We start from the raw sequence: 72089 nt of genomic DNA on the forward strand, positions 1-72089 counted from the left end.
ATCCTGATCACTGAGGGGAAGAATTTAAGAAATTCTAGTTTAGCATTCTAAGATTGAGTCTGAATTCCCCTAGGAGTTGATTTTGTACCCCATGGTTAGTATCTGGTCATCATCATTCTTTCCAAGTCAGAGACCTTATTTGTGCAGTAAGAAAGATTCTTCAGATTTCTGAATTGGATATTTATTAAATCAATCTTTGTCTCTCTCTCTCTCAATCTCTCTCACCCCCCCATCTCATTCTTTCTTTCTCTTAAATAAATTTTTCTTTTAAATAAAATTCAATTTTTTTCTAGGCTGCAAAATTTTATTTCCTCTTCTAAATTGGACATTTTTCTGTGTTAATGTATTGACAGACTGAGAGCACAGGGTGTGGTGATGGTATGTCTGATCATTGAGTCATCTATCAACACAGACCTTATTGAGACATGCTTGAACTGGCTGTCACCATGACCCCTTTAAGACTGATTCTCTTTGGGTGCATTCATGCCTTGAATATTCTTGAAGGTGGAAAGGTGGAGGTTCATGTTTCAGGAAGACTTATGCTCCTGACAGACCAAGGGACATGAGGGTCTTTGTGAGACTAAAAACAATCTGCTGGATTCACCATTCATCATCCCCAACCATGCAATGGAAAATCCTGGTAAAAAGCAAGTTCACAACTTCCCTTGAACTCATTAGAGTGCTGGCTGACGTACCTGAACGAGACACAGTCAGACACCAACATGTGAGTTCAGCTAGGATTTTGACATATTGGTGAAGGTTGGTCAAATGCAAGAGTAAAGCCTCTGGGGCTGCAAATACAGTGAGGTGTCTCCACCATCTTGCAGTTTCTTAACAGGTTTTTTTCTGCACAATCCTCACTGGAAAAAAACTGAGAAAACAGAGCAAGTCTCTTGCAGTATAGAATTAGAAGAAGGGAAGAAAAGCAGCTGCAGAGGAGCAAACAGTTTTAAACAATTCCTGGCACTCTTCTCTCTTATTTCCTCTCTGGAACAAAACTTAAGTTGGGGGGGAGGGGTCAACAAACTCATTGCAGTTAGAAGGGAAGAGTAGGGGAAAAAACTTCAAATGCCAGGAGAGTGTTAAGATGTTCTGAGTTCAGAAATCATGCAAGCTAGAAAACTGGAATGCTGTCTTTAAAGCACCAAAAGAAAAGAAATCCACTCAGTATTTTATGACCAGAAATAATATTTTTCAAAAACAAGGATGAAATACACACTTAATTTTTTCAGGGGCATCTGGATGCCTCAGTCGGTTAAGCATCTGCATTTGGCTCAGGTCATGATTTGGGGTCCTGGGATCGAGCCCCATGTAGGGTTCCCTGCTCAATGGGGAGCCTGCTTCTCCCTCTCCTGCGTTCCCTGCTAGTACTCTCTCTCTCTCTCTGTCAAATAAATAAAAATAAAATCTTAAAAAAGTAAAACCAAAAAAAAAAAAAACCACAATTTTTTCAGACAAACAAAAACTGCAGGAATAAATGTTACAGGAAGTTGTTTGGAAGAAGGTATATGGTATCAAACAATCTTGGATCTACACAAAGAAAAAAAGAACATTGGAAATGGAATAAATGAATGTAAAACAAAATTCTTTTTTACCAACTTTTTGATTGATCAGAAAGATATTAATAGTCTCTGAAAAAATTAATAATGTGTTTATCACATATGTAAAAGTGACAGGTATGACAACAGTCATACAAATGAGAAGAAGGCAGTTGGGAATATACTGTCTTAAGGACCTTATATTACATGTAAAGTAAGACAAGATTATTTGAAAACAGACTGAGTAATTAAAGATGTATAATCTAAAACCTAGAACAGCCGATTCCCCCTACCCCCAAAAAGTCAAGGAAACCAAATCAAATCATAAAGAAAGTACAATTAAAATCAGATAAGGCAAATAATGCCCATGAATTGTTTGGTTTTTTTTTTCCCCCAGCCTTGCTGATGTGAATGCTTTTAAGTGTTCTATAATGCCTTCAAACACGTTTCTTCCCCATTCATAGACAGTTTCTTCACATGTACATGCTTCTAGCACTCTGGTGAATGCTCCAGAAACACCCTCTGCCGATTTCTTTTTTTTTTTTTTAAAGACTTTATTTATTTATTTGACAGAGAGAGAGACAGCCAGCGAGAGGGAATACAAGCAGGGGGAGTGGGAGAGGAAGAAGCAGGCTCCCAGCATAGGAGCCTGATGTGGGGCTCGATCCCAGAACGCCAGGATCACGCCCTGAGCTGAAAGCAGACACTTAAGGACTGAGTCACTTAGGCACCCCTCCCTCTGCTGATTTCTGACACCTCCCTTTGTGTATCTCTCTCCCCTCCAGTACGCCATCTTGGAAACTCCAGCCTGTGTTCTCCAAACTCTTAACTCTATTTCCTTAACTCAAGGACTCTCCTCACTCCTATTTGTAGCAGAAGAGAGACTGTTAAGGGAGTAAGGTGGGGTAATCGTAGCGCCTGCTATTTGTTTCTTTCTCATCTTTCAGAGATCATGATCCTTTGTCGCATAATACCCAGTGTCTTGAAATCTATTGTTTCATATATCTTTTTCTGAAATCTTGATTGCTTCAGATAGGAATGCATATTGATGTATACCAACAACAAACAATCAGAAATTAGAGTGAACAGACACTTGACCAAAGAAGATATAAGTATAGCAAATAAGCACATGAAAAAATAATCAGCATCATTAGGCATTAGAGAAATGCAGATTAAAAACACAGTAAGATACCTCTAGACACAAATTAGAATCACTAAAATTAAGAAGACTGGGTAGTAAGGAGGACACGTATAGCATGGTGCACTGGGTGTTATACGCAACTAATGAATCATCGAACTTTACATCAGAAACCAGGGATGTACTGTATGGTGACTAACATAATATAATAAAAAAAAATTTAAAAAAAAAGAAGACTGGCTATACCAAGTGTTGGCAAAAATGTGGAAGAAATGGAATACTTGTATATTATTGTTGGTAATGTACATGGCACAATCACTTTGGAAAACATTCTTCTCTGTTCTTAAAGAGTGAAATATACACCTACAATGTGATTCAGCCATTCCAGTTAGCTATTTAAAGACATGAAAATCTAATTGCAATGTGAGATCCTGGATTAAATCCCAGGGTTGAAAAAATATATATTATTGAAAACTGGTGAAATCTGAAGAGAGTCTGTAGTTTAGTTAACAGTATTATAGCAATGTTAATTTCTTAATTTTTATCATTGTACTATAGTTATATAAGTTGCTAACCTTAGGATAAGTTAGGTGAAGGGTAGATGGGCTTCCTCTGTACTATATTTGCAGGTTTTCTATAAATATACAATCACCTTTTTAAAGGTTGTTTTTTTTTTTTTTATGTGAGAGAGAGTGAGCGAGAGGGAGAGCAGGAGCTGGGTGAGGTGCCAAGGGAGAGGAAGAAGCAGACGCCCCACTGAGCAAGGAGCCAGACTCAGGACTCCATCCCAGGACCCTGTGATCATGACCTGAGCGGAAGGCAGATGCTTAGCCAGCTAAGTCACTCTGGCACCCCAATCTACAATCATTTTTTAAATAAAAAAATATTTTAAAAATCTGAATAAACATCCCATAACCATACTTTTTTTAGGCAGGAAATTCAGGGAAATAATAATATTGACATTATACAAGGAATGGCAGAAGAACGTGAAATTCTAAGTGAATTATCAGATTAAGGTTTAAAAGTAAGACTACATTTCCCCTGGAGACTCTTATATGCAGTCACAATTTCTGAAAAACTATCCAAATGTAATTAACACCTTGGCTTCGTTGTGTTCAATTATTATAATTAGCTAAGAAAATATTAAGGAATGTTGGGTCAATATCAATATTACTTGGAAATTTCTATTTTTGCTTTCTTTGTTGTTATTGATTTTTTTATTCCTTTTTTCTCTTTCTGAGAAAATATATCCCACAATTGCAATTCAACAATGAGACATGTTTATATTTTAAATGCTTCATAATTAGTTAATAATGCATGCCATTTCTAAAAAGAATATAGTGTTTGTTAATTGGTATATATGTGTATATATTTATACATGTTTTACTATGTTTGTACTGTTATTAATTATAACTACCTCATAATGCATTTTTACTGGTCACAAAAATTTAACGTAATCTAATTCTAGGTCAGATATGTGAATCTTCCAAATCTTTGTGGGAATGTATGGGCCGTTTTGTAGTCCAGGATTCCCATGACTTGTTACTTAGGATTCGCCTCTTATAAACTTACACCAACAGTATAAGAAAAATACCCTAGTATAGAATAAATTCATTTCATTGATTCTCATTTAAAATTCTGAACACTAATATAGCTCAGTATTAGGGTAGAACCAACCTCATTTAATACTAGATATTCTTGTAAAGGTGTTAATCACTTTTATGTTTTCTTTCAAGGATAAAACTTTGGAAGTCTATTAAATGTAGAAAATTTTCCACTGTTGAGAAAGATTAAATGCCAAATCATGAATGTTCTTGTGACAAACATATTAAGAGAGTCTTATATGTAATATTCTTAAAATCCACAGTTACCCATCGATTGTAGTCAGTCTAGTATAAATGAATCAGATTTTAATTTATAGTTATGAGAAACACTCACCAGGTTAGGAGCCACTGAACAAGATGATTTAAAAGAAAGAAGCTTTTGTTAAGTGTTATTGAACCTGCATTTGGAGGAAGAGAATTACCAACTTGTCATTTGACTCTGCACTTGAGAAGAAGCTCTAAATTTCCATTGTAGGACCAGTGAAACAAGCCTGATGTTAGAATTCAACATTACTCACTGTAGTAAGAGAGGCTTCATTAATTAAACATCCACAGTGTGCTAAGTGATGCAGAGGGCAATAAAGACAGGTTCCTTGTCAGTGTGGAGAAGGAAAGTCATTTCCTCTTGGGACCTCTATTGCTGAGGTAAGTTCTACCCATCAAAGAAAGAAACATGCCTCATCATGCATAAAAGATAATATAGTTTCCTCTGTTCTACTTCAGGGATCTTTCCTTGCTACTGACCTATTCTTGAAGGACAGGGAATATGCATTGAGATCTTTGGAAGTCACACTTTGACTTATGATTCAATGATAGCAAAAGCCCCAATGAACAAAGAATATCCACCTAGCATGCCAATTGGGTTCATTCAGTTCTAGCATTGAGCTCCATCAACAGCATAACTCTTGCTGGCTACTTTGCTCTCCATCTCTGGCAAAATTCTATTCAATGGTCAAGTCCCAACTCACAAATCACTTCTTTTGTGAAGACTTCTCAATTCCCTTAAGAGCTGAGTTACTTTTGTCTGTAGTCTAAAAGAAAGTTTTCTTACTCCACTAAGAGCTCTTTATTCCTTTCTTTAAATTGCTTTGAATTTTTATTTATCTATTTACTCTTTTGCTCCCAACTAAACTGTGAATTCCTTGAATAAAGTGACATTTCTTGTCTTCCAATAACCATCAAGAGCAGAATACATAAAGAAAATGAAAGAAAGGGCAAAGTGGTGTCTAGGTAATATAACACTTTAAAAGAGAAAGTACAGAGAAAGATTCTGTTTCATACTACCAATGTTTACATTTTGGATCTAGTCAATACCTTCTATTCCTTGGTGCTATCACTTAAAGAAGGTTTGGAACTTCCTTTGTCACTTTACCACTTCAAGGAGGTTTGGAACTTAAAATGAGGGTGTAACTTAATCCTATTTAATAACAGTGCTAACTACAGTGCCTAAAGGTCCTTTGTTGTCAGTTGCCAAATCACTGATTCTATGCACCTCTTTCATTTTTTAGTTTTAATCACAGTGTAGATTTGGAGACTTCATCAGCAGACAGAGAACTGGTTTTCTTTCAAGCTCTGAGAGGAAACATCTATGTCCAAATTTGGAAAAAATCACTTTCTATCTGTTTTGTTTCATTTTCTATAAAATCAAGGTTTAAGAATGTTTTATCTTTGTTAAATCTCAGCTACTAGAAATCATTGCTAAAAGCTTCTTTTTTTTTTTTTTTCAAATTTTCATTTTTCTGCTTAAGCCAAGAAAACACTCAAGAGTAGAAGTCACCTAGAAGCACGGTTGGCACAGATAACATTGAATAACAATCTGAAGTCTTTACTCACATGGGAAGGTGATCTCAAGAAATTACTTTTCACCTTCTATTAGTGATAGCCCTTCTTCAGTGTTAAGGTGGGATGACATTTTATGGACTTTAATTAGAGTGAGAGGACTTAAACTTTGTGGGAGATTCCTATACAAAAATGTTTACCTGGGGCGTCTGGGTGGCACAGCGGTTAAGCATCTGCCTTTGGCTCAGGGCATGATCCCGGCGTTATGGGATCGAGCCCCACATCAGGCTCCTCCGCTGTGAGCCTGCTTCTTCCTCTCCCACTCCCCCTGCTTGTGTTCCCTCTCTCGCTGGCTGTCTCTATCTCTGTCAAATAAATAAATAAAATCTTTGAAAAAAAACCAGAAAAACAAAAAAACAAAAATGTTTACCTATGTGCGAATGTTTGTGTTTCTTCTCTTGGCATTTAAATGAAAACGTAGATTTTATAGTGTTCAAAAATGCCTGAGAGTTTTTTATTTCTGTTCCATAATACTTCAAGCATCAACTGCATATATTCTTCCTCTCTCAGTAACATTTTATTACACATACAGTGATGTAACTTTAGTAGGGGGTTTTAATGTGTTCAAGTCCAAGGTGAATTTATTATAAAAATTAAAAATGGATAGGCCTCTTGCTTATCTGGAATGGTAACATACTGCTAGATAAATAATGCAGTCTTATTAGCCTTGTACAGAAACAAATCGATAAAAATTTCAAAAACATTGTGGATGAAGTAAAAGCCTAGGTTTGCTTTTCTTATAATGATTTTGCTTTATCATGAAGTGGTTGCAACTGGCATTCTTTCAAGTACTTCAAATTGTGTAGTGGATAGAATTCATAAGACCCTAACTAAGCACTACAGCTATGTAATGATACAGTTTCAATCTCATGAACAGAATTTGAAGTATGGGAAATTTAAAAAAAAAAGGGGGAGTAGAAAGGAAAAAAGAAAAAAGAAATAGAATAGTACACTGTAATTTTAGTTAGTGAAACAGAGAAATGCGATATGATTTCAACTCTTGCTTTATGTGCAGATAGAGTAGTTGCCTTCATATAATAACAGATTTAAGAGAACCATACAACAGGCTCTTAACTATAGAAAACAAACTGAGGGTTGCTGGAGGGGAAGTGGGTGGTGGATGGGCTAGATGGCTGATAGGCATTAAGGAGGGCACTTGTGATGAGCACTGGGTGTTGTTTGTAATTGATGAATCACTAAATTCTACTCCTAAAACTAATATTGCACTATATATTAACTAACCAAAATTTAAATAAAAGCTTGAGACAACAAAAAGATAATGTAAGGATGTTCTATCCACACCATACTCTGAACATTACGCACAGGGTAAAATTCTTCACTTTGTTTTTGTCTATGATTAAAATTCTACTAAATACAAAATGTACACATTATTTCCTCTTGTAAATGCAAATATACAAGAGTATTGAGGACATGGTAAGGCTCAATCATTCAGGCATTAAAATGAATTTGTTGAATAAAGTTCTTGTTAATTTTATGCCTGGATGAAATCAGTTGTCATTAAAAAAAATGGGAATTTGATAGGGTAAAGAGTTGGTCTCAAAATGACATTGAAAAAATTAGCATTTTCCACCATGCTTCCCCACTCCCTTGTGATAAGTGAGAAAGGTACTATAATGGTATAGCTTTTATTATAGAATATTCCAAAATCAAGCCTTTTATAAGTAAACTAGGGATCAAATACTTGGCTCCAAGTGCCTGTTTTAATTACTAAACTGCAGTAGAATAATCAGCCAGTTTTTCTCATCGATTATCTTATAAGGACATGATTTATGTCATACATTTAATGTCAGGAAACCTTCTGTCACCACAAACCAGTTTCTTTTTCATATTTCCTCTCTATCATTTAGTGTGCACTTCAGGAATATAAACAGATTTTTAACACCCCCTTAAATGTAGCATTAATAGCAAGCTATAAATGCTGTAAACATAACTCATAACACATTGAAAAGTCAGTGCATGTGGCTTTTATATTTCTTTTGTTTAGGGGCTATCTTTGCTACTTCTGTCTTCCATTGGCAGATTATTGTTATTGGACTAAACCCCTACTAGGAAAATAATGGTTTCACATACCTATGAAAGGGAGTATGGAAGTCATGAATATGTCTTTGTTATTTATATAAAACTATATTTACTTATGCTATGAAAAAATGAAAAAAAAGGTTGTTTATGCATATAAGGATCATAGAATATATTTTAATGTGTTTATTTGTAATGCATTACAACTTTTTGGAAAATTAAGTGTATATGCTTCTCTCAAAGAAACATAAATACCAAATCTATTTATGTTCACATCATGTTTAAAATGTTTTTTCTTTTCTTATATTTTGTGTTGCTTCCTGAATGATTATCACGATTATCATCATTGTAATCATTATTAGGCAGTATTTGAAAATCAGTTCATTGGTTGTTTTAAATAAGAATGAAATAACTAGGTTGAAATGTAGGGACATATTATTTTCCCTCAATTTATAATTTAATGGAAAAATAAATTGGATAAAATATTTATTATTAATAGATGAAAATTGTGAAAAAATAAAGAGGAAACTGATATTGATAAATGGTACAATGAAATTATATATATGTAACTTCAATGTATCCCTTTTCTAGTGCTTTCCACATAGAAACTTTGATTGTTTCTGACATGAAACTCAGGCAATTTGGGTTTAGCTGTCACCACCTTCAAAATTAGTGGGTCCTAGGTTTGTCTTATCCCTGAAATCTTTTTTACTGGGGTATCTGGAGACTTAGATATCCATGTCTCCAGAAACAACCCAGCTCCTATGATACAATTTTAGTTTATACAAATAGATTTTGAACAGATTACTCTCTTATCAGTCTACCTGGCTTCAACTATTACTTGAAGTATTGCTCCTGATACAAGATAGATCTAGATATATGATAGTATGTGTATGTATATGTGTGTGTGTGTGTATGTGTGTGTGTGTGTATGTGTGTGTGTAAGAGAGAAAGAGAGAGAGAGAAAGAGATCAAAGAACTTTGGATTTGCATTATGTAAATATGAACTCCTGGTCAGCACCGATTCACCCTGTACCCAGAATATATGGGGTTTTTTGTTTTGTTTTGTTTTTAAGATTTATTTATTTATTTTTATAGAGTGAGAGAGCAAACAGGAGGAGGGGCAGAGGGAAAGAGAGACAGAGAAGCAGACTCCCCACTGAGTGTGGAGCCTGACTTGGGGCTTGATCTCACAACTCTGAGATCATGACCTGAACCAATATCAAAAGTCAAATGCTTAACTGACTGAGCCACCCAGGCACCCCAGAACCTTTGTTTTAACTCCACTCATGAAAATGCCTTCCTGATTTGTTTCTTGTCCATAGACACATGTATTAACTTTTAATCTCCTTTATATCATTTTGAATGTTTTTTAAAATATTTTATATCCCATGGTTGCATGTTTAGAGTAAAAATTTAAATTGCTACCTTGATCAGAAGCCTAACAGTTCTTATTTGGTTATGTTTGTGATTGAGCCTGGCCACAAAGACATTGTCTTGATAGTCATTAAAACTGTTCCATAAGGGATGACTTATACAAATATTCATAGAAAAGAATGATTTTTAACACAGCTGTAGAGAGATTATATTTTATCTATTTTTCATCATTTTGAGTGTTTATCATTTTATCATAGCTTCTTCATTCTATTATTTGGTCTGAGAAAGCCAGAATCCTGAACCATAGCTGTGTGCACTTGGAAATGTCATATAATCCCTTTGATCCTTTGTTACCAAGTCTGGACAAGGACCATTTATACCATATTATCCTAAATGTTGTTATGAAAAATGAATGAGAGAATTAAGCAAAAATACCTGTAGCTTGTCAATAGTAAATACAAGGTAACTAAAGTTGTCATTGGAACTACTAGCAAGCTTCAAGATTAGAAGCGAACAAAGTGATTTTTTCTCACAGCACAGGCATGATCCTGTTTCTTTTCAATCAGTTGGTATGGTTCACAGGGGTTTCATACTCATTTTTTTTTTAAGATTTATTTATTTATTTATTAGACAGAGAAAGAGACAGCCAGCGAGAGAGGGAACACAAGCAGGGGGAGTGGGAGAGGAAGAAGCAGGCTCCTAGTGGAGGAGCCTGACCCGCTCGATTCCGGAACGCCGGGATCACGCCCTGAGCCGAAGGCAGGCGCATAATTACTGCGCCACCCAGGCGCCCCCCCCATACTCATTTTCTTAAAGAAAGTAGACACTAACATAAAATGTGTGAAATGGAAGGATATCAGGTTATAGACAACAATGGAGTTCCACTAAGAGTGCTTATTGCAGAGAGATATTTACTTTTCATTTTTTTTGGAAAGTGGCCATAAGAAGGCCTGTCTTCAGACAATTAGTTTGAGATCTGGTTTACAGAGGCAGTCTCAAAGTGTGTTCATGCAATAAATATTTTGCTTTAAAACTATGGTGGTCTATAAACCAGCAAACTTGAACTAGTAGAAATTTCAGTTTCCTCACAACATTGATACTTACATTTTCAATCCCATTCTTTTGTACCTTTATTTTATTTTAGACACTTGCTTTTCTACTGTAAAGATTCATGAAGTGTTCACTATTTATTCTTCCTATTTAATAATTATTGACCTAATCTAGCAATGTATTTTGAGGTGTATTTAGAAGAGTGAGGGGTCAATGCCAATAAACAACATAAGAGAACAACAAATTAAAGGACTTGAAAATTTGGCATGGGCATGTGCAAAAGAATTCCTTCTGTGAGCTTTAGAGCCAGAGAATTTAGTGAATGAACCAATGGATTCAATAGTCTGTAAAGCGTTTGAAATATTTGAAGTTAGAATATAATGACATGTACAAGGAATTTCCAGCAGCCATTATCCTTTCGTTCCTTGACAGAATAATGAGTCAACAGCCTCAGAAACATTACATCTCTATTGTAAATTATTACTTAGCTATTGTATATCCTGAAATAATTATGTTGAGTTTATTTTATTTATTCTCATTTGAATAAATGCGTTTTCATTCCAGTATTGTCCAATTAGTAAAGACCTAGCTTTGTGCTCCTAGGTAAATTGCAAATGCTTCAGAAAAATATTAATTTTTCAATGGTGGATTCTAGGTGTTTTATAATTATTACAACATTCAAAAACCTTTTCATAAGTATGAACTATTTAGGCATATGCTTACAATTTTTATTAGAGGAATTGTAACTAACCGTACATATAAAATTTTGAAGTGCTCTGTTTAATTTAATTAAAATCATTATCACCAATTGTAGCAAGTGATCAAAGCAGATAAAAATCAACCAGATGTGGCTTGTGACCAAATGGGATAATTGTAAGTCTATACTTTAATATTTCACAGTAATCATTTATGTAAATATTTAAATAATTGTTCTTAATCAACTATGGTATATTCACATATGCCCATGTTTTATGATGGTTTCTTTTAACCCTAAATGTGATTGAAAGAAGATTGGTTTAAAGATTAGAAATATGTTAAATCAATATCAAATAACATCCTAATAAATCTTAGTACTTGTATCTTTCAAATTAATGCTTTTATAAACCCTGCATATCCTTTGTCATGCTGTCATTTAGTATAATTGCTGTTCTACACTTTTTAAAAACTTCAGTTGTCCGGTTTGATTCTTAAATATTCTTAAGAAATCATTATGTAAGATGAAAGAGCTATTTAATATCCTAGAAAGTAAGTAGAAAATAGATAAATGAGAAAATTTATGTCACTAGCTTACTTAAAATGTTTATTCTATTTAAAAACACTTAAAATGTTCTTTTGTAATCATTTTTTCTCTTATTGCTAATTTATGTAAATAACATCAAAATCAAAACGAAACAAGTACAAATCTGCAAAGACATGCTTTCCTAGCAAACTGCAATATAGGATGACACATTTTGAAATTTTATTTCTTTAAAGATTTTATTATTTATTTATTTATTTATTTGAGAGAGAGAGAGCATGTGCATGTGGGGCGGGGACTGAGGGAGAGAGAGAGAGAGAATCTCAAGCAGACTCCCCCCCACCCCGAGTGCAGAGCCTGATGCAGGGCTCCACCTCAAGACCTGTGACCTGTGCCAAAATGAAGAAATCAGACACTCAACCAACTGAGCAACCCAGGAACACCTTGAAATTTTATTTTTTGCAGGGTATGGGGAGAGGATTAAGATTGCTCCTGTTGGGGGGCGCCTGGGTGGCTTAGTCATTAAACGTCTGCCTTCGGCTCAGGGCGTGATCCCGGCGTTCTGGGATCGAGCCTTGCATCGGGCTTGTCCACTGGGAGCCTGCTTCTTCCTCTCCCCCTGCTTGTGTTCCCTCTCTCGCTGGCTGTCTCTCTCTCTGTCAAATAAATAAATAAAATCTTAAAAAAAAAAATACAGCTTAAAAAAAAAAAAAAAAAGATTGCTCCTGTTGGTAAGTACAGAACTCTTCGTGCCACTCTGTGAACACATTCCAGGCAAGGAAGGCACAGAAATAATGAGTAATAGAGGTCTGATCAGGATTTTTAGGCTTCATGGGTGAAGCAACTGGGGAGAGACAGTTGCTGTAATGACATAGTCAAATTTTTAAAGAACATTATATGAATATATTCTCTTTCCTCTCTTTTTCTATGGTGTTCCTTTTTCTCATCCATTTTTTTCATATCCAGTTCTTTATTCTTAGAATTTCCTGTGTGCCTTCCTCAACTTGAAACATTTTAGTCAACTATGCTCACATTAAATTCAAGCCCATGTGTTTACCCATTTTGGATTGATTCACATTAGCTAGACAATTCCAGGTTGATGAACCTATCCCTCATGTTTGCCAAATTTGTGTGTGACCTACTTGGAGCGTATCTTCTCTGCTTCTGGACATGCTTCTAGGTCATGCATTCCCTATCTATGTATGCAATATGGCTCATTGGCTGGGATTCTGATTAGCATAATTATCACTTCTTGGAATAAACAGGAATAAATTTAGTTATATCAGCCACATGTAAAGTACACTTCTTATATGATCTTTCCAGTCTAAATAGAAAAATATTTGCTATGGTAGGAGAGGAAAAAATAATTTTCCCTTTACCTTTCTAAGTTCTCAGGTAGGGTCCCTCTAGCAAAAAGATTAACAAGAGAAAACAAAAAGAAATTTATAAGTATGTGTAATTTAAGTATACGTGGGAGATAACCAAGGAAAAATGAGTAATTCTCAGAGGAGGCTTAGAATCTAATCCTATGGGGTGCTTGGGTGGCTCAGCTGGTTAAGTGTCCAACTCTGGTTTCAGCTCAGGTCATGATTTCCAGGTCCTGAGATTGAGCCCAGGCATGGGGTTCTGAGCATTGCATGGAGTCTGCTTGAGATTCCTTTGCCTCTCCCCCCTGCTTGCTCTCTCTCTTGCTCTCTTGCTCTCTCTCTCTCGTTAAAATAAATAAATAAACTCTTTTTAAAAATAGCCTAAGCTTCAATACCGTCTTCAGTTAAAGACAAAAGATATAAAGGAAGGGTGTGGGGGATGCCAGTTATGAGGAGGTGACCAGAAAAAACAGGGTAAACTAGACTGAGCTCTGTTATGTGTGTTAAGTTCACATTCTCTGTAAGATTCTCTCATGATTTAGAATAATCCTTCTCTTCCTGGTACAGATATGGAAATGCTCTTACAAAGGGAAATTTCCTTTATGAATAATGTAAATTTCCCTTCCAAACAGATAACTTCTACTCTGTTTTCAGAGCTTCTCCTGTGTCTATTGTTTCTCAAAAAAAATCCTTCTGCCAGAGGCATAATTTGGAGTGGCATATTCTGGCTTTGAAAAGTCCAGCCAAATTCAAATAAACTATGAGGATGTTTATTAATTTGGAGTTAAATAAAGGTAATTACATAATTAATAATAACCACTTTTGTTTATGGCAATATAGCAAACTGTATTTCATTCAATACCTGAAAAAAAGCCCTATTAAAAACAGCTATAGATGTTAAATTAAGTAGAACTGCCATTTCAAAAGCATAGTTACAGGGCATCTGGGTGGCTCAGTTGGTTAAGTGTCCTACTCTTGATTTAGGCTCAGGGTCATGATCTCAGGGTCTGGAGATCTGAGGTGTGGAGCCCTCTGTCGGGGCCCCACAGGGTGTGGAACCGCCTTAAGATTCTCCCCCCCCCCCCAAAAAAAAAAGCATAGGTAGGTTTTCAAGGAAATATGGAAAAACTTTGTGGTAATGTAAGATTCTACAGTTGTCCATGGAAAATGCCTGTCCAGTGAGCATTTATTGATCTCTTTAATCAAGAGATTCAGGACATAACAATTACAGAGGATAGAAGACATGTTTCAGGTCCTTGAAAACTTTAACTACAGAGTTGAAACAGAAATTCCTGCACAAATCTCAGACCTTTGAAAGTTTATAAACTCAGTTAAAGGTCTAGAAACAATATGCCTACCATCAAAAGTAGTTGGCAAGAAAACTTTTCTTTCTCAACTTAGAAGGATAAAAAAGAAGGAGTATCCCCTGAGACTTTTTAACTGCAGACTTTCTCTTAGAATGACTGGGGATTTTATTTACACCAACTACCTGACTCAAGAAACTCCAAGCTGAGAATTTAACTCTATTGGTCCTTATTGTTAGTTTACCAAGGTGCCTAGTAAAAGCAAAAGCAAAAACAAATATTCTCTGGAGGAGCATAATAATGACAAATTTCCAAAGAGAAAGCCCAGGCAAATAAGTTCATGAAAAAAAAAAAAAAGACTGAGAGAAAGAAAGAAATGCATCCTATATGTCACATAGTAGCATATTGGCTTATCAAAAATAAAAAAATATTATTTTGTATAGATTATTAAATAGATATGTAAAATATTTTAATAAATAAAAGGCAGTATGAGATGATGGAAAAGAAAGATGCAAAACAAGAAAACAAGAAAAATAACTAGAATTCTAAGAAAAATAGAACAGTTGTAATTAAAACTCTGTGGATAGGTTAAATGGTATAGAAGATGCGGCTAAAAAGAGAAATTATAAAATGAAAGAGCTCTAAAGAAATTCAGAAGGAAAGATAGACAAATGGATGAAGAGCGTGATGGAAGCATTGAGAAGAGAAATAGACATCTCATCGTGTCTGATTAGAATTTTATTTAAATTCATCCTAATTACATACAGTAATATTTATAATACATGTATGTATATACATCCACATAAAATTTACTGACTAGAATGTATACATATATATATGAATTTTGAATTGAAATGAATGCATATATACACATTGAGTGAATTTTGAGAAATTCATAGAGCTGGATAATCTCACCCATGACTGGGATACGGAAGAGTTCCCCTACCACAAAAAAATTCTGTTTTCCTCAATTCCTCCCACATCTCATTTTACCACTAATTATTTTCCTTCCTGATAGCTGTGACTTTCCCAGAATGTCATATAAATGAAATCACACAGTATGATACAGTATGTAACCTTTTGATTTTGGCTTCTTTCGGGAAGCATGATGCATTTGAGACTTACCAACATTGCTGCATGTAACAGCATTTCTTTTTTATTGCTGAGTGGCACCCCACTGTATGAGTGCATACCCATAAGGACATCTGTTTGTAGGTTTTGACAATTATAAATTATGCTGCTACCAACATTCACATGCAGGTTATTTTGCAACAAAAGTTTTTATTTCTCTGAGTAAACAGCTGGGAATGGAGTTGCTGGGTATATGGTAAGAGTATGTTTAAGTTTATTAAAAAAAATATGATTTTGTATTCCCTCCAACAATGTCTGAGAATCACATTTGCTCAGATTCTCAGTGTTTACTATTGTTATTTTTAAAATTTTTGGTTGTGCAGTGGTTATTGCATTGAGTTTTTAATTTGCAATTTTCACGACTAATGGTGTTAAGCATCTTTTATTGTGCATACTTGCCATTTGTATCTCTTCCTTGGTGAATTATTATTCAAATTAATTCAAATATTTTGCACATTCTCCTTCAACAGATATGGAGAAAGTATTTTCTTCAGTTGTTAGCTTATTTCTGTATTCTATTAATCTTTCCCAGAGCAAAAATTGTCAATTTTGATAAAACCCAGTTATCAAATTTTTTAAAAAATCATGCTTTTGATGTTTTAACAGAGCAGTTGGGTTAATCTGAAGTCATGAAGATTTTCTCATAAGTTTTCTTTTAAAATATATTATCATTTTACATTTAGATTTATTATTCAATCTGAATTAATTTTTGTATGAAGTATAAGGTAAGAGATACTGGACTATGCCATCCCAAAATACACCTCTTTGGCATATAGATTATTTTGAGCTAAAGGCCACTGAGAACCACCAGACTCAAGAGGAGCTCTGAAAACTGGGCACAAATTTTCCATTCTAAAGAAATTTAAATTTATGAAGGATATTTCCATTTATAGAGATTCCTACCAGGAAGAGGAGGATTCTTAACAACTCTTACCAATGGAGAAAACACTGACTTAAAACTGCAAAATACATCTTACTAATCAACCCTTGTTGATCGTTATTTTCCTGGTCACCTTCCCATAACTTGTCTTCTCTATTCAGAAGCCTCAAATCTCTCTCCCTCTTTCTTTTTTTCCTTTTTGTTTTTTTTTTGGTTCAGCCTAAGATTATCTATAAATCCAAGTTCTAACTAAACTCTGACTTATGCATCTCTAGGTATTCCCACTTGTAAGTCCTATGCACATGTTTTTAAAACTTCTGTTTGTTTTTTCTGTTATTAATCTGTCTTTAGCCAGTCTCATGTACAGGGCTCCAGCTGGATAACCTAAGATGGGAAAAGAAAAAGATTTTTCCTCCTCTACAAATGCAGAGATCATGTTCAATTTTATATGTATTGGTATTCAGTTTTTATGGCACAATTTGTTGCGAAGATTATCCTTTCCCCATTGAATTACCTTTGCACCTTTGTCAAAATCATTGGATTATGCTTATATGTGTCTATTTCCGCACTCTATTCTATTTTAGACATGCATATGTCTATTCTTTTGCAAAGATTACACCAGTTTTTTTTTTAGGTAGAAGCTTGGCAGGAGCAGTGGAAGGAAGGTCTGAGGTAGAGACCCATGTCGTTGAAAGGGAATGATAGAGACATGGGTTGGAGGCAACCATGATAAATAAGCTACACGTTATAAGCCTATAAGCTCAACGTCCTGACCCTGTGGCTTCCCAAACTTTGGGGCTAACAGGTCAAGAGCCACAAAAGCAGAACAAGCGCTCTCCTCTTCACCTCCGCTCCAGGCTAACCCCTAGACTCATTATATTCATTTGCACTGTGGGAACAGCCCCATCCCATGGTGAAAGGCTGCCTTGAACATGCTGGTACACACCTTGTAGGGTCAAAAATTCCCCCTCACAGGGCACCTGAGTGGCTCGGTCAGTTAAGCATCTTACTCTAGATTTTGGCTCAGGTCATGATCTCAGGGTCCTGGGTTCCAGTCCCAGGTTGGGTTCCGTGCTCAGCAGGGAGTGGACTTGAGGATTCTCTCCCTCTGCCTTTGCTCCTCCCCCTGCTCACGTTTGTGCTAGTGTGCTCTCTTTCTCTTTCGCACTCTCTCTCTCTCTCAAATAAATAAACAAATCTTAAAAGAAAAGAAAAGAAAAAACAACAATGCCTCTCTCAACCTGTGGGAGGAGTTTTCCTAAGGAACAGAAGCAGTCTCCAGTAGAGACTACCCCACTGTAAGTTACAGTTCCTCCCAGCTCAGAGAGACCCATTACACCCATTCCAAAACAACCCAGGGGCGGGTTCCACCTCGCAGAACCTGCTGGTTCTCCCACGTTCAGAGTGTGCTTTCACCTTAATGAACTGCTCTGTGCTTGCTACTTTCCCTCTGGCTGTCTCTATTCTGAGTGTGGATCCTCACCTCAACCTTCTCCTGGGGAATCCAAGGACCGAGACCTCCATTCAAACAACAGACTCTCTCACCCTTAACAGTTTGCTTACTGTAGCTTAATATAATTACACTTAAAATCAGATATTGAGCCTTCCAGCTTTGTTCTTTTCAACATCATTTCAGCTGTAACAGTAACTTTGTGTTGCATAAACAATTCAGATCCAGATTGTAGCTATCTACACAAGTTCTTGCTGGGACTCGATTGGGATTTCTTTAATCTATGGAACAAATGAGAGAATTAACATGGTAATTATATCGAGATTTCAAATCTGAGAGCATGATGTATCTCTCTATTTATTTATGTATTTTATTTCTTTTATCAGTTTTGTAAAATTTTCAATCCTACACATCTTACGTTAGGTTTTTAACCAGAATATCTAACTTTTGGAGCAATTTAAAGATAACTTTTTATTTCAGGTTTCAGTTGGTCTTTGCTAATAAATAGAAGAAATATAACCAACTTTGAATACTGATCTTGTATTCTGCTAACGTGACAATTTTTTTTTTATGTCTAGGAACTGTGGGATACATTTCTTGGTTTTTCCTTGTAAACAAGCATTTTTTTTGTGAATATAAACAGGTTTAAATTTTCCTTTAAATCTGTGTGCATTTAGTTTTATCATTTATTTTACTTGTGGCATTGGCTAGGACTTCCAGTGAAATCTTAAATAGGAAGGGTGAAAATAGATGTCCATGACTTGTTTCAAATTACAAGGAGGAAACTGTTTAGTCTTATTTTTTTTTTAAGTATGAGATTAGGTGTAAGTTTTTGTTGATGCTTTTGCCAGGTTAAGGATGTTTTCTTCTATTCTTAATTTCCTGAGAGATTTTTATCATTAATGCATATCAAATTATGTCAAATGCCTTTAAGCGTACATTACTATGATCATTTGGTGTTGCTTCTTTATTCTGTAAATACAATAGATTATGTTGATTGATTCTTAAAAATAGCTTTATTTAGGATAATTTAGATACCAACAGACCCTTCATCTATTTCATTCTACAGTTCAGTGATTTCAGAGAATGTATATAGGTATGCAACCATCATGATGGTCTAGTTTCAGAATATTACCATCACCTCAAAGAGTTGTTCATTCTAATTATTTCCTTCTTCCATTTTCAGCCTTAGGCAACCTTCCCTAATTTTAAGTAATTCATACATTTAACATTTTGGTGTTCTTCATATCTTCCTATTAATGGCATGATGTTATTTCATTTCAACCTGAAGAACTTCCTTTAGTATTTCTTATGATATAAATATTTTTTCAAGTTTTTATTCAAATTCCAGTTAGTTAACATACAGTGTAACATTAGTTTCAGGTGTAGAAGTTAGTGATTCATCACTTGCATACAACACCCCGTGCTCACCACAAGTACCTTCTTAGTGCCCATCATCCATTTACCCCATCTCCCTGCTCACCTCCTCTCCGGTAACCCTCTGTTTGTTCTCTATAGTTAAGAGTGTGTTTTCTGGTTTGCCTCTCTCTCTCTCTCTCTCTCTTTTTTTTTTTTTTAAGATTTTATTTATTTATTCGACAGAGATAGAGACAGCCAGTGAGAGAGGGAACAAGCAGGGGGAGTGGGAGAGGAAGAAGCAGGCTCATAGCGGAGGAGCCTGATGTGGGGCTCGATCCCATAACACCGGGATCACGCCCTGAGCCGAAGGCAGACGCTTAACCACTGTGCCACCCAGGCGCCCCCCTCTCTCTCTTTTTTCCCCCTATGTTCATCTGTTTTGTTTCTTGAGTTCCACATATAAATGAAATCGTATAGTATTTGTCTTTCTCTGACTTATTTCATTTAGTATAATACTAGCTCTATCCATATCATTACAAATGGCAAGATTTCATTGTTTTATGGCTGACTGATATTCCAGTGTGTGTGTATGTGTGTGTGTGTGTGTATCACATATTCTTTATCCATTCATCAGTCAATGGACACTGATGTTTTTCATCAAATTAGAGAGTTTTAAATAATTTTTTAATCAATATTTTTCTGTTTCTTCTCTTTCTCCAGTCCTCTGGGACTCCCATTCCACATATTTTTATATTTGATGTTTTCCAAACGTTCTCAGAGACTCTATTTATTCTTTAATCTTAATTTTTTTCATTATATTGGATTATTTATTGCTAGTTAAAGTTATTAGATATCAAAAGGTGCAGAGTTGGTCCAAATACAGAATAAAAAGAGAGTGCACAAATATACTGGCACTGAATATCTGACAGAAATTACACTCCTGATTAATGGAGAAAGGATGGACTAGTCCAAATGCAAAAATTAGTTAACTAGACAAAGGGAATTTCAATCAAATTCCACATTAAAATCATCCTAGGTAGATTAAAATTTTTAATGTGAAAGGAAAAACTTCAGAAGATTTAAAGGCATTCATATAAGAATAACTTTAGGATCTCAGGGGAGGGAGGTTTTCTTAAGAAAATGAAAAGCATAAGCCATCATGAAAAGCTAATAAATTTTATTTATTTATATTAAAACCTTCTTTGTATCAAAATATGATAGAGAAAGCATGCACTGACAAAGAAAACATTTTGAAAGCATGCAAGCAATTAATATCCAAAATATATGAATGTACTCAATAAATCAATGAATATATATATTTAAAATTAATACATAGAAATAATTATATAAAATTACTTCCAATTATACTAGTAATCAGCAAAAGCTTGAAATTATGAATTACCGTTCTATTATTATGACCAAAAGTAAACATGCACAAACAATAAACAAAACAAACAAAAAACTTAACAGTATCAAGTGCTGGCATGAATACAGAGTATCAGAATCCCTTATCCAGTAATATTAGAAATGTAAATTGTTACAACCACTTGAATAACTCTTTGGCAATATTTAATAAAATTGAATATGCTTATACCCTACAGTTCCACTACCAAGAGCTTACAATATTACAGTTTATACAAGAGTGTAGACGGATATAAAAGTAATTATCCAAATGGGATTAAAACATAGTGGAAGTAGAGTAAATGGAACTATTGAGTATGAACAAATCTTTTGCAAAAGAGTGGTGTATTCAAAGCATTTGTGTTTAGATTGGAGAAATAACTTCACGTTTATATGCTGAGTGAAATGATCTAGTTGATGTGTCTGAGATTCAAATGCCGATAATTAAGTAGATGTGGTGGTGAATGTCAATAGAAATTCTATGGAAATACAGTGTTTTAGGAGATCATAGAATACCCTTAAAGGAATAAAATAATCTCCTGACTTCTAATCTCCATCTCTACAACACTTTAGACTTTGCAAAGCAATGTCTCTATAATAAGTAATAATGACAACAACGTTCTTATACAGTATTCGAGCCTTTATTATTTGGCAAGACCTGTGCCCTGTTAACACCTGTTATCACCATTTTGGACATGTGGAAAATCCATTTTTGAGCAGCTAAGTGATTTGTGCTAGACTATCCAGCTAGGAACACAAGTGTAAAATTTAAAGCAGCATCTACCAACTACAAAATTCAACCTAAACCACTGGCATACTGCCCATATGAGTATCCACATACCAGTTCTTCAACGTGCAACTACTACTCAAGTATTCTCCATATCTTCATATCTATATCTATATATGTATATCTATATATAGATAGATGTGTGATTTGTAATGTGGATTTTTCATTTGTATCGATTCTTTTTGAGATAGCAAGCCTCAAGATTCATGTTTTCTATTACACTGCAATAGGCTGTTTGACAATAAAACAAAGAGAAGGAATCTAATGTGAGCGAGTTTTAATTGTTTCTTTTATGTTTCTAGATCCACCTTTATGCAAACTATATTTGGTCTGATTTTTATCTTTGTAGTTATATGAGCCAAAAGTATTTTTTTTCCCATAAGATCATTTGAGTTGGACTTCTGACACTTTCACCAAAAGAGACCAGAGTAATCAATTTCCTCACCTTCAGTTAGGTTCACTCTTTCCCTTCCTTATATTCTCAGATAAGACATTTAGGAAGCTCTTTATTATTAAACTTTTTTTGTATGCTTTTTCTAGTTTTTCAAACTAGAAGGTAAGAATGATGTCTTTTTCAGTTTTGGAGCATTGCTTTCTTTGATATTATGCTTTCTAAATAGTTATGGTATAAAAACTGTTAATATAGTAAAAATGAATGAAAATGAATAAAGAATTGTCGCAGAAATTCTGGTGCTTCAATAATTGAGTTCTTCTAAGACTGATACACTGTGTTTTAATTTTTCCACTGGTATAATAGAAATTAAACAGCCCTAAAGTGTTAAAGTATTAAAATGTTTAATTAGAGTCTAAAAATTTTAGTATATGGAGATTAATTGTATTGAAGGTTATACATATGTAGTTTCTGTATTTCTGCATGAAAATTTCTAAGAATGAGGAAAAGGTTTTCATTTTTTACATTAGCAATCAATATGAGTGGCATATTAATTGCTAGATTCAGTTATCATACACAGAAATAATTTCCCAGTTTTTTAGCCTACCAAAATATATTGCATTTCCATGTTATCCACAATTTTAATCAACAAAAATACTACTCCATTTACAATTAAATTCACATTTATTGTGGAAATATTTATGGTTATCCCAAAAATTGAATATGATTTTCTTCACAAATCAAATTAAATTTCTTTTAAACTGGAAACATTTTATTACCAAAGTGTTATCACATAGTTGAATATTTCTCTGCTTTGTACACAATTATTGTTATTCTCCACAGGAAGGCCATTTCTTAACTTCTCATCTGGTGATGGCAAGTATTAAAATCCTGATTTTAACAGAATAGTTAAATGTAGTAAAAATGCCTCAGTGGTTTAAGTTGAAAGCAGTACATTGGGACATGGCTCTTGTACTCAGTTATCAGGAATGTACAAATGTCTTTTTTATTAAAAATACAAGATAAATTATTTGTCAGCATGGACAATGACAGCAGCAAACCAGCATTTACTGTCAACTGAGACCGGTAACTCATGATTATAGTGATTTTCTTAAACATCAGCCATCTTGTCTTTTCTTCAGTCATTTCCTTCAGTTGACTTCTCTGAAGTTACGGGTGAGGAGCACTGCCCTGAGCTTCCTCTCATAGTTCCTTAATAAGGGTAAAGCACTGTTCTAGGAATTAGAATATGCCACCTTCCATTCCACCCATTCCTCCTATTCCAGGGTCCTTCTCTTTGAGAATTTCTGTGACTACAATTTCTGCTATAGCTAACAGAGTGGCCATCCAGCAGCATCCAATAAAACAGTTCTTTCAACCATAGTTGGATCCATGATTCCTTTTTCCATCATATTCACATAATCTCCAAACAGAGTGTCATAACTAATTTCTGAGGAACTTTGCATAACTCTCAATTTTCAGTGATCCTTCAACACCTGCATTCTTACAATGGTCATTGCAGGGATTTTAAGTGTTCTTTTAATAATTTCTATGTCGACTTTTGATCTTCATTAGCTGGGGTTATTAAGTCCAAAGCTGAAATGCACTGGTGAAGAGCGCAAACCCCTCCCAAAACTATGCTTTCTTCAACAGCAGTTCATAGCATTGAGGACATCTCTAACTTTCTTTTCATTCATTTCCAAACCATTTGTCCCACTAAATTTGGCATAGCTACTCCATCTGAGAGTTTTGCCAGATGATCATTTAGTCTTTCCTTTTCATATTTAATAGTTGTGATATTTAAGTGCTTGATGATTTATTGAATACAGTTTTCAATTTGAGCTTTCCCACCTTTTCCTTTCAAGAGCATGGCATCATCTTTGGTCACAATGACTTCTCCAACTTTTCCTCAGTCTGAGGCTGGACATCTTCAAGATTTAGAGTCAATTTCTCCAAACATGTACTACCAGTAGCAATAACTATGTCTTTATTCTGGTTCGATTGTCACCAAAACCAAAAGCTTTCACTATAACCTGAAGAGCAACTTTTAGTCTATTCAAAACTAATGGACTTAGACCTTCTCCAACAATATCTTCAGTGATGGTAAAGCATTGGCAATTTCAGAAGCAGATACAATGTACTGGATGCTAGAATTTTTTTTTTTTCATTCAATAGATCATAGGCATCTTGGAATTCACATTTCTGACCTTCAGATGTATTAACAAAGTATGGAGAATTATAACCTCAATCAAACTTCATGCCTTCAGTAATCTCTAATTCTTCATTTTGTATTTTTCCATCCTTTGCTCTGCTAAGACCCTTTGTTCTAGCTTTCTTCATTGCATCAGAAATGATGTTGCCATCCTTTGTCTTCACTTGCAGAAATGACTGCAACCTGAGCAGTTTCTACAGGGGTTGTCCCAAGTTTAGACTGCTTCTTAAGTTCAGCAATTATAGCATAAAGAGATAACATCACACCGCTTCTGATTCCCACTGGATTAGCATCTTTGCTAATCTTCCCAAAGCCTTCCTTAGCAACAGAAGGTGCCGGCACGGTAGCAGTAGTGGTACCATCTTCAACTTCTTCATGTGTGTTATTGGCAACGTCTTGAACAAGTTTAGCAGCAATCTTTTTATATTTATCCATTAAGTCAATGGATTTTGCAACAGTCACACCATCTTTTGTTACTTTGGGACTTCCACAGCTTTGTTCAATAATGGTTGTTTTTCCCTTTGGCCCATAGTATGGCAATAGCAAGGGATAAAAGGTATACACTCTGAAGCATTAGGAGTTGGGAATCTGCACCAAATTTTATATTCTTAGTATATGCCCAAGTGAGCTGAGGAGCTAGTGCCTTGGACACTGGCCTTATCTGGCAAAGGTCTGTGGGTAATCAAAGTATGTCTGTGGTGTGCAGGCAGCCACTTAGTCCCTTTGTGGAAAGAAAAGAAAAACTATATTTTTTACCTTGTTATTCATTTAATCCTGAGGCATCCTGATTTAAATTTGAACACTCTGAAAGAGAAGGCCTAGATGACTAAAATTCATCTCATATTCATATTATAAACATTATTTCATGCCCTTAGAGTATACATTTGAACATAATTTTCGAATGAGTAAAATAGGGTCAACATTTATAGTTGCAAATTAAGAACTGATCAGGCCTACAGATAAAATGTACAAGTTATATGTTAGGCATTATCCCTGACCTATCAAGAAGTCAGTTTTTTATCTACCGTCAGTTTTCTGAGAACTGAATTGAAACCAATTTAATTTTTAAAAATAGAGTGAAGAGACTTCTGTGCATGCAAAGCTTAAGATAAAAACTCACTTAAATAATATTCATTAAATTCACTAATCAAGAGATCCTCTGACCTTAACTGGGACTTGCTTTTTAGTGTATGAGCAGTGTCCTTGTTCAACAACATGAAGAAGCCCTCTATATTTTATTTCAAACAATATATTGTTATTAAGAATTAATTTTGCTTTAATAAGCTTTTCCCATGGCAGAAAAACATGCAATGTTTAAAAAAAAAAAAGATTTAAAATGGCTTTATCTAACTTGTGATGCGGTAAAACCTAGTTTCCTAATTATTGTGTAAATGTATATTTTTCTAATACTATCTAACCAATGACATTAAAGCCTGTTTCCTAAGGTCCAAAGTGTCAATATTTTAGAATCTGTTAATAAATGTGTGTTTATGTATGTGTAAATTATATATATATATATATATATATATTTTAAAGAATATCAAAGTACTTCTCCCATAATTTAAATTTAGTTTCCTTTTCCAAAATCATATGTAAGCCTAAGAGGACGATAGGAGTATTGTGTTTTTGTTTTTGTTTGTTCATTGCTGCCTCCCCAGTGCTTAGATCCATGCCTTCCACCTAAAAGTTTGGTCAGAATATATGTTACAATATGTGAATAAAATATTACCATTAAAGATTATCCTATACCTGCCAATGTAAGTGAGCAAACAAAAAAATATTTGCCTGAGAAATGTTCATTGCTCATTTATACCGTTTTACTCTATGAAGTTGGTTTTTGCTTGGAATGTCAGTAGTGAGTTAAAATCCATGCCCAAGTCTTCATTCAACTGTGGGCCAGAAAAACCCTCAGCTTTTGCAGCAAATTAGCCAACAACAGGAGCAATTCATCCAGATGGTGAATGAGACCCCTGGGGAGCTAGCAGATATCTCAGATGTGGAAGGTGAGGTAGGTCCATAGACAAGGAGACCCTGCAGATAAACTACATCTAGGTGAAGCCACAGAAGAAATTATAAGGAGGTTGAAGGCCCTGGGCTTCTCAGATAACCTGGTGATCCAGGCCTACTTCTCTTGGTGGGGGGGGGGCAGGTAGAGAATTTGGCTCTCAACTTCCTCCTGAGTCAGAACTTTGATAGGGAGTGATGCTGGGAAGCCAGGCTACCCACTGGTCCACCCTTCCCCAACTCTACAAAAAAAAAATCATATATATGTGTGTGTATGTGTGTGTACATTTTTTTTTTTTTTAAGAAGTGAAAGAAAATAAACCTTCAAACAAAAACTCTGCAACTTCCATCTTCCTGAAGTAGCCCTATTCCTATCTCGGTCTGGGACCAGGGCCAGACAGCTATCTCCCATCTCTTACTCCAGCCCCCGCCACCTCAAAGGAGCTGACAGATCTTGAGGTGGCAGATGAGCTCCTCTTGGCCTCTGTCCCTGCTCTCTGCAGCCAGGAGAGGTGGGTGCTTGCTCCCTCCTCCCCCAAAGAGCCTCTGACACTTCCCTGTCCCTCTTTCAGGGTGAAGGAAAGATGGGGAGCCCCAGACTTTAATACTTCATTATAGTGACCCAAATCTTTCCTTTTGGAGTGAGCACTTGGAGGCCAAAGGCCCGCTCAGCAATCAGGACTTGACTTCCAGCTTGCATCCCTGGCTGGGTTGAAGGAGGTATGGTTTGTCCTGCCTGGGGAAGGAGTAAGATCAGAGCCACTCTGGAGATTGAAGCCACCCCCAGACCAGAACGGTGTCTCTAAGGGTTTGAAGTGACTAAAGCTGTAAAAGAAAAAAATAAAATAAAATAAATAAAGCACCAGGTCCGATCCCCCCTCCTAGGGTGCTGAAGGGCTGAGCCAGAAACAGAGAATAAGGCCCTGCAGCTGCTCTTCAAGGAAGAAGCTCTAGAAATAGGCAATGGTGGTGTCCTGGGACAGATTTTAGACCCTTTACAGCTGGGGGGGGCGATGAATGGCCCCGAGGACGGACGTGCAGTTGGGATTGCGCTAGGGTTGCTGCAGCCTTGGACCTTGGCCGACCTCAAGTTGTGACCCCAGGATTCTGCGCCTGGAAGCCCCCGTCCTCTCCCAGCGCCCTGGGCTCCGGGTTCCAGGTGGCTTACAGCTTTGCACTCCACGCATGTGCAGTTCGCCTTCTAGTCGGACGTCCGGCGCTGCCTTCTGCGGCCCAAGGTTTGGGCCACAGACGTGCCGGGGTTCCTTGCGGGGCCGCTGGGACAAGGAGCTGCTGCACTGTGAGTCTGACTGTGGGATTTTGTGTGGGGGGTGGGGGGTTAGGGGTTGGCCTCAGGAGGGTCGGTGTTTGCGCGATAAGTGGCACGAACCAGACTCCTCACAAAGGAGCCTGGGAGGAGCGGACTTGGCACGAGGGGCAAACAGGACTCGCCTCCAGATCCTGCAGAAGTCCCAGCATCCCCGAGCTTTCTCAGGGAAGACCGCTCAGGCTGTAGGGACTTGGGCCTCATTTTGCCGTTTCCTGCCGTTTCCTCCGAGGCCCAGCACGCCCGTTCCGTCTTACTTGCCCCACACTGCTGCCCACACAGCGCACCCTGAGGGCTCCAGCTGTGCCATGTTTGGCTTCCCGGGGAACCTCACAGTCCACCCACTGGCACCGGGCTCTGGCTTTTGGCCCAGAAGATTAATTCAGACTAGAAAAAACGGCATTCGTTACTTTAAAACAAACAAACAAACAAACAAACAAAAAACTCATGCCTGGAAACAAATGAGTTAGAATTGAAAAGCCTTTCAGATTTTCATAGTTCAAAGGTTCATTCTGACTCTTAATTAAAAGGCGGGTGGAAGCTTGAAGAAAGAAAACAGGAAGGTCAGTCAAGTAGGAGAGCAAAGGAGAGGGACTACTAGGGGGAGAAAAAAGGTTCCTTCTGCTTTGATCTGTAACCTGTGGTCTAGATCCAGTTTTATGGTATGGCATGGGGTAGGGAGGAATTAGTACATTTTCCTTCATCAAGCAGTAGATGAGCTGTGGCAAACAAGTGGTTTGGTTATCTAGCCATGATTATGTTTTCCAAACAAATCTACCAATTTAGAAATACTGGAAGTTTCTGCTGTTGTATTGACTAATTAAGCAGCAACTCCTGGAGACATACATTCAAACTTTGGAAAAGAAATTGCTGTGGTAAATTATTGTGTATCCTCATGTCTTAGGAACTCCAGGAAACAAGAATGGAAGCCAAATAGCAGCATATAGGATATAATATCTCAGGAACACATATGCAGCAAATCATTTTCACCAAATTAACCAAGGAAATTGACCTTTACTGATTTACTGGGGGCCGGAGCAGAGGGAGTAGATAACGCATTAGAATGAATACCACATAGCTATTATGTGGAATGGGTCTTGAGTCATTTCATTTTTCTGTTAAATAAAATAGTGACCACAGGATGCTGGGAGACTTTGGGCTGTCTAGTCTGTAGGTATTTACATTACATATGCCTTCTGATAGAATAAAAATATCTTATCATTTTATCTTCCACCATTCCTTTAACCTCTGTTCGGTGTGAGTCACTTGCTATTGCCCATGTGAAAATTCAAGCAAGTATATGACTTTGATATTTATAAGAATGTGTCATTCAGATCTCTTACTGTGGCCAATGGCTTAATTTTCTGATGGTTACCAACTGTAGTCCTTTTGAATCTACCGCTGAATTCCATAGTCTGCTCATAGCCAATGGCTGCACACAACAGGGATCTTATTCTCATGCAAGATATAGGACTCCCCTAATGGACGACTTTGACTCAAAGATTTTCCAACTGCCTGGACAAAACTTTCTTAGAGATATTCTGCAGGCTGAGACAATTCACCCGGGCTCCTTCAGGGAGACAGGCCTTGCTTTCAAGTCTGAAGCCCCTCCCAGCCTTCTCTGGCTTCACTTCTTTTTCCTCATAGAAATTTGCCCAAATATATGTGTGTAATCTTGGTGTCTACTTCCTTGAGTACCCAAACAAACAATGTCTTTCCTAAAAATTACAAATATGATCTTAGTTAAGAAATTGGAATTTTGAGTACAAACTATTAGTGCAAACTCAGAGCCCATTTTAATGGCAAACCTCCTCTCATCTAGCTCAAGCCTGCTGTCAATAGAAGCCTTACTTGGAATGAAGGCTAAGGCTCCATTGTTGTCTCTTATTTATTTATTTATTTGAGACGGGGCAGGGGTGGTTATTGCTGAGCCATAGGCAGATGCTTAACCAACTGAGCCACCCAGGAGCTCCCTGTTCTCTAATCTTACTAGCCAGTTTCTGTCAAGGGGATATGGAAAACAAATGTAAGAGAATAGGAAAGGAGCAGGGAAAGATTTTCCACAGGAAGCTAGATCTCATTCCCTGGGCCTGGCAGATACTTAAAATTGACTACGTTAAGGAGTCTTTCCTTTGAACATTCAACGGTTCCCTTTAGGCTCCTTTGTCTACAATTTCTTTGACCTAGGTAGATGCATTTATCCCAGTCTTTAGAAATCTACCGTCATCCCAGTTCCTTTCTGCTGGAATTTCTCCATCCCTTGACAGACACACTCTGAGATAATGTGATTTATAATACGAAATATATAGTTGGTCTTTGTTCCCATTTCTGGCATAGAGCTCCTAAAATCATTGGAATTTCCTAAGTGATAAGAGTGATAAAGTTGTCTCAGTATTCATAACCTCTTTCAACTATGTCTGAGTTTATGCTAATGAGTTATGTTAATACTAAGGGAGAATGCTAAGGTTGAGAGGGACCCAACCATGTGATTAGAGGGTTAGAACATTCAGTTCCAGGAGGGTAGAGAGGCTGGAGTTTGATTCATTTTCCAATGGTCAGTGATTAATTAATCATGTCCATGTAACAGAGCCTCCATAAAAACCCCAAAGTGATGGGGTTTAGATCGCTGGGTTGGCGAACACATGGAGATGCAGGGAAGTGGTGCTCCCAGAGAGCAGGGAAGCTCCATGCCCCTTATCACATAGCTTGTCCTATGCATCTCTTCCATCTGGCTGTTCCTGAGTTATATTGTTTTATAATAAATTGGTAATCTAGTAACTAAAATGTTTCTGAGTTCTGTGAGTCGCTCTGCAAATTAATCAAACCTGAGGAAGGGGTGATGAGAACCTCTGATCTAGACACACACTGTTTCTCGTGCAGCTGAATCTGGTTTAGAGGAAATACTGGCCCATGCCCTGTCCTGATGAATGCCAGAAATGCATACCTGTCCTAATGCAGCCATTTCTCTCAGGCTGCCGCAGCCCACTTTAGCTTTTGCCAGCCTGTGTCAAGGACAGGTTCTCTTTGTCTTCCTCTGCAGAGTTACAGGAAAATCATTTCAACTATCTCTCTGAGTTTGAGGTAAAGAAGCAGCAGACTCTATTCTCTGTAGAGCTCACAGATTGGAAGAGCTCTTATCAAAGAGTTCTTATCAATTAAACTTTCTCCCCAGTGGGCCTGTTTTCTATCTGCATCAAACTTAGGGGTCTGATAGTTGTGGAAATAGTTCTTAAGTAGTTTCCTTGAAAATTTCCAAAATCTGATTCCCCCCCCCATCTTCGAATTTAACACTGATCATAGCTCTTTATATGCACTTATAGTAAATACACAATTATATTACTTGATTAATTAATTAATTAATTATATTACTTGATTAAAACTCACCCGGAGATAAAGGATGAGTGGCCGATTAGAGACATGGTATTTGGAGTTTCATACTTCTGTCACGTTCACAGAAAATTGCTAGATTTACTTAGCAATATTTTGGTGTGTAACTAGGCTTTAGAAATAAATGCACGGTGACAGGTAAATACCTGAGTCAAATATTTTTTTAGGTGTAATTGGAATATTATATTCCCGTTGCGATGAATATTTTACCCATGCCAGTTAATCATAATTAAAATTACATGTAATAATTTGGGAGTTTCACAAGCAGAGTATTTTGGGGTTATTTGTATCCCAGTAGGTATTTGGATATTAATTAAGAAAAAAGACAAAATGAGAGGAAAATAAAGTTAAGCTGATTTAAAGGAAAAGATAATTAAGTAAGATGGTGATCATGGTTGCAGATTATTAATAATAACATGGGAATTCCTGTACCTCAAGGAGTAATCCTTTTGCAGTTCTGCATAAAACAGTTTTGAATAAAACTACTAAGTAAATTTTTAAGATTTTTAATTCTCTCTTTTCATGTGATGCTATCATTTAAGACTTGTAAATCTTATGATATATGGGCATATATTAGCCTGAGGAATTCCAAAGTACAAAACCCTAGTCACTTCTCTAATCAGTTGTTTTATATTGAGGAAAAAATGAAATGCAATATTTCCCAAGTTACATTTATATGTAAAAGTTATACTCTTAACACATGTGGGAACCTTTAAATTATTGCTTGAAAATCCTATGTACTTTAAGGTTACATTTTCTAGAAGCACTGTGCAGAATGCATATACATTTGGCACAGTGAACTCAGCACAAATTTGTTCTTTGAAAATATTTCATTTTTTTCTTATTGCACTTGAGAGACTGGACAAATATTTTTCCAGTGTGTAGCTCCATCATGCTACTTAACCTGGTCTTTTCGTCTATTGAAGTTAAACTCAGTTTTTCATAGTTCTCATTATCCAATTGCAGCAGATTATTGACTTGACTTACTAACATTTACTCTAAGTCTGTAAGGCTTCTCTCCAAAACATGCATTTTTATGTTAATTAATTACACATGTTCTTACTGAACATTTTTTATGGTCTTGCTCTGGGTAAACAAGGGTCAATATAACAACTCTTTTCTTAATGGAGTTTTTATCTAATCAGTAAAAGAAATTGTCAAATGCATCACTGATCATAAAAAAGTGGGATAATTATTATACTGGGAATAGGCCCCAGCCTTTAGAGGAGGACATGAGAGGAGTGAGGAGTGAGGATTCTCTCCTGTTGTTATATGTGAACACTATATATGAGAAAGTGTATATGGTAGTAGGTACTTAGGAATCTGAGGACAATTTCCCCTCAGATATATTACCTGTAAATAACAATCATATTTTGTTTCATAGATATGTATGTTGATTTGTGAGCTTATTCAGGGATTTATGTACTTAAGTAAACTAAAAAATTATTTGATCTATAGTGTACCTTCAGTAGAATGAAAACTATGTGATATGGTTTCAATAGGACCCATTAGTAGAAGGAAAGTCAGACTGAATAATTGAATAAAATAAATATAAATATGCTTACCTTAAATGCTAACAAGTAAAATATAAAAAAGCTGTAAGGGAGAAGGGTGGCTGGGGAATGTAATTTAAACAAACACATAAGAGGCACTATAAAATAGTGTGTAAGTGTTCAGGCTCTTGGAGACATTCTAAACTTTCAAATCCTGTCCCTGTAACTTACTAGCTTTTTGACTTTAGAGAAGTATTTTATATTCCAGTCTTTTTGGTCCCTTTTTCTGTGAAACGGAGATGATAATAGGTTGAACCACATGAAATTGTTATAGTTGGCTATTTTCTTATAGCTTTATTGAGGTGTAAATGATTTACAATAAACTACACACATTTAAAGTGTACAATTTGATGATTTTTCCTAAATACATATATATATATATATATAAGAAACCATTGCCATAATCAAGATATACACTGAATAGTCACTTCAAAAAACTTATCTTGTGCTCCTTTAAAATCCGTGTCTCCTTATCTCCCATCTCCAGGAAGCACTGATTTGCTCTCTGTCTTTATGGATTAGTTTGTCTTTTCAAGATTTTTTTTTTTTTAATGAATGGAATCATCGTAATATGTACCCTTTTAGTCTGACTCTCATTCAGTATAATTATTTTGAGATTCATGTTTTTGCATGTATCAAGAATAATTGCCAACTAGTATTTCATTGTATGGTTAGTCCATAATTGGTTTATTCATTTAAGTGTTGGTGGACATTTGGATTGTCTTCTGTTTTAGGTGATTATATATAGTTGTTATGAACCTTTGCATACGGAAAACAGAGAAAAATAGTTCTTTCTTTGAAATGACCAATAAAACTAGGAAAGTGAGAAGACACAAATCTCTAATGTCAGAAATGACACAGATGACATTACTCCAAATCCTACACACATATTAAGAATAATAAGAGAATATTAACACCCGCCTACTAAGAAATTCGTTAATTAAAATACAGTGGAAAAATTCCTTGAAAGACAAAAATTACCAAAGCTCACTCAAGAAAAAACTAGATATGAGTAGCCATATATCTCTTGAAGAAATTGCTTTCACAACAATAAAAACAAAACTTCGTAAAAAGAACTTTACCCCTAGATGGTTTCATAAATGGTTATACCAAGTAATTGGTAAATAATAACAATACTACATAAATACTTCTAGAAAACTGAGGAGGAAAGAATACTGTGTAATGTATTTTATGAGACTAGTATTACTCTGAAACTCTAACCAACTGAAGACATTATAAGACAGAAGACTGTGTAAGAACAAAATCTCCTGCAGACCTAGACACAAAAGTTTTTAACAAAAAGCATATCAAATCCAGTAATATATACACAGATTAATACATCAGGACAAGTGGTGACTATTCTGGTAATACAACAATTAGCTCAATATTAAAAATCAGTGTAATTCACTGTAGCCACAGACTAAAGAAGAAAAACATTATAATTGCCTTGGTAGAAAGATAAAAAGCATTTGGCAAAACTTAACCTTCTTTCAGGATAAAAACTCTCAACCTGTTAAAGGGTATCTATGTAAACCTATTGCTAACATCAAATTCAGTGGTAAAAGACTGCATGTCTCCTTGATATTGAGAATGAGGCATGGATATCTATTCCAACCATTTCTATTCAACATTTTACTGAAGGTCTTATCTTAGACAATATGATATGTTAAAAAAAAAAAGAAGAAGAAAGAAAAGAAATACATATTGGAGAGGAAGGATTAAAAAATTTTATTTGCAGGCAACCTGATTTTCTAAATACTACATCTACAGAAAGGGCACTATTTGACAGTTTTAGGCTGTCCAAAGAGCTATTCTCTTGTTTTATCTTAATAATAATACAATGTAATTCAAAGGTTATGGTGATTAATTGACATGTTTGAATATGTTAATATACATATGGCATTTATCATTGTATCTGTTTCCTAGGATGTTATCTGCAACCATTAGCTAATGCTTTTTGTAATGCATAAAATTGTTTATTATCAGCAAAACTTGGAAACAACAATAGAATACAATTTAAAATTGAAAAAAAGATAGAAATAATGAGTAGGGACAAAAGTATCAGAAATGAAATATTGTAGCAGGTAGTGTTAGCTTAAAAAAACAAACAAACAAAAAAAGACCTCTGAGGAGATGAATAAAAACTTTGGCTCTGAGTTTCCTAACTGTTGATACTAAAAAGTAAACATCTACTATCATCACATGTTTATTAATATCCATACCGTTTAAAAACATTTTTTTTTACAGATAAAGATGTCAACGAGAAGCACAACCATTTCTGTTACTGTGACCAAATAGAATATGTCTGGACTCTCTTATTAAGGACACAATGCCACTTAGTGACCACAACCCAAGCATTTTTTAATAATAAATAAAATGATAAAATTTTAAGTATATTACATGAAGTTTATGTGGTTTTTCCTATTTTACAAAGTGAATCTCAGTAAGCTATTTCTACATTGAGTGATAATGTATTTTGAGCAATAATGAGTAGTGATGATGTTAATAATTATAATTCAGATAGTGCTACATACTAGGCATTGTTATATACCTTACATATTTTAATTCATTTACTATGTATGATCATATTATGAGGTAGTTTCTATTATTGCCTATAGTTTAAAGATAAACTGATGCACAGAGAGGTTGAGTGGTTTGGTTAAGTCACACAGTTTGCAAATAACAGAAAGAATTCAAAGGCCAGGTTGTTTAGTTCCACAGGCCACTGTCTATCTTTACTGCCTGACCTTTCCTTTTTTGTGATCTTGTAGGTACCATATAGTGCAATAGTTTTTTCATTGTTGATGTCATTGCATGTCTCTAATATTCCCGGGTAGACTTATTTACCTGTTCTGATCATTCAGGGTGGAAAACCCTGCTTCTCTGAAATTTCAACCCTAAGTCCACGTAGGTAAAATTGATGAATCTCATGATTCGAGTCCGAGATAGTGTGATGTTAAGCTCACAGGATCTTGAGCTAGACTTTGTAGATACATGTTCTTATCCAACTACTTACTAACTCAGTAACATTAGATGAAACACACAACCTCTCAAAACTTTACTTTCTTCATCTGTAATTTTTGAAATAATAATAACTGCCACAAGAGAATTATATGAATCAAGAGACAAGATAATTAGCTGTTAGTTGAGATGCGTAGAAGGATGAGATTGCTGCTTAACTTTTCTGGAGATAAATAAAAAGAAAAAAAAACATAAAAAATAATTTCTATGCTCTTTCTTGTATTATTTCCCTTGGAATTAAGTAGCGCTTTTTTTTTTTTTGGCATCTTTGTTTAGGGTAAGAATTAAATTATTTTAAAATACTAATATTTTGTTTTTCAGTTTCTCCTTTACCAAATGATTCCTAAAATATGTACAATAGGGCATTTTTATGTAAGATTACCATTTTATCAATGCACTGTAATTCCTATATGTTGGAAACAATGGAAAAACAGCAGTTACTCACAAATAACACTTAATACGCTTTATTGTATCTTACTTGATATTGGACAGTCACCTTAACTAGAACAATTGTTGTTACAAATAAATGCCATGAGATATAACATATAGAATTTAGAACTGTGTCTGGAGCCTAACCGTTTTGCAAGGAATAATTTGTGGTAGTAGCAATAGTAGAATGGCAATAATGACAGTTGTTTCATTAGACTGCAGGGGGCATTAAAGATAAGAACAATGTGATTTACCCAGTCGTCTACAGGATCTAGTAGCTCCTTAAAAAGGTTGTCTAAATGAATGGATAACTTTGCTAATGAGTGGATGAAGGAATATTTAAACACATAAAAAAAGGTAGACTACCATTCTTCCATACCTCCTGCTGTGGAACATGCCAATTTGAAGAAAACTAGAAATATGGTCTGGTTCAGGTTTCACCTAATCTTCAAGAACATGATCGCATTTGTGTCAAAAAACTGGAAGCAGTACAGATAACAGCATCCATGTCCATATATTCTTAGAGAGGTTAGGGAAAATACAAAATAACTCAATGTTGTCTTGTTAAAAGACTCAGAACTGGGAAAAGCTATGAAAAGTTTAAAAAGTTATAAGAGAAATAGATTCTGATTCATCCTGTTTGTGATATAGGGACTCAAAAAAAGGAAAGAAAAAGAGCATCATTTTTTAGAGTAAAGATTCCTATCTATTCCGGTTATTAATTTTATTTTAGAAATGGTCCTTAATATTTTCTCTATGAAACTAGTGTTGCATGACTATTATTTAAGTAAAGTTATTATTGACATGTGACTAATTCAGAACATACAGTGACTGCATTTGTATTTTCTCAGAATATATGTAGTAAAAAATGCACTACTTTTTTCTCTTTGTGGTCTTGAATAAATTACTCAAAGAATAAAAAGTACTTTAGTAATATGCTTTAAATGTTTGGTGTACTAAAACATTCTAATAAGTTATAAAAAGCAGAATGAAATAGTTCTTCTGAAGTAAAACTGAGGATTACTCTGATTTAAAAAGTGCTTTATCAGGGCACCTGGGTGGTGCAGTTGGTTAAGCATCGACTCTTGGTTTCCGGCTCAGGTTCTGATCTCAGGGTTGTGCATCTCTGCCTCCTGCAGAGTCTTCTTGGGACTTTGACTCCCTCTCCCTCTGCCTCCCTGCCTCGCACGCTCTCTCTCTTTCTAAAATAAATAAATAAATCTTAAAAAAAATAAAGTATTTTATCTACTATTGTTTTTATATTACCAATGACACAATAATCAGACATTTGATAAAAAGTAACCTGAAATCTTTTCAATGATTTCTTTTGTAACACTGATGTTCAGATAATCTTGTAAAATTCTTGTAAGGGCAGTAAAATCTGGAAGGCCATTGTCAATGACTGAAAGTTCACAGAGGTAGTAATTTGTTAGATTGCTGAGATAATCATAATGGGCACCAAGTGTTCATCTTCGGAGAAAACCTCTTTAAGGGTCAAAACATGGTCAGGTAATGGACTTTTGTACAAGGACAAATCAATGAATAACTGTCTCTTCATATTTACAGATGGATACAAATGGTGGTTAAATAGAAATCACAAATTCTATAATAACAGTCTCTCTACTAGTTTTTAATAGGGGTATTGAAAGAGGCCAGAATAGACTCAATGAAGAGTCTAACAATTTTAAGTGCTTATTCTATAAGTCACCGAAAGTATTTCCTTTGCTGGAAACTAAGGTAAAAAGGTAGTATCATAAAAATCATGCAGTTTTAGAAAGTTAATATTGTGTAGAGTCATTCAAGATAAGGCACTTGGGAAGGCAGATTCGAGGACATGGAAACATATATTCTTAAAATAGTGTGTGCTTACATGACCTAAAAAATATAGTTAAAAATAGGTAAACAACAGGGGTGCCTGGCTGGCTCAGTCAGTGGAGCATGTGACTCTTGAACTTGGAGTTGTGTGTTTGAGACCCACATTGGGTGTAGAGATTACTTAAAAATTTTTAAAAGGGGGTGGCTGGGTGGCTCAGTCAGTTAACTGTCTACCTTTGGCTCAGATCATAATGTGGAGTCCTGGGATGGAGCCTCATGTAAGGCTCCCTGCTCAGCAGGGAGTCTGCTTCTCCCTTTCACTCCCCCCTCTTGTGTTCTCTCTCACTACCTCAAATATATAAAGTCTTTTAAAAAATTTTCAAACAATAGGTAAACAACAACAATAAAACAATTGATTATCCACTGCATGCTAGGAATTGTATCATGTTTAGATAGGCATCATTTTATCTAATCCTCATGAATTTCGTTCATCCATTGTTTTCCAGTGAGCAACTATTTAAATTTTTTTTAAAGATTTTATTTATTTATTTGGCACAGAGAGAGACAGCCAGTGAGAGAGGGAACACATGCAGGGGGAGTGGGAGAGAAAGAAGCAGGCTACCAGCGTTGCAGGGAGCCCGATGCGGGGCTCGATCCCATGACCCTGGGATCACTCCCTGAGTCGAAGGCAGACGCCTAACGACTGAGCCATCCAGGCATCCCCTGTTTAAATGTTTGATGAACTAAAAGAAGCTGGGACTTTGGAAAAAAGAAGAAAAGTAGCATGTGAAAGATACCAGGGAGGTATATAATTTAAAGGACTTTCACATTGGCTCTAAGTGCCAGAGGAAGTCTCTGGAGTATTTTGAGGAGTCCTATGATCTGATTTATGTTTTGACAGGATTACATTGGCTGTTGTCCTGAGCACTGAAACTTTCTAATTCATTAATCCAGATTAAGAATGATGGTATCTTGCAACAGGCAAATAGCAGTAGATAAGGTGAGAAGGAACTAGATGTTTTATTTTTCTAAAACAGAGGCAAAAGAATGTATTGAAACAGCACATGTAAGCTGTAAGAGAAGACTGGGTTTGAGTATGTTGCTAAAGTTTTTACTTGATGGGGTTTTGTTAGCAGGGAAAAGTTGTTGAAAAAGCAGGTTGAAAAGATGGAGAAGAACAGTAGTTTAGTTCAGGGCATGGTGAGTTTCTGTCAAGGAGGAAATTGAATAAGTTTGGACCTATCTAGTAGGTAATTGGATAGATTGATCTGCTCAGAGCTCAGAGGAAAGTTCTGACTGTAGGTATACATTTGAAATGTACAAAAATATGCACAAAAATAGCACACAGATAAAGGCATGTGAATATTGAGCTCATGAAGTAAGTGGTTATAAAGGTAAAAGAGAAGAAGTTAAGAGGCAGAGCTCTGGGGAATTGAAATGTTAAGGAAATAAAGAGAATCTATCAAAGGAGATAGAGGAAGAGTCATAGCCATCAGTGGATAATCAGGGGAGAAATTAAATGGTCTGATAGCCATGTGAAGAACGCGTTTCAAAGAGAAGAGAGTGATCAACTATTCCTAGTTAAATGGAATGCTAAATTGTGTGCCCACCTTTATCCAAAAATGTTAGATTATAATCATGTTCTCAGGTAATTAGAGATCTCTTCAGGGAGCCAAAGGCAATATATGTAGTCATTGGATAATGGTAGACCAATAACGAGACTCAACCATTCACTAAAAAAAGTATATGACACATATGCTTGAAGACACCAGGTACCTAACAAGAGAGTGGAGAAATAAATGTAGGCCAGATCTGAACAGGATGGAAGTCCAATTGAGACGAGACTAGCAATTTGTACCCCTTTGCCCTGTTTCTTAAGTCACATTTTTTGAGGAGAATAAGTAGGCTAAGAAGCTGAGTTAAAGTTTTAACTTAGTTGTTGGGCTAAGGCAGCAGATATTTGTGTCAAGAACACAAGAGGGAACCCTGGTGAACCCATTTTCTCCAATCTCAATTCCTGAAATTGGGTTAAGTGATTGCAGACTAAATGTGCCCCTAGTACAGGGTGAAAGCAAAGATAAAGTTCCTAAGAGATTCATATGATGTACCTCAAATTACTGCTACAATTTTTATGGATATTTTGTGCTCCATAAAAAAATAACCACCCAGAAGGGGAGAAAGAACAGCATGAACAAAAGCAAAGAAAATTACAGAAAATAAAAATAGATTAAAGAACTTCTAGATAATGTCATCAGACTCTCAAATAAAATAACTATATTTAGTATTTTGTAGATATAAAAAAAGTTAAACATGTGGTAGAAAACTAGGAACTTCACATGTGTAATAACCAAACTTAAAAACTCAATAGGTGGATTTAATGACCTATTTCCTACAATCAAAGAGATAATGAGCAGGAAGAGTGAGAAAGAAAGAAGATGGAGAGAGAAAGTACTCACATGGGACAGGCTGTATCTAGAGACTAAAGAAGAGAAGCACATTCAACGCAAAGAAAGCAGAAAGAGATAAGAGAAGAAATAGAAATTTATGAGGAGGAAAATATAATAACAAGAATAAAAATCAAATTCTCAGAATTTTGGGGGGATGTTCTAGTAAAACTGATAACTCTCTGGTGAATTGCATCAAGAAAATAAGAGAACAGCTCCCTAATATGAGAAATGGAAAAAGGAACATCATTAAGTATCATTATAAGAGGATATAAATAAATTTATGGATTAAATGGATAAATTTGAAGAAATTATAATTTATATAATTTTACAGATAAATAACTAAAAAATCTGGATAGTTTTATAAACAATAAAGGAATATATAATACATATATTTTTTTAAAGATTTTATTTATTTATTCCACAGAGATAGAGACAGCCAGCGAGAGAGGGAACACAAGCAGGGGGAGTGGGAAAGGAAGAAGCAGGCTCATAGTGGAGGAGCCTGATGGTGGGGCTCGATCCCATAACGCCGGGATCACGCCCTGAGCTGAAGGCAGGTGCTTAACCGCTGTGCCACCTAGGCGCCCCTATAATACATATTTTTTAATCCCACTAAAAAAGATTTAGGTCCAGAAGACTTCATTCATAAATTCTACTAAGCATGAATGGAAAAATCAAGACCAATCCTATATAAACCTTTGCATATACATTTTTAAGGGAAAACTCTATGAAACCAGCCTAATTTTGACAATGAAAAGACAAGCATCTTAAGAAAGAGAAACCCAGGCTAGCTAATGAATACAGGATTAAAAATTATAAACAAAATATTAAAGAACCAAATTAAAGAGTATTTGAAAAGGATTACACATTGCAATCAAGATTGGTTTTGTTCTAGGAAAGCAATATTGTTTTCACCCTCAGATACCAATCAGTGTAATTCACCAGATTAACAGAATGAGAAAATCTACACAATTATTGCAATACAGGTAGAAAAAGGATAGCTAAAATACAAACTCAATTTTCGTTGAAATTTCTTGGCAAATTAAAAATAGAAGAAAATTGTATTAAGATATTAAATTTTATATAACAAAAACTACATTAAAAATCATAGTGGATGGTGAAATGTTGAAAGTTTTCTTCTTGTGATCAGAAATTAGGGAGAAGACTCATAGTCACTTTTATTATTGTACTGGGGGTACTAGCCAGCAGAATAAGGAAGAAAGTTAACAAAAATATAAATACTAGAAATGAAGAAGTAAAATTTCATTCTAAACAAAATGCATTATTTTTATCTAGAATATCTAAATGAATATAGGATTAAATAAAATATTTTATAAGCGTGGTAGATGCAGGTCCAAAATAGAATAAACTGACCAGAACAAAAAGCCAATATATGAACAATTACTAAAATTACTCAAAATAACAAATATTTAGGAATAGGTTGCATATAAATTATTAATAGCTCTTCAAAGAAAAATATAAAATACTTTTAAGAGCAAACCCAAATAAATGGAGGAATATATCCTGTCCATTGGGGGAATATATATATTGAAAAATTTATTTAAAGGACTTACCCAATTGTGAGGTCTGGCAAGTACAAAATCTGTAGAGAGATGGCAGGGAGGAAACTCATGTGGAAGCTTCTGTTATGGCCTTAGGCAGAATTTCTTCATCACTAGGAAAGCTCAGTTTTTGCTTTGAAGCCGTTTTGACTGATTGGATGAGGTCCACCAACAAGGGTAGTCTGCTTTATTTAAAGTCAACTGATAGTAAATGTTAACCACATCTGCAAGATACCTTCACAGCAACCCCTAGATTATTGTTTGATGAAATTTGTGGGACTATAACATAACCAAATTGACACTTAAAGGTAATCACAGTAGAGCAATTGATAAATTAGCCATTATCTTTCCCATTTACCTACGAGAAAACAATAATTGATTTTATATAAGATCCCCAGTTTCACTAAACTTACTTGTGGCTAAGATTTTCATTCAGGTCTAGTAGTCTCTCAAATTCAAAATTTTAACAAGTATATTATAAAATGAAGAGCACAAAAATATTTTAAAAATTGTATTTAGAACAAAGTGGTATTTCTCTGGTTCCCATTTGTCTCTCTTTTCCCTCATGTGTGAGAAGTTGAGTAACAAAGAGTCGGACGTAGTCAGAATTCCCCTGTGGAGAACTAACTCTTCTGGTCATAGAGCAGGGAGAGGAAATGATTCTGGACAAGAATGGAAAGGTGGTCCTGTCAACATTCCATATCCAACAATCTTGTATTTTCTTTGGTAATTGAGATCACTGGTTTAGTGCTATTAACATTTTTTTCTTTAGAGTATGAAATACAAATATTTGATCTGAATTTTCTTTGATGAATGCTTAATGTTTAGTGCCAATTGCATTTTAAGCTGCTTAATGTCAAGTCATTTGGAGACATAATGAGATGACAAAAAAGGCATTTTACTTTATTGACAAAAAAGGTTGAAGAGCACATTTTTTCATACTCTTTCACAAAGTAAATGACTCCTGACTCATTTCAGCTTTTCAGATAAAATATTGCATTATCATATTGTAGGTAGTGAGGTCAATTAGTACATGCTTCTGCAAAGTGTTCTGTTCTTAGCATCAAAGGAGATACTAGTAAAAGGCTGTGCTTGTCAACTTCATTCAAATTCAATTTGTCTAAATTATAAACATTCTGTCTTAAAAGCCTTTATATTCTCTGAGCTGCTCAGTTACATTACTTCTCTATCGAACTGTCAAATTTATATTACTTCAGTCATATGTTTTTTTCTCAATCCATCTTTGGCCATCCTTCTCAACATGACTTAAAAAAACATTTTATCTATTTTAAGTTCTCTAAATGGCAAAGTGTATAGCTTAAACTTTGTATTATTTGAAAGGGTGCTTACATTTCTGACAATATTATGGAACATTGAGTTTGATCAATGATCTGTGATATGGGTCAATTCTTATTGTTATACAGTTAATAATATTTCTTTATCTTCTACATTAATTATTAAGTAAATGTTCTATTTCCATGTTATTTACCATGAGACAAATATTACATGGAGGAGGTAGAGGATTAGGGAACACATGCAAAGGGAAAAAGTCAAATTTTGTCCAGGAGTATCCTTTCCTCCTGATCTACCTTCACTATTAGAAAACAGAAATATTAAAAGGATAAGAAAAGATAATCCATACATTGTAAAAATAATAAAGCCAGTTTAGTAACACCAACATCGTAGAAGAGTTTCAGGCAAAAATCATTGCTGAACTTAAAGAGGGACATCTCATAGTAATAGAATTAAATAAATTTATGAATAAATAAAATTAAATAAATTAAAAAGTTAAACATCCATATATAATAACACTGTTTATATGCATGTAATAACAAGATTTAAAATATATGAGGCAAAACTGACAAAATAGGAGAAATGGATAAATTCAGAATCACACTTGGAAATTTTGAAGAAACCTCTTAGTAAATGATAGGGGCCATGTAGAAAAAATAATAATAAATAAATATTTATATATATACATATATGTATATACATATATAATATGTATATATTATATGTATGTATATATATTGAACAGTATGAATGTATATGTATATATGTATGTGTATATATATTGAAAAGCATGAAAAACAAAAATGATATACATAAAGCACATCAACCAGTACCTCCACAATGGAAAGTATTTTCAAATGTACTTGGATCATGTACTGTTCAATTAAGAAGAAGCCTACACTAATTTCAAAGGACAAATTAAAATCTAAATATATTATGTTCTTTAACAACAGTGGGATTAAGCTAGAATTGAATAATAGAAAGGTAAGTGGGAAATCCCTTAGGCAAACAAGCAGTATATTTCTGAATAACCCATAGCATAAAGGAGAAATAAAACTAGAAATTTGAATGTTCCAAACTGGAAAATGGGAAAAGGACAACAATTGTGAGGGAGCCAAAGCCATGCATAGAGGGAAATTTATAGCCTAAATGTTTATATTAGAAAAGAAGAAAAGCTCAAAAAAAAAATCAACTAATAGGGCTTTCTTAATCATCTAGAAAAAGGATATTAAATTAAACATGAATGCAAGTAAAAGAAAAAAAGAAAAAGGACATTAAGTTAAGCATAAATGCAAGTTAAAAGGAAATAAAGAGAAAATGAGAAATCAGTAAAATGAAAAAAGTGTGCAAAGAAGAGTTCAGCAAACCAAAACTTAAGTTCTTTGAAAATTAAATAAAATTGCTAGGCTGCTAGCAGGTCTTATATAGAATAAAAGAAAAAATACAAATTGCCAGTACTGGGAACAAAAAAAGAGATTACCACTTCAGATTTTTAAAATATAAAAATAATATGTACAACTCTAGGAAAACAAATTCAAAAAATTTGAATGAATGGACATATTTCTTAAAAAATATAACTTGATAAAAACAAAAAGAAAGGAATAAACCCTCTGTGTGTTCCTATAGTTATTACAGAAATATGAAATATAAATCAAAACTTTCCTACAAAGAAAAAAGTATGTTCAGTGATAAATTATTTTAAATATTTAAATAATAAATAGCATCGATTTTAAATGAAATCTTCTAGAGACTCAAAACAAACTTATAAAGAACCTCTTCCTAATTCATTTTATGAAGTCATCAAACCTTTCTGAAGCCAAAACAAGACAATAATATTAAAAAATAATGGCCAATTTCTTTAATAAAATTCTAAATATTACCAAAGATAAGATGAACAAATAAAATTCAAAAATAAGTCAAAAGGACATTGCATTACAAATAAAGGAAGTTTACATACCAGAATGTAAATTTAGTTTAACATTTGATAGTTATCAACAGAAAAACAATCATCTCCATAAAAACCATAAAAAACATTTAATAAATTTCAACATTTATAAATGATAAAGAACTTTCAGCATTCTAGAAATAAAAAGGAATTCTTATTGTATATTCTGCATAGAGCTAACATGACACTTTGGGGGAAACCATGCATCAAATTCAATATAATCTAGGGGTTTTTCTTCTTTTTTTCTTTGTCTTTTTTTAAATTTCTTTCTTTCTTTTTTACCAAAAGCAATATTAAACTATAGATATTTGGCTAAGAGTATTCCACAGATAGGGATTCTCCTCCAAGCAAATGTCATTAATCGTTTTATCAGGAGGTAAGCTGTCAGCATATTTACAAAGAAATTGGACCAGGCCATCTGCTTTCTTTCCTAGGAAGAATATTCAGTAATATGAGAGAAACAGGTTACAGACCAAACAAATTTGCTCTCTTTCTTTCCACAGAAAAACACATGCAGTAGATTTTCTTATGGTAAGTGAATTTGATTTTTATTTTGATTCTTGGGAAATTAATTTCTATTTCCTGTATCATGGATACGGAACGTTTTCTTTTTAATTTTATTTAGATAAGTAAATATGTCTATTACCTAGTCTTGTTTTGCAGAACCTTCTTTGCTCACTTGGACCTAAAACAAGATAGCTTCATTATGCTGCTTCTGTTGTCAAAATTGTAAAAACAGCTAATTGCAGACATCATTAACTATTTCAAGTCCTGACTTCACCTGTGACAAAAATTCTTTGCTTGATCAAACTTTTAGTCAGACTCATAAACTTCCTTCTCAGCTCATTTGTATACTTTCTTGTAAATTCCAGTTTTAGCAAGAATCTTGCTAATAAGTCAGTTTAACAAAAATCCTCTACTTTCATTGTCTGATCACCCTTGATATCTAAACAGGTTCCTCATCTTCCACCTTCTCTCAGGTCTTGTCTGAACACATTAGGTCCGGTTAGCCAAATCTCCCCCTTACTTCTATGTTACCTCTTAGTAATTCCCCGTTCACTGACCCCCAGCCTGCTCCAAGGCTATAAATTTCTTTCTTTCTTTTTTTTTTAAAGATTTTATTTATTTATTTATTTATTTATTTGACAGAGAGACAGCCAGCGAGAGAGGGAACACAGCAGGGGAGTGTGAGAGAGAAGCAGGCTCCCAGTGGAGGAGCCTGATGTGGGGCTCGATCCCAGAACGCTGGGATCACTCCCTGAGCCGAAGGCAGACCCTTAAAGACTGAGCCACCCAGGCGCCCTTAAGGCTATAAATTTCTACTTACCCAGGCTGTATTGAAGTTAAGCCCAATCTCTTTCCCCCACTGCAAAATCCCATTGCAGGTGTCACCATACCTATTGTGATAGTCTTGAATAAAGTCTGACTTACCATCTTTGAACAAATGTTCACACACACACACACACGCACACACACACACACTGGTCCTGTTTGTCAGTGATTAGTGGAGTCCATGCAGCAATTTGCTAGATCAGCAAATATGTGAGGAGCAATGACAATTTTGAGTAACAGGTCTCAGTTCACCAGAATTTTTTTAATTAATATTTTTTCCTGGTTAAGGGTAAAAAAAAAAAAAGCAGGAACAAGAAAACAGAATCAGGTGTTCTGTGGTAGTTGTAGGATTGACAGCTAAATTCTGGATTTTCCTACAAGCATAAGACTGATACTTCTTTCTCTGCTTGCTCGCTTAAGAGCTCTGAGTTCCAGAAGTCGGGTGCAAGTAGGAGATATTCTTGTATTAGTGATAGAAACATAATTTCTTGAGTTAGCCAATGCAGTCAAATGGCCCATTGTGAACAAATTCTAACCAGCAGCTTACCTAAGCTAATAAAGAATTTTTGTGGTGTACTGTTATTTTTTATTGTTGTTAAATCTTAAAAAAAAAAAAAGTCATTTAGAGGCAGGGAGATGAGTGGTTTTGCTTTTGTTTGCAGCAACCAGTCAGGAAAAGTTCAGTTCAGCTCAAATCATTATGTTCAGGGAAGCATATTAATTCTGCTTTGATTTGAGAAAGAGTTGCTTATTCAAGTGTTGATAGAGCCTGGATGTACATCATGAGGCACTAGAACATAGAGATTAAAGGAAGATGCTTAATAAAGAGAAAGTCTTGATTTGAATTCTCAGTGTGACATTGGTCTAGAACAAACGTCTCTGTACTATAAATTGATCATATATAGATGAACCTTACAATTTAGTAACTTCCTTCCTAAATGCTTGACATAAAACTTCACCTTCTTTTGTTTGGTTCTCAAAGTCTCTAATATATATGCTCTACGTAATACTTAAGACTCATTTCTAATCATTTCATTCCTTACATTCTATGTCATAATCATTTCTTATTTTCTTTCATATATACATATATATGTATGTATATATGCTGTTTTTATTAATTATGCACAAAATCGATTACTTGAATAATACTGAATATTGCTTTGATATTGGACTTAAAGTGTCCCAGCTTCCTCTTTTCTCCAGTTTTATGTACATGCAACTCTTGTACTTCTAACTTATTTCTGACCCATTATACATCGCAGAGCCCTGGCAGGAAGCCTGCGGGGTGGCGGGGCACCGCGGTTGGTGGCGTGGGAACCAAGGCTGCTGTGTCCCCACCACTCCCGGCCCCAAGCTTGCAGGCTCGCCCATGGGGGGCTGGCGGCCACTGACCTCTTTTCTTATTCTTTGAACCTGAATTGTCTTTAGCATTCTGATTCAGTCTTGATTTTTACCCTAACCCTGTGTGTTAAGGTTAGTTTCTCTTTCTAGAGCATAACATCCTCATCAAGTTTCCAATTTTCCTGTTAGCTTTACCCCAGTATGACACAATTAGTGATTTTTATTAGGGTATAGGAAATATAATGAGAGACTATAATAAAACTGTACTATCATGCGACCAAAGAAATCAAAATAATTCCATGGAGGAAATGTTTGTATATTCATTTGCTAACCATTATCTATAATCACTCAGAAATATGAAATAGTCTCAGAAATGCTGCTTATTTCCTGTTAAAGACTTGTGTTTTTTTCATTATCACTTTTTTATTGTTCATTTTGAAAGTAATGTACCGTTAAAAATTTCAACTTTTGCTAAAGTGTTAACTGCTACCTAAATTTGGTCAATTCATAATACATGATTAAGTACATTGCAGGTTATCTATTATGTTATATACCCCATGATATAAATCGGCACTCAAAGTAATTATCAAAACTAGCAGTTTTCATTAGAGGGAAAATTACATGCATTGCGAGAATATTTATTTTCAAATGCAAATTAGAAATGGTCAGCCTGAAAATTGTTCATAAATGAATATTGATTAATAATGTACAATAAACATTTCTCTGCTAATAACAATACTAACAAAATATGCTGATTTGCAGATATTATTTCTATGAAATTTGCATTTCTATTAAACCTTTTTTCCTTAAGCTATATATATATACTTTTTTTTTTCAGAAAGCCCTTTATTGTTTCATATTTTTTATTCTTAAATTGGCTGTGGGGAACCAAACATACTTAAAGTCTATTCTTATTAGGGTAAAGTACTCTAAATTTGGAACTTTCTACTTTGTTTTGATTGCTTTGGTAGGTAAGGAACTTTTTATCATATATAATGTGATCTTGAGGAGGTCTGTAAACAAACACTTTCCAAAGCTGTGTTTTGTGCATTGGAGTCATAAACTTCAGCGGCAGTCAGTATCAAGAGGTGGAATAATGCACAATATTCAATACTTTCTAGCCAGTATACACATCATAACCCCTTTGCAAGTGATTTTTTTTCACACAAGCACAAACATCACTGATTGCATAAATATTATATATCAATTCACATAAATTACAAACCTTGACAAATATATGGATGTCAAATATTTCATGTTGAATTTTTCTTACTGAGAGGAACTAAGAAACCTAGAGTAAACCAGAAGGGTGAAACAACAGTACAACTATGGACCAGATTGTTTGTGTCCCCACAAATTTCCTATTGAAATCCTAACCATCAAGGTGATAGTATTAGAAGGTGGAGCCCTTAATAGGTGATTAGGTCATGAGGGCGGATCCTCAAGAATGGGATTAGTACTCTTCACAAGAGACCCCCCATGGAATACTACTCAGTCATAAAAAAAAATGAAATATTGCCATTTGCAATGACATGGATGGAATTAGAGGGTATTATGGTAAGCGAAATAAGTCAATCAGACAAAGACAATTATATGAGCTCACTGATACGTGGAATTTAAGAAACAAAACAGATGAACTTAGGGGAAGGCGGAGAAATAAAACAAGATGAAACCAGAGAGGGAGACAAATCATAAGAGACTCTTAAGCATAGGCAACAAACTGAGGGTTGCTGGAGGGGAGGGGGTGGAGGGTTGGGGTCACTGGGTGATAGACATGGAGGAGGGCACGTGATGTAATGAGCAGTGGGTATTATATAAGACTGATGAATTACTAACCTCTACCTCCGAAACCAATAATACATTATATGTTAATTAATTGAATTTAAATTTAGAAAAAATAAAGAGACCCCAGAGAAATCCCTTACTCTTTGCACCATGTGAGGGCACAGAGTAAAAGATGGTCAGCTATGAACCAGGAAGGAGGTTCTCACCAGACACTGAATGTGTCGGTATCTTGGTCTTGGACTTGCCACCTTCAGAACTATGAGAACAAAGTATTGTTTGTAAGCCACCAGTCTTTTGTTGTAGTAGCCTCAATGGACTAGGACATACAAATAATATAAGCCTCTTCCAAATGATTTTTTAAAAAAACACTAAGTATTCCAATATATATTTTCTTTAAAAAGAACTCAGTTTGTAGGGAAAAATGATAAAACAGAGCATTCTACTGTGACTTTTTTTTTTGATTAGATGTAAACATGACTTTTAAGGTTTGTTTATGGGGCACCTGGGGGGCTTAGTTGGTTAAGCAGCTGCCTTTGGCTCCAGTCATGATCTCGGGGTCCTGGGATAGAGCCCTACCATGAGGGTGGGGGGAGTCCATGCTCAGCAGAAAGCCTGCTTCTCCTTCTCCTCCCCTTCCACTGTGTGCTCTCTCTCGCTCTCTCTCAAATAAATAAAGTCTTAAAAAAAAAAGGTTTATTTTATTTTTAAAGATTTTTATTTATTTTAGAGAGAGAGAGAGAGAGAGAGGATGGGGGGTGGGTGAGGAGAGGGAGAGAGTCTTAAGCAGATGACGTGCTGAGCGCAGAGCCCAAAGCAGGGTTCGATCTCACCACCCTGAGATCCCAACCTGAACCAAAACCAAGAGTCAGTGGCTTAACTGCACCACCCAGGCACCCCAGTTTTATTTATTTATTTATTTACTGAGTATAGTTGACACATAATATTACATTGATTTTAGGTGTACAACATAGTGATTTGACAAGTTTGAACATGATGCTGTACTCACCACAAAATCAGCTACCATCTGTCACCATCTAACACTATTACAACCTCATTGGCTATGTATCTCATGCTGTACCTTTAATCCCTGTGCCTTATTCATTCCATAATAGGAAGCCTGTACTTCCTACTCCCCTCCACCCATGTTGCCCATCCCCTTATTCTCCTCCCATCTGACAACCATCACTTTGTTCTGTATTTACAGGCCTGATTCTGTGTTTTGTTTATTCATTTTTTCTTTTTCAATTCCACATCTGAGTGAAATCATATGGTATTTGTCTTAAGAAGGTAAATTTAAATGCTTATGTGTGAGATATGCCCTATGTACTAGTAGTTATGAACTACATTTACAAGAAATTCCATTCAAATAAAAAAATGTGATCTACTTAATGGATTCCCTTTGGCAGAGTCTTGGAAGTATCAATTAGAACAACATTTAAAAGATAAATGGTTAATCTTTCAGATTTGGAATGATTAACTTAAAAGATTTTGCTGTCTCAAGTTTCAAAACATATTTCTCTGCCAAGTATATTTTAGAATTTAGGACATAATCTTTATCAATCAAGTGTTTTAACACATTTTGGTTATATTAAAAATCAACCTAAGAATATATTCCGAATATATGATGTAAGATTTGGAGGGAAAAAGCAAAACTAAGCAACCAAAATATAAACAACAAAAACTTGTGCAGCAGTTTGGTGGTTTTAAACTTTGTCTTTGTTATTTTGGAATGATGTGGGATAAATATTTACATTTTCTAAAGAGAAGTCCTAGACCTATTCATGAAAGATGTACCAAGAAAAAAAAAAAGTTCCTGATACTATCTTTCTGATTATCTACTTCCAGTCTACATAAAAGAAAACAGAAAAGGACAAGTCTAGAATCTATGATGTGTTGACCTAGTGGGTTATGACTACATACACCTCCTCTTCTCTGCAGGAGTTATTTCTGCCCCACTTTAAACAGAGTTGGTTAGGAAAAGAAGGTATTTTCATGAAGAGAAAGCTAGTGTCTTCCTGCCTGGCTAGGTCTTTGCTGAATGTGCAATGGAAATTTGTATAAGCACTTCAGTGTAACAGAGAGTGAGAGATTAATGAGTGAGCTCTTTGGAGAAGTTACCATCTGTTCTCTGATATTGAATGTCATGTGTAAACAAAACAACACAATCCTGGAGAATTTTGAGGGTAGTGGCCAGCTGGAACTTCCTATGGTGGCTGGAGTGAAGACAGAGAAACATTAGAGAAGTTTGTAACACCTGTAAGTATTACGTCAAGAAAGCATCGCCTGGTAGGCAATGTGTGCATCCAGAAAAGGAGCTGGGTCTTGGTCACCTTGATGGAGACCCAGATGAGGCAGATGAGGTGGTGTATTGGAAGAGTACTATAGCATAAGAGGTTTCAGTGTGTGTCACTGGGTGGGACAGGCAAGAGCTGAGGAGGTGGAAAGAGCTTAGCCAGGAAATGTGCACAGAGTCAGAAAGCTGGACTGTTCAGACTGTCCCGCAGGGTCAATAAATGACCCACACATGACCTAGAGAAGGGCCACTGAGACCAGACAGCATGTGACTATGGAAAAATACAATGAGAGCCACTCAGTAAAAATGCGATTGTACCAATTCATGTAGTTGTTTTCTATACATACCCTCACTGAATTCAGCCCACTCAAAAAGGTTACACTAGACATTGATTTGAAAGACTCACAGAGATATTTTCAGGTGGAAATAAATATATCTGCAGTGATAGTTCTATAAGATACTCTCAGTGGTCCCCCACACACCTCCAGTGACTTGAAACAAATTTTGTGGTTTGCAAAATAATCTGGGATGGTTATACTTAAATGACTAATATTAGGAATTTAAGTTAAATTATCTTCCCAGTCATGCACATAAGATATTTTTAGCCTCTGTACATTAATAGAAATCTAGATCTATGAAAGTATAAAAGGATCAAATTACTATGGCTGATGTAACATGTTTTAATTCTTCATTTACAATAAAATTGACTTCATTATGCTAATAACCACAAAAGACTACCATCCCAAGTCAAAATATTTTGGATCCTTCATATATTTGCATAATTCATGGACTTGAAACATTTTTTAAAGTGGGGAGATTTTATTGAGTTTGCCCTAAAGTGTAGTATTAGATTATTTCGAAGTGGGAAATGTATACTCTTGCACAAATGAAATAATATATGTGTACATATATATATTACATACATATATATTTCATATATATGTATGTATAAATATTGAATGATCAGTATTAAATCTATTGTCACCAATTAGTCAAAAGCCCACTGAATATTTATTCCCTGCTGTATGTATGATATATGTGTGTGAATATATATACATAATGTTATTCATATATATATATATATATATATATATATACACACACACACATAATATATTATTTGCAAACATAATGACATACCCAAGAAGAAGCTAATGAACTTCAGTGGGCTACTAGTTTGCTGTCTGTGAGACTCATTTTATTTAAATATTATTATTATTATTATATTCTTACATATGTAAGATCTCTTTCTTGCATGCTGAATCTTGTCATTTTACAGAGTGTGATTTCTTACTAGCCTTGCAGCATCCATTATTCTTTCTTCTTTTAGGTAGGTTGAGTACACTACAGTGACATTCTATTTAAAGTCAGACTCACGATATAGCAAGTGTGGCTGAAGTGGCCATTTAACCCAATATATTTTAATGCAGTAAATAAATTAGTGTAGTGAATGAATAAATTGTTGTAGTGTGAGATCACTTGGCACAGTAGTTTATATTAAAGGAAATATCACTTTAACTCTTCACCATCTGTTGTGTACTCTAATTTAAAAAAACTGTAATTTACAATTGCGAAAGTAGGTAAGAGACAAATAATTGAAATGCCTATTTATGTATTCAGCAGAACATGCACCTGTTTTGTTTACCTCTGGAACATTAGATGCTAATTGGGACAATCTCCTCTCTTCATTTATGAGGATAGTTTGGGGGACGGTTAAAAGTAGAAATTATTTTTAAAGTGATTATCTTTTACAAAATTGTGACACTAATGTAATTGGAGCCCAATTGATAATAAATTGAATAATTATTATAAGTATTATATTTTATAAAATATATAAAAAAGACCTTGTCAAAATTACTCTTTAAGAAAGACCATTATTTCAATTACATTGTAGTTAGATTGACCCAAATGAAATCACCAATATTAAACCATATTTTTCTTACTTAAAGGAAATTTCTTATGGTTCTAATAAATAAAGGAAATTGAGGCAGTCTCAAATTTAGTGCAGTTACCAAAACCTTTTACATTAGATAATGAAATGAATGGGGTAATTGCATAATGTATTCATGATAGTTTAATATTCATTTAGATTTTTAGAGGTTGAATTACTCCTGGAGAAAACTTGATCCGTAAAGATATATAGAGCTTCACTGTGCTTTTATACATACCATATGATCTACTTACAGTCCTCCTAACTCCCTTTTATATAAACTGAGGATCATGGAAATTATATTATGTTCTAAGGTTTTATGGCCACTTAATCATCATCTTCTCCCTCTCCTCTCCTTGTCCCTATCACTCTCTTACATATGCGCAAACACACACACATACACGTATATGCATACATGCGAGATTGCAGTAGCAAAGAGAGTTCAGAATTCAGTCTGATCTTGAGTTGGCTGAAACAAAGGGTAGGAAGACTTCTAAGCAGTGGAGTGAGAGGGAAAACACAGGCCATTTGGGTTTGCTAATTGGCTTTACACAAAGGAAAAGTCTAATTTCTCTTTGTGAAAGAAGGTAGTTTTACAGTTTGGAACAAGGCACTACTGAAGTATGGCTCCTACCCTCCCACATAGTCTGGGAGATGAGGTGCTATCTCCCTTAAAGATTACATTTCAAAGGGATACTCCCAGCTCCTTGAAAAAAGATCTTTCTGGAATGTAAAACTAGCAAGAGGTTTTTAAAATGATTTAAATATCTAAAGGACAGAGGGAAAATTTACAATGAACTAAAACAAAGCCTCTTACTAAAAAGGGAGATCAGAGGACTATAGTCCTGAAAGTAGCCTGTCAGAAGTTTGGTCAAGGTGACGGGAACTTTAAGGCATATTGGTCTCTAGTTTAAAAAAAAAAAAAAAAAGTTTCGTTTCTAATAGTAAACTAGACCTATATTCCAAACATGAATTTTGTAGACAGTATTGATCTGTGTATTCCTTTACCACATGCTCTTTCTTCTGAGAAGAGAGAGGGGGAAAAATTGTTAATAAAACTACATTTGAAAGATTTCTGAATCCCACTCGAACATGTAAAGAACTGGTAAGTCATCACTTCAGTCTTCACAACAGGAAAAAAGCTGAACAAATTGAAAATCCACAACATTTCATAGATCCATAAGAGAATTGGGGTCACAGTATAAACCACCACCCTGGAAACTGGAGAGAAGGTGAATACAGAATATAGATCAGTTTAGTTAAAGCAGAAGTCGCTGGAGCCAGTAAAGAAAACTTCCAGAGGAACTTCAGTAAACTTCTGGAAGCTGACTGCAGATCCAGCTTGTGGATTAAAAACTCCTGGGGACCCCTATCCCCCCATTTTCTGGGTTTTACCTCCAGGAGCCCCACCAGGTTCTCATGGTGAAGATCAGAGAAAAATTCCCTTGTGTTTGGCCAAGAGGAGGGGAAGGGTAACCATTTTGACATACACCTAAAGGAAATGTATTGTGAAAAAAACCTCTGGCAACTTCTATAAGGAATGCTTACCAGATAAAGGACAAGACCTTGCTAAAGTCCTGTCTGACTTGGGGGAGAGGAAATTACCTAATTCCAGCCCCTTCTAGACTTCCTGCCTCAACTAAGGGAGAAAAAATGCTGAGAAGCTCTTGTGCAGTCATAAAACCCAGGTCCACTCTAAGACTGAAACCTAAGCATAGAAGTACAGAATGCTCCCTCTCTGACATGCACTTTGCTACCACAGTAAGAGACCTCCTAAGATATTTACTCAATTGAGATGAAAATTTTTATTTCACACAATATTCTGCTCATGAGTGTTTATAACGGCTTTATCCATAGTTATAACTGGAAACAAGATGTCTTTCAGTAGTTGAAAGGATAAACTATGGTATATTCATAATGGGATATCATTCATCAGTAAAAAGGAGCAAGCTATCAAGCCATGAAAAGACATGGAGGACTGTTAAATGCATGTTGCTAAGTGAAAGAAGTCAGTCTTGATAAGGCTACATAATATATATGAGTCCAACTATATAACATAAAAAGGCAAAACCACAGAGACAATAAAAAGGTGAGTGATTGTCAGATATTCTCTGGAAAGAAGTGTAGAGGAGGAAAAATGATTTTCCCTCTCCCCATCTAGGTTCTTGGTTGAGACCCCTCCCCCCAAGGCCCCAATAATAAGTAGATAGATTAACAGGAAAAAAAAACAGAACTTTAATAGCATGTATACCTCCTGTATACATGGGAGATACCCAAGAAAACCAAGTAACTCCCTAAAATGGCCTAAGCCATCACCTTATATACCATCTCCACCAGCCAATTAGGGGAGGTTGCTAGAAAAAGCACAGTGAACAAGGGGAAGGTTGTTACCAGATCTAAGTCTCTGTCTTCTCCATTGATAAAAAGTTTCTGAAGATTCAGTCATTCTCTTCTGATACAGACAGGTAGACACCCTTACAAATGGAGATTTCCTTTATAAATATAAATGTCTCTTACAGAAGGATAACTCCTCTGTTTTCAGAGCTTCTCCTGTTTCTGCTGTTTCTTAAAAATAACCCGTTGAAAATAGTAAGCCAAAGAGGTAAATTTTTGGGTGGTATATTTTACTCCTCTTCAGAATGAATAGATAGGTGAAGCGCAGGGAAGTTTTAGGGTGGTGAAGCCATTCTGTATGAAATTGTAATGGTAGCTACATGGCAATATGCATTTGTCATAGAACTATACAACACAAAGAGTGAGACCTAATGTAAACAATGTATTTAATAATGTTTGAATATTGATTCTTTAGTTGTAACAAGTATACCACACTAATGCAAGATACTGAAAATAGGGAAAAATGTTTGGAGGTATGGGGTGGATATGTGGAATTCTATCTATTCTGTAAATCTAAAAATGTGCTAAAATATAAAGTTTATTATAAAAATATATACATACAAGAAGATTTGCTATATAATTTGAAAGTAACCACTTCTTTTATTTGAGTTTTTATTTTAATTCCAGTTAGTTAACATACAGTAATATATTAGCTTTGGGTATACAATATAGCAATTCAACAATTTCATATATCACCCTGTGCTCATTGCATATTTTATCTTGAGTATAGGTGGCATTTGATTTTGAAAATACCTTGATAATTGTGTTTGACTATAAAATTGAAAGCTCATAGGGCATAGCTTTCAAGAGAGCAGTAAAACAAAGAGATGGCTAAAATGTTCTGAATACGAAAAGAATAGATTTGGAATGTAACAAAAAACATGATGAATTTGAGAGACAAAGATAAAAACATGAGTGAATCTGTAAAATGACAGTTGAGGATAAAGAGGTCTACAGAGAAGCGTTGGGGTGAGATTTATAAAGGTATGAGTAGATAAAAGAATCATAAAAGTAGAGATGGTTAAATTTTTGCTCTGTGGTGCTGTAAAGAGCCACTTTCCATTCCCTCAAATATTTAGCCAAATCTAGACACAAAATACATCCGATATTGGAGCCATTCTTGAGAGTTAACTTATCTGTATTAGGCTATAGTTTATTTTATTCTGCTAAAACAAATCAATTCTATTCCATTTAGTGTACCAACACTAAAGAGAATCTGTTTTGCTCTATGATAGCTTTATGGATATTGAAATAATCTGATATGAAAATTAAAATTCTCAGTATTATAAGGTTAAAATCTTATTAAGTATAATGGTTTTTTTTTATGTAAGGTGGCTTGCATTTGTAAACACTGCATACAGCTAACTTTTGGTACAACGTGCATGTTCTTGTGCAACTTACTAACGATATTTCTGTGTTTTATTATGGAGGAAAATCTAAATCTACTTTCATTAAAATACAAGTGCAAAACTCTTCGAGAATTTAATGAAATATTCTTAATTATTCCAGAGGTAACTGATTTAGAAATAAACAAATATAGGTAGTTTGTTTTCTATTCAAATAAACTAGAGCATTTTGTTTCATTTGCCAGCTTCAAGACTTACACATGGTTAAGTGAAACTAGTGAGCATCATGTGGGGAAATAACATTAAGAACATTATTTACTCAGTGAAATCTTCAGGGTTCTTTCTTTCCCCCCCAAAATTGATTTCTTTTTCCATTTTCATCTGTCACTTACACTACATTTTCTTTTTAGTTAGACCCTGTTGTGTATAAAACCAAGTAGGAAATGAAACTGCAGACCTTAGGATTTAAAAAAATAATAATTTCTGGAGCACCTGGTGGTTCAGTTGGTTGAGCATCTACCTTCAGCTCAGGTCATAATTTCAGGGTCCTGGGATTGAGCCCTCGCTCAGCAGGGAGCCTGCTTCTTCCTCTCCCTCTGCCCCTCCCCCTCGCTCTCTGCTCATGTACAAGTGCTCTTTCTCAAATAAATAAAATCTTTAAAATAGTAATAGTAATAATAATAATTTCATTTATTCTTATGATGAGTTTTCAATTCAGATTAAAACCTCCTAAAATATTTTCAGGTCTTGTAATTAGGTGACAGCTGGTTTGTGAAGTATCCAATGCCAATTAGCAGATAAAACTTTCATAATAGAACAATTGTGATATATCTTGTAATTTCCAAAAGGATTGGCTCCAAAAAATGAAAAATACTTTTCTCTTCAGTTCAACTATAGGTCGATATGTTTAGGATATAAGGATGCTTTTTTCCTTGATTAAGCTGAATTCTTTACACCCCCCACACATGTGTACATGTACCTGTTTATATGTGTATATGTATGCATATGTGGGTGGGGTTAATAAAAAATTGAAGCTTAACCCCGGAAAGAGGCTTCCTTGTATCTTCTCTGTGTGTATACATGTATATGTATGTATGTATTTCTGTGTATGTGTTTGTAACCTTTAAATTTGAAAGTATATACTCTATGGCTGAGTTTCATTAGCATGAGGCAGTCCCATCTGTCATGTGGATGTATACAGTATAAGTTATTTTCTCTTTTCTCAAGAAAATTGTAATTTCTCTTGTGAGAATACCTAAGTGACTATGGGAAAAAGAAGTGAAGATCAGTGCATCTGTATCATAGAAAGAAATATGGGGGGCAGTAGAACAAAATGTGTATGGAGAGGTTGGCAGAGCCTTCTAGGCCATGCTAAGTGTTAAGGAATTGTGACTATTACATCTAAAGGATTTTAAAATTTTTGATGCTTAGATTTTGAAACATTTGTGACTTTTCCATGTAATGATTTTAGTAGGAAGCTGGATATGAGGACAAGTGCTCAAAAGGGGTAACTTAGCCAGAGATAATATTATCTGTGGTCCTGAGAGTAATTAATGATGCTCAAGGAGTAGTATAAGAAGTTAAAATACCTCTCAATTGAATTAGGCATGGATTTTTATTTTAAATTTATCAGTGGGGTGGGTGCCTGGGTGACTCAGTCATTAAGCATCTGCCTTTGGCTCAGGGTGTGATCCCAGGGTACTGGGATTGAGCCCCATATCAGGCTCCACACTCCGCTGGGAGCCTGCTTCTTCCTCCACTCCCCCTGCTTGTGTTCCCTCTCTCGCTGACTGTCTCTCTCTGTCAAATAAATAAATAAAATGTTAAAAAAATTATAAATAGATAAATAAATTTATCAGTGGAGTTGCTACAAGTAACTTATATATCTGTCCTTTCAATTAAAAAAAATTGTTATACATCTCAGATTTCTAATGGCCACAAAGCAGTCTCTCTGGACTGTCTGTCCTGTGTCTATGTATAGTTTTTATAATTTTCTCAGTTTTTCCCCCAAATAATTACAGTTTACATGGAAGGACTTTATATGATGGAAAAACAGAGCTTAACAAAAGTAATGTTCACATGTCATAGAGCTCATAACAATGGGTCCATGACAAGTGCTTCAACTTTTGTAAGTGAGAGAACTTGATTTGAGAATAGAATAAGCACTTACAGTGGGTATTAGTCTCTAAAGAATACCATCTCCCATGCAAATTCTTATAGTTCAGGGATGTTCAGGATATATGCAGCTTACATTACTCCTTTAAATTTCTTAATATCAAGAGAGTACATCTTTTTTAAAGTTTTGAATATTGGGTTTAATTTAAAAAAACAACAACAATGTGTTTAAAAAAAAACAGATGATAAATAATGTATTATGCTTTAAGTCACCTGCCTAAAACCAGTTAAGCACCAATTAGCCAAAAAGTGGGTCAGAGGCTGTAATAGTATGGTAGGCGGCCTCTGAAATGACCTCCAGTCATTTCTACTTGCTGGTATTTACCCCTTTGTTTAATCCCCTCTTCGTAAGTGTGGACTACACCTAATGATTGATATCTAACAAATAAAATACAGCAAAAATGTCACTTCTGAGATTAGGCTACAAAGTGTGACTTTTGTCTTACCTCTCTCATTGTCTTTCTTACTTGCTCTGAAGGAAAGGCAGTCGCCATGTTGTGAGCTGCCCTACAAAGGGGCCCATAAGGCAAGGAATAGATGCTTCTTGCCAACAGTCAACAAGGACCTGAGGTCTACAAACAGCCACATGAATTATCATAGGGGTGGATCTTCCCCAAGTCAAATCTTGAGATGGCCGCAGCCTTTGAACACAGTCCAGAGACAGAGGACAGGCTACTGCTGAATTCCCAGACCATGGACGCTGTAAGCTCATATATTTTTGCCATTTTGAATTGCTAAATTTTGGAGAGTTTGTTATGCAGAAATATATAACAGATACAATAGGAAAAACCCAGTTGGTTTCAAAATATATTTTGAATGGTTATCAAAAAATGAATGCAATCGTAGAATGATTTCATCTGCCCTAAGTTTTAAAAAAGTACAGATAGATCTGTATTAAGAGATGTGGCTGTTTTCTTGGCTTCCCCTTACTCAGAATAGGCTAGGTATGGAGGTAGAAATAGAAGACAGAGATAGCGAAATACAGAGATACAGGTATAGAAGGGGGTTTGTTTTTCTTCTGGCATGCTACAGGTTAGTGCAGACTGAGGACTGGATATCTATTTATCATCGTCAGGAATGAACCACATTTTTTAATGGAAGCATCTGAGCCTACAGTGCTGTCCAGCACATACCTGTTTTGTTTAATTTTGTTTTTTTCTTAAGTAGTTCCAAAAACAGTGTGTGTGGTTGGGGGGGGGTGGCTATCTGCAAATTAGCCCTTTTAAAATTTTTTTTTTAAATTTTACTTCATACATGTGAGCTTCCCAGAATTTATCATTGTCTTTTTGTTTGTTCGTTTTGGTTTGGTTTCCTGATGAGTGTCTGGACTTACCATACTGCATTGTTCCATCTGGATACTTAAGACACCTGTCTAATTTGTTCTTAATTAATTAATTCAACAAATATGTATTGAACCTGTCTGCTTTGGCAGCATTTTTCTAAGGCATATAATAGTGAAAAACTTAAAAAATCCCCTATCCTCACAGTGCACATCCTTATGAGGAAGATACATAGTAAACTAATGGAAAGTAAAATGTACATTATGTTACGTGGTGATGAATCCTGTGAAGAAAAAATAAATAAGGAAGCATTTAGGTAGCAGTGAAGACTTCGACTAATATGCTGACATTTAAGCAGAAATCTAGAAAGATGAGGCAATGAATGGGTCTGAGAGAATGGCAAGTGCAAAGACCCTTTGGTGGGAACATTTTCATTATATTATTATTATTTTAAGGAAGTTTGAATAAGAATTTGCCAGGGAAAGAGTGGTAGTAGCTAATATCTGACAGCCACTATTCTGTTTATAAACGACATTATATTTAACTGTATTCATCTTTGACTATTTTATAAAAACTCTTGAGGATATCGAGCAATTTGACATGCTTACACTTATATTTTAAAAGTAATAGTATGACTATAGCATTGAGACTAGGTAGTGGGGATATGATGGTAGCTGGAACACATGGATAGATGCAATGGGAGTAGTATGTTGTTATATGATAGACTTATTTTGAAAGCAGATTTATCCTGAAAGATTGGTGTAGACTGTGAGAGGCAGGAAGGGGGAAGAATCTAGACTTCAAAATTTTTTGCAAATAAAAATTCGTTTTTTGAAAGAATTGCAATTGACTGAGAAGGAAGACTGAGAGTAGGTTTGGATAAAAAGTGAGAGTTTGGATTTTGGTATGTTAGGGGTAAGAATCCAGTTCGACATACAAGTGGAGATATTGAAAGCCTTGGATAAATGCCCCTGAAGTATAGGGTAGAAGTATAGCTGGAGACCAACATTTGGGAGTCATCTGTGTATTAATGATTTTTAAAGCCATAAGACTAGATATCATTACTGACGAGTGAATTGAGTGAAGTCCAGGAAGTTAAGAGGTCTAAAACTTGAGCCCCAGGGTATTCCAACATTTAAAGATCAAGGAGAAAAGAAGGAACTAGCAAAATGCACTGAGGAGAATGATTAATGAAGCTGGAATAAAATCAGAGTAGAATGTCCCTTAGCCAAATAAAAAAAAAAAATCAAGTAATCAATTGTGTTAATTGCTGCTGACCAAGTAAGATGAAGACTGAGAATAGACAATTAGATATAACAATGTTGAGATCACTGGTAACCGTGACAAGAATGATTTCAGTGAAGTTGTGGGTTTAAGAGTCAGATTCAAATAGTTGGTGCAAGAGTGGGAAGAGAGGAATTGGAAGGGGTGCGGAAAGAGGATGTAGTAGTTAGATGAGTTCTGGTACTGGGTCCAGAGAAAAGAATTAAGATGAGAGAGATCACACAAACACAGACTGGCTGGAGAGATTCTTCAGTAATGGAAAATGCTGGTATTTATTGCAAAAGTGCACATACTTTATGGAGCAGTAACAGGAGAGAAGGAGGGAAATATTGTCATAGATGCAATGGGAGAGCAGGGTGAGGGTGGAGTGCAAGGTTGACAGCTGAAAGTCAGAAGACCTTTGAAGTTGGAGTAGAGATGAGGAGGGGTGAAACGTGAATTATTAGGCTGGGAAAATACAGAATGATTACTATGGCAGCACTTAGAAAAACCTGAAGTGTTTGTAAATCTGCAGTGAGGAGAGTCGGCATGTTTGTGAGTGCCACTGTTTTCCTTTAGTGCTGGGCTTTGATTTTGTTACCTCAGTATGGGCACATTATCCAGTGTGATACATGTGCCGATGCTGTGCAAGAAAAGGATAGGAATTAAGTGGTTTGGGGTTTTGGCAGGTAGATGGAATGCAAGCAGACAGTGGCAAAGGAGTTGAGGTTATAGTGAAAGGAGTAATTTGACATTGGGATTTCAGCTTGCAGGAAGGGTTGTCATGATATGGAACAGTGAAGCAATAGTGAAATTTTGCTATAATAAATGTAGTTTTGGTCCTAGAAGGTCACATAAATTTTGGAGACAGGATACCATCAAGAGCAAGCTGTAACGTTAAGAAGTACTGGTTGGAGAGTGGGATGCTTGTAATGAAGTTGGTGGAGTTATAGGTAAGAACACCTCTAGGATATGTATGTTGAAGCATAGCAGAGGGCAGGATCCAGGGACCAGGAGAGGTCAAGGTATGGGGTGACATTTCCTAATGTGACTACCAAAGTAGTGAGGGAAGTCCTTAATTGTAAGGTTTTGTTTAAAGGTACCATAGCAGTATAATCACCATGTGGGCAGGCTTTAAAGTAAATGACCTAAGTGTAAGGGACATGTGTCTGCCACTTAATCTCTCTGTATCTAACTTTATTCATCTGTAAAATCAAGTTAAAAAATAACACCTACCTCTGGGGTGCCTGGGTGGCTCAGTCAGCTTAGTGTTGGACTCTTGATTTCAGCTCAGGTCTTGATCTCAGGATCACTGAGCCCCACGTGGGGATCCTCACTGAGCACGGAGTCTGCCCTGGGAGTCTCTCCCAGAAGGAGTCTCTCCTGCCCCTCCTGCTTGTTCTCTTCCTCTCCCTGTTTCTCTCAAATCAATCAATCGATCAATCTTAAAAACAAAACAAAACGAAAAAACAACACCTAAGTCAGAGGATAAGGATGGGAAGTGAAAAAGCTGATGCCATTGGTCAGCACTGAGCCACCCAAGCCACCCACCCACTGAGAGCACAAAGCTCTCAGTAAATATCAATTATTATTTTTAGCACTGTTATGATTTTGCAAATGAATTTGGTTCGTGTAGCAGGCATTCTGAAAGGAAAAGATTTATCCATGGTGAGATAAAGTATATTGGCGCTATTTTAAGTTCTCAAATTCAAGCCCTTTCTAATGCTCTTCAATGTGAACAATTAGAAATATAATAACTTCAGAAAGATTTTAGTGTTACTCTCACTGGCAAATGTTGAAAAAATTAATTCTCTGGATTTGTTAATTTTTCCCATATGCTACAGGCAACTCTGGAGCAAAGCTAAATAGCAAAAATGGGAAAAGTTGGGTTTAACAGTAAAGAATTTTAGCTTTAAAACAAGCTAAAAAGAATCCGTAATGGGAATTGGGACAGAAGACAAACTTAGCGTCCAATCTGTATGGGTTTCTTCAGTATTCTAGGGATAAGGAATGACCTGCTAGAGGCGTACCAAGGTGAGTCCTGCATAGTTTACGATACTGCTTTATATAATAATATATAAAAATTCTATGGTTAGGAAATCTATTATGCATTTAGTATATAGGCTTAATTTTTCTAAGATAAATATTCTATTGTGTTCATAAAGACAAAGTCTCTTCAGTTACATTAAAGGATTAGCACAGATTTAAAATGTTTTGGTATCCTAAATTGCGTATTATTTAACAAAGGCATCCAGTTTCAAAAATGCATTGAAGTAGTCTAATTTGAATAAACAAATTATATTTTATATAGTAAGTTTTAATATATGTTGTATTGATATATAAATTATAAGCATGTAAGAAATTTTTTCTATGATATTTCCTTAGGGATCCCAGAAATTAAGCCCAAGGATTGACACTAAAATCATATGTTGTTTACTATTGTACTTTCTATTAATTGAAAAGTTTGAGCTGTTCCTAAAAATATATTTCATCCTCTCAAACGGGAAAAATATTGTAATAATGAGAGTTTTCCTCCTGGAGAATCCCAAGCCTCCAGCATATTTTATATTAAATCTCAAGACCATGAAAAGGAAGGATCTGATTAATTTTAATTATTGTGAGGAGCAAAAAGATATGGGTGATTCCTAAGGCAAATAGTGTTCTAATCAAACTGAAATAATCATATTAAATCTAATGCCTAGGAAACCAGAAAGCATTCAACACAATTTGAGAAGAACGAAGGTAACTTTTGACAGTACCCCCAGGTATGATTTAATAGAGGATACAAAGTAAATCAAGTTCTAAAATTCTTTGAGTGGAAAAACACAATCTGAGTTAAGATATGGAAATTTATTGGCAAAAGTAAATACTAAGGGTTTGGATTTCTTTAAGTACCAAAAGAAAAATGGAAGGCATGAATATCTCAAAGGATGCTGTTATTACCCAAGGTAGTTGATGTTATAAATCAATGTATGTACTGATCATTTGAAAACGATTTTCATTCCCATTAACCTGTTAACAGATCAATCAGCTGATACTATTGTTCTTGTTCCTGGGTGACTAAAATTAATCTACTTACCTATATAATGTTTTCGCTTACTAAGTATTAAGTCCAAAGTTTAGCTCAACAGGAGCTCGGCTAGAATGAATAGATAGAAGTCATTTTCATAGTAATAATGTTATTCAAATCATCACCATCATTATATAAATCAGTAATCAGAGAATCACCTAGTCTTCTCCCATATTGTAATGTATCATTTTTTTTCTTGATCTATTGCATCTTTTACATCTATTCTGTAGTTATAAATTCTTTATATTACTTTGTTATTTTTAATTAATTATTTAAATAAAGGTTATGCATATGTATATATAAAAGTTAAATGGCCTTAAAAGGCATATAGTAAAAGGAATGATTCCTTGTGTTTTCCATTCCCAACCATAATCCTAATCTCAAAAGCAATGACTGTCAATCCCATTAGATATTTACTATAGAATTCATCACATGGTTCTAAAAATGTGCTTATATACCTAATCTACTGTGATTTGGGGGCATTTATTGCATTTTTATTATGAAAGATAATGAATTAACTCACTATACTACTACTATTACCTTTCTTCCCTCATTCCCTAGATTTATTGTGTAATATTTGGATAAATCAGTGGTGCGTGTTTCATTTTATAATTATGGAAATATTTTATAATTTCTGAGCCCATTGGTGTTATATGAGTTAATAATTCCGTTTTCTATATACTAAATTATAAGTATATATTTCCATACAGTCAAGTACAATTTTTTTTTCCCCAGAATAGTTGCCTTATGGTCTCTTTCATTTTATATTCCAAACTGAACTAATTTACTAAAGTCTGTGGCATACCTCTTGTCCAAGGACTTTCTGTGTTGGATTAACTTTCCAAATTTTTTGCCCCATAGCCTAATTTTGCTGAACCTTATTTCTCAATTGTTTTCTTTGAAAGAATTTATGACTTAGATATATTTTGAGATTTTGTATGTCTGAAGATAAATTTATTGTGCCCTCACCCGTGACTGATATTGGCTGGGTATTGTTTACTCAGTTTTCTAGCATATGGTAGTGATGCAGAGAAATTAGATACCAGACTGAACTCCATACCTCTGGAAGAATTTTTCTTTCATGGTAACAGATTCCGATATATTTTCATTAGTATGCAAGAACATTTTTGGAATTTTGAATAGTTTATGTTTCTTGTTTTTAGAAGGCATTTGTTAAATATTGAACTTTCTGGATTGATCTATTACATTGCACAATTTGATCTTTTTTTTGATATATCAGTAATTTGATTTGTTTTCCAATAGCAAAACCAAACATGCACAGCTATCTAGGAGAAAACTGCGTGACAAAAGTAGGAAATGGAACTGAGAACAGGGCGTCTGACAGACTTGAGAACAGAATACTAAATCTCAACTAAGGGTTCACTGGGAAGTACCATGGGCCAATTTGCAAATTGGAAACTGGGAGATGTTTTTGCAAACATCGCACACACAAGCGCAAATGGTATAAAGTAGTCTCTAGTAACTGAATCAGATCCCTCCCTGTAAACTCAAAATTAACAAATCAAAATATCTTTCTGATAACTGTCATTCTAAATGTCTAGAAATACACATTGAACAGGGTAGCAAAAATAAAAGCAAAGCAAAACAAAGATCTAGATAAAAGTAGGTAATAGAGGGGCACCAGGTGGCTCAGTCGTTAAGTGTCTGCCTTCAGCTCAGGTCATGATCCCAAGGTCCTGGGATCAAGCCCCACATAGGGCTTCCTGCTCAGGGGCCAGTCTGCTTCTCCCTCTCCCTCTGCCCCTCCCCCGCCTCCTCACCCTGCTCCTACTCTCAAATAAATAAAATCTTTAAAAAAAAAAGTGGATAATAGCGGTAAAAAATGCCATTTCAGAAAGTACAAGTGTATGTTATTTTTTTCACTTTGTTAGGATATCAGAAAAAGAAGCATTAGAATCAGGAAGCTAGAAAAACAATTCTGATCTACCCTTAGCACTCAAAGTTCAGAAATATTAATTTCATGGAAAAATAAATTGAATCATGGTTGAATCACATTAAAAAATAGGAGTCAGTATAATGTCTTACCAAAAGTGTAAGCACACAATTAAAAATGCCCACAAAGTGGCATTTCTTGATTTCAGCTCAGATCATGATCTCAGGATCCTGGGATTGAGCTCAGAGTCAGACTCTGCACTCAGCAGGGGGTCTGTTTGGGATTCTGTCTTTCCCTTTGCCCCTCACCCTCACTGTCTCAAATAAACACATCTTTAAAAAATGCCCACGAAGTAGATGAAAACTGTAAACTAATGTTCTAAGGAAGTCAAAATAAATGAAGGAAGTTATAGGAGAAATGAAAGCTCAACATGAATGAAAGCTTAAAATATTCAGAAATGATATGTATTCTTTTTTTTTTTTAAAGATTTTTATTTATTTGAGAGACAGTGAGAGAGATCACAGAGGAGGAGAGAGAAATAGACTCACTGCTGAGCAGGGAGCCCAATGTGGGGCTCAATCCCAGGATGCTTAGATCATGACCTGAGCTGAAGGCACATGCTTAACCGACTGAGTCACCCAGGGGCCCCTGAAATGAGATATATTCTTAAGGAAAAAATGAAAATGAAAGAAAACATTTTCTCAGTAAGACTAAAATGCAAGGAACACAAAAATGAATATATACAAAAAATAGATGCCTTAAATAAATAGAATGTGAAGATGAAATAATTTAAAAAAACGACAAAAATAATTTTTGATTAAATGACAAGGTAGGCAAAGAACATCAAATATGTGTTATAACAGGAGCCCCTGGTAATGAAACAGAAGCAATAGTGCAGAAAATATACTACAAATTATAATTTAAGAAAAATATCTGTGTAAGGAGATATAAGTGTGCATGTGTTGGTGGTGTATATATATCTGTGTGTATTTCACATATGTATTCTATAAAATGGATTTGAATATCAAGGAATAATGGACTATACTGAACAAAACAAAATTAGTAAAATTGCTAGGGGGGAAAAAAAAAGCTTTGGGGCATGTAGACAAAAAGCCGAAAACCACTATTACTAGAAGGGAAATAAGATTGAAATCAGAATTTTAGACAGAATTTTTTTTCTTATGACTTTTTTTTTTGAGTGTAGTTGACACCCAATACTACATTAGTTTTGGGTGTATAACACAGTCATTCAAAGCTGTGCTATGCTCATAAGAGTAGCTATCTTCTGTCACTGTTGAATGCTATTACAGTATTAATGTTTCACATAAAAAAATATGAATCAATACAATGTCATACCAAAAGTGTAAGCAGATAGTTACAGTATTCCATGGGAATCTTTTATTCCCATGACTTATTCATTACATAATTGGGAGCCTGTATCTCCCACTCCCCTTCACCCATTTTTCTGATCCCCTCAACCCCCCTTCCTTCTGGCAACCACGAGGTGGTTCTCTCTGTATAGGTCTGATTCTGCTTTTTGTTTGTTTATTCATATGTTTTATTTCTTAGATTCCACTTAAAAGTGAAATCATATAGTATTTTCTTTCTCAGTCTGACTTATTTCACTTAGCCTAATACCATCTAGGTCTATCCATTTTGTCACAAATGGCAAGATCTCATCTTTTTTATAACTGTGTAATACACACACACACCACATCTTCCTTATCCATTTGTCTATCGGTGGACATTTAGGTTGCTTTCATATCTTGGCTATTGTAAATATGCTGCAATAAGCATAGGGGTGCATATATTTTTTGTATTAATATTTTTGGCTTTTTGGGGTAAACACCAAGTAGTAGAATTATTGGCTTATGTGGTATTCCTATTTTTAATTTTTTAAGGAACCTCTATACTGTTTTTTCCACAATGGCTGCACCAATTTACATTCCTACCAGCAGTGCCTGAGGGTTCCCTTTTCTCCACATCCTTGCCAACACTTATTATTTCTTTTATTTTAGCTATTGTATAAGGTGATACCTCATTGTGGTTTGATTTCCCCAAAGATCAGTGATGTTGAGCATCTTCTAATGTACCTCTTGGCCATCTATGTGTCTTCTTTGGAAAAATGTCTATTCAAGTCCTCTGCTCATTTTTTTTTTATTGCACTGTTTTTTGTTGTTGAGTTGTAGAAGTTCTTTATGTATTTTGCATGTTAACCCCTTAACAGATATATCATTTGTAAATATCTTCTCCCATTCAGTAGGTTGCCTTTTTGCCTTGCTGATGGTTTCCTTTGATGTGCAAAAGCTTTTTATTTTGGTGTAGTCCCAATAGTTTATTTTGGTTTTTGTTTCCCTTGCCTTTGTAGACATATACATAGGAATTCTAATATCAAAAGACAATATAGAAGCATATTTAAGGTACATGAAAGAAAAAAAAATGTGAGCTAAAAATGTAATGAATCGGCTAAAGGCTAAGTGCAGGTTAGAATGACATTAATGGAAACCCAGGGACTCCCAGACATAAAGGAAGTTGCTTTCACTCTTACCTCTGACCCCCTGGGTACCACTCTAAGCATAAGGTGGTCAACAGCTAGAAGAATTTGGGATATTAAGGATGCAGTCTTGAGCTGTGAGAAAATATGTTAGTCATCTTTTTAAGTTTTTATAGGCCCAAGTTCAGGCCTGGTCAAAAAAGGGCTCAGAGGAGCTTGGTTAGAGTTTGGTCAAGGAAAGAATATTTTTTAGTATATGTAGGAAATCAGTGTATGAAACAGAAAGCAAAATACAACAATGAGGAAAGATTGGAAAATTCTACAGAAGATATTAGGAAGAGTAGATATGTTTAAAAAGAAAAAAATAAGAGACTAACATCCTAATCTCCACTGAGGAAAATTATGAATGTTCTAGTATAAATGAATATATATTAAAATCAGAGCAAAATATAGGAAAATAATTATTTGTAGGAATATAGGAAGATTTTCTTAGAATAAATTCAAGGGAGAAAAATTGCATCAAAATGATATATGAAGAAGGAAACTCAAATATATAATGTATAATGCCAAAGAAAAAATAAATTCTAGATTATAAAAATATAAGAGCTAATTGATTTTTTACTGTTTTTTTACTATCTTAGTAAAATTTCAAAACATTAGGTAATTTACAAAAATAAAACAATCAACATTATTAGTAATCAGAAAAATGTAGAATTTTCCATTTTCTACCTTTCATATCAGCAACTATTTAAAGCAAAAAACAAAAAAGATAGTATTCAGTAATGATCGAAACTGAATAAAATTCAGCAAAATGAAGAGCCAAGCAATGGTAGTGGAAGTGTAAGTTGTTTCAGTTTTCTTTAAAACCTTTTTTTGGTGGAGGGCGCCTGTGTGGCTCAGTTGGTTAAGTGTCCAAATCTTGATTTTGGCTCAGGTCATACTCTCAGGGTCATGAGATCCAGCCCGGGTCTGGCTCCACGCTCAGCGGGGAGTCTGCCTGAGATTCTCTCCCTCTCCCTCTTCATCCATCCCCTCCTTGCGCTTACGTGCACACACATGCTCTCCCTCTCTCCCTCTAAAAATAAAATAAATCTTAAGGAAAAACAACTTTTCTTTTTTAATTTTAATTTTTCCCCATTGATGGGGCGACATTTACTTTTCATCATCTACTTCTCAAAATCTAGTTTGAGGAAATAATCATAGATGAGTTTTTTAAAGAGGATCATTATAACATTCTTCTTTATTGAGAAAATAGAAGCACTTTAAATACGCGTGTTTTATGTAACAAAACTGTCAAATAATGTCTTATACAGTCATTCAGTGCTGTGCTTTTTCTGTCACTGAAGACCATTCATTACTATTGCCTTTATGCCTTTCCTCTAGATAGCTGCATGTCTAACTTTCTCACTTCCTTCGTGTCTCTACAAAAGATCACATTAATAGAAAGACCTTTCTTGACCACTTCTTGTGTGAAAAGCATCACCCTTTTTACAGTCATCAGGCCTTTTCTAATGTCCTTATCCCACTTTATTTTTTTATATAGAAAATGGAACTTAACATTACACATCAAGTTATTTTATATACTTATTGTTTATTGTCTGCCTTTTCCAGTATAATGTAAGCTGCTTGAAAGCAGAGACAGTTTTATTCAAAGTTATAATCCCATGCCAGTAATCATGCCCAATACCTGGTAGTTGTTCACTAAATATTAGTGAATGGATACAGAAGAATTTCTTTCTTTTTAAAGATTTTATTTATTTATTTGAGGGCTAGAGAGAACACAAGCAGGGGGGGTGGCAGAGGGAGAGGGAGAGGGAGGGAGGGATAAGCAGGCTCCCTGATGAGTAAGGAGCCCAATGTGGGGCTCTATCCCAAGGCCTTGATCATGACCTGAGCCAAAGGCAGACGCCTAACTGACTGAGCCACCTAGGCGCCCCTCTTTTTTTTTTTTTTAAGATTTATTTATTTATTTTAGAGAGAGATTACGCAAGTGGGGATAGAGACAGAGGGAGAGGGAGGCAAGCAGACTCCCTGCTGAGCAGGGAGCCTGACTCGGGGCTTGATCCCAAGATCCTGAGATCATGACCGGAGCTGAAATCAAGAGTCAGACACTTAACTCACTGAGCCACCCAGGCACCCTTAGAATTTCTTATTAATGGACCTCCTTCAGCTTACTTTGTGCTTAAAAAGTCTGGTGAACACCAAGATGTTATTATATCTCCAAATTGACATTAAAATCTCAAATATATTTTATCAATTAAAATTTAGGAAAATATGTAAGTGGCCTTGTTATAGTCTACAATGTAAACATGTCATCATCCTAAAGCTAGAGCATACTGAAAAACAAAATATGCCATTACTACTTCAACTTCTAGGAAAATTGTGAATAATGGAGCGTCTTTGATAGTTCTCTTTCTTGTTTAAGTACAGGAAGTTGATATTCTGGATAATTTATCAGTCTTATGTAAATTTGGCTTATGTGAGCTATTCTTTCTGAATTTAGGTATTTCCAAGTATGTTGAGAGAACCTTATCTTTTTTCAGAAAAGGTACAACTGAGGAGGGATGCTTTCCAGTAAATAAGTTCATATTCACATGCACAAAGGGA

At 35.1% G+C, this 72089-nt stretch overlaps 1 pseudogene; it reads right to left on the reverse strand.

Moving 5' to 3' along the window:
- Positions 1–23132: 23132 nt before the first annotated feature.
- LOC100483529 lies at positions 23133–27293 on the reverse strand (annotated as a pseudogene).
- Between the last annotated feature and the right edge of the window lie 44796 nt (positions 27294–72089).

Source organism: Ailuropoda melanoleuca, chromosome 15 (genome assembly GCF_002007445.2).
Source record: "Ailuropoda melanoleuca isolate Jingjing chromosome 15, ASM200744v2, whole genome shotgun sequence".
NCBI lineage: Eukaryota > Metazoa > Chordata > Mammalia > Carnivora > Ursidae > Ailuropoda > Ailuropoda melanoleuca.